General features: G+C 45.3%; 3 protein-coding genes, 1 long non-coding RNA gene and 1 pseudogene across 5 annotated transcripts; 4 read left to right on the forward strand and 1 right to left on the reverse strand.

Annotated features, from left to right (window-relative positions):
* Positions 1-6536: 6536 nt before the first annotated feature.
* LOC121017096 (C-C motif chemokine 23-like) lies at positions 6537-10679 on the forward strand. The gene is made up of 4 exons (XM_040455176.1): positions 6537-6696; positions 9306-9353; positions 9838-9949; positions 10350-10679. The coding sequence occupies exons 1-4, from the start codon at positions 6621-6623 to the stop codon at positions 10435-10437; spliced, it is 324 nt and encodes a 107-aa protein (XP_040311110.1). The 5' UTR covers positions 6537-6620; the 3' UTR covers positions 10438-10679.
* A 5102-nt stretch (positions 10680-15781) lies between these two features.
* Positions 15782-18203, forward strand: LOC121017044 (calmodulin-A-like; annotated as a pseudogene).
* Positions 18204-19253: 1050 nt separating this feature from the next.
* LOC121017099 (uncharacterized) lies at positions 19254-22667 on the reverse strand. Its single transcript, XR_005784626.1, has 2 exons — positions 22583-22667; positions 19254-21139 (listed from the first exon to the last, which is right to left on the reverse strand). It is a non-coding gene; the product is annotated as an uncharacterized LOC121017099 (long non-coding RNA).
* Positions 20905-23601, forward strand: CCL14 (C-C motif chemokine ligand 14). Its single transcript, XM_040455179.1, has 3 exons — positions 20905-21102; positions 22862-22976; positions 23411-23601. The coding sequence occupies exons 1-3, from the start codon at positions 21021-21023 to the stop codon at positions 23496-23498; spliced, it is 285 nt and encodes a 94-aa protein (XP_040311113.1). The 5' UTR covers positions 20905-21020; the 3' UTR covers positions 23499-23601.
* Positions 23602-25744: 2143 nt separating this feature from the next.
* CCL16 (C-C motif chemokine ligand 16) lies at positions 25745-29267 on the forward strand. 2 transcript variants are annotated; one of them, XM_040455178.1, is made up of 4 exons: positions 25762-25902; positions 27684-27783; positions 28187-28307; positions 28961-29267. In XM_040455178.1, exons 2-4 carry the CDS (start codon positions 27738-27740, stop codon positions 29091-29093), a joined length of 300 nt encoding a protein of 99 aa, XP_040311112.1. In that variant the 5' UTR covers positions 25762-25902; positions 27684-27737; the 3' UTR covers positions 29094-29267. The 2 variants fall into 2 exon arrangements, with proteins under 2 accessions (XP_040311111.1, XP_040311112.1); XM_040455177.1 differs by lacking the exon at positions 27684-27783 and having other exon boundaries at positions 25745-25902.
* The last annotated feature ends 28363 nt before the right edge of the window (positions 29268-57630 follow it).

The raw sequence follows: 57630 nt of genomic DNA on the forward strand, positions 1-57630 counted from the left end.
TGCTTGGGATTCTCTCTCTCTCTCTCTCTCTCTCTCTCTCTCTCTCTGCCCCTCTCCTGCTTGCTCTCTCTCAAGAATAAGTAAACTTAAAAAAAAATTTTAATAAAAATTTTTTAGAACCTTCCATCCCTAGAAGCGCTAACCTTCCCCTCCCCCTTTAGCTGGTATATAAACATTTACCTCTAGCTGTGTGGGGGAGCTTCTCTCTAGATACAGCACTCCCACGGGTGCAATAAACTTTTCCCCCTGATAATCTGTCTTTTGTCAATTATGTCACAGACTCCTGATCACCAGACCTAAGTTGGTAGAGAACAAGTTTTTATTCCCAAGAGTGGCAATTAAAATGTCCAGGAATTAGGGGCGCCTGGGTGGCGCAGTTGGTTAAGCCTCCGACTTCAGCCAGGTCACGATCTCGCGGTCCGTGAGTTCGAGCCCCGCGTCGGGCTCTGGGCTGATGGCTCAGAGCCTGGAGCCTGTTTCCGATTCTGTGTCTCCCTCTCTCTCTGCCCCTCCCCCGTTCATGCTCTGTCTCTCTCTGTCCCAAAAATAAATAAACATTGAAAAAAAATTAAAAAAAAAAAATTAAATGTCCAGGAATTAGATAGTGGTGATGGTTTCACGACCCTGTGAATAAAAACCACTGGATTTAAAAGGGTAAATTTTAACTCAATAGAAATGAAGTGAGGGGAACTAGAAAGTTCCTACTTGATTGGTCTGTCCTGGACATCTAGCTGTGATGCTCTGGACTTGGCAGGAATTTGAAGCTGACCCTTTCTCTTACAATGCCCACCACCCACCCACTTACGGCTGGTACCTGTCAGCCCTGAGAAAGACAGTGTTAACTCCTTCTCTCTGCAGACGGCTGTCCTTCCTTCCAGGTGGTCCCCTTGGACAGGACCTCAGATGACCTGCACTGGCCCCTCCTCTGGCTCAAGGCTTATGCCTGCCTGGCCCATGGGAAACCCACACTCCTTGCCCTGAGCAAACCATCCAATGCAACAGCTCTCCCTCTGTACCACCCTCAAAGCAGCTGGCCAGACCATCTCTCTTCCTTCAGATTTTCTAGACCCGAGTCAGATAGCTGTTCACTGCATCCCCCAAACTGCTGAGTCACCTGGTTGAAGCCCCTCTTTCTAACATTAGGTGTAGAGAAAAAAACACTTCCAGCCTGCCCTGTGAGAAGTAGAATTTACTGCATTACCACACAGCCTCTTGAAACCTTCTTCTACCCCTTTCCACCCCCTCCCAACTTTGATACTTTCAATGTGATTTCGAAGGTTAAAAAGTTACAATGAACCTTCTTTGTGATCTGTATCAAGGTGGTATTGTGCCCATATGAGTGATATTTACCATTTTTTTCTACATGTCTTTTGGAAAGAGGAGGGAAGTTGCCAATCTGGTAAAGGGGAAAATCAGGAAACCAGTAGAATCTGTCTCTGTGTCCCTCAGCTTCCCTCATTAGGCCTCTTTAGGGGATCCCCACTGCCCCCCAGTCCTTAGTTGCTCAGTGTCCTCGATTGTATTCTCCTCAGGTGCCATCCTAAAATCAGCTCTCAGGGTCTCTTTTCATACTGAAGTGTGAATGACTAACCAAGGCTTTAACAGGTTTTGAAAGGCCAAAACCAAAACTCAGGAATCAGACATGAGGTGTGGAACAGCTAAGTGGCTTCTGGGATTTGGGGCCACCCAAGCTTTCCAGCAAGGATGGAAGGGAGGGCAGGGGAGAATGGGGCAGTAAGCTCTTGGGCACAGGTAAAGGTCTGATGTTTCAGGGCCAAATAGGGAATAGGGCTTGGGAAGGCAGGAAGGCAGTCAGGGATGCTAATAGAAACCTGAGACTTGTAATCCTACAGACAGCCCATTGCCACCTGGCCCACCCAGGACAGAGGACAGCAGAGTCACAGGAGGGAGAAAAGGCACTTAGATTTGTGGAGTACAAAGCTGCAGCTGAGAGTGGCTGTTCCCATTGGGTATCTGCGTGATGAGCTCCGAGGGAACAGAGACATGGATCTTGCCTCTCCAGGAATGTGGAACCACTCCTCCTCCAGACCTCCTCATCGCATAAGAAGCATCTATCTGGTCCCCAACCCCCACCCGATTTTGGCAATGAGGTAGGGGTCCCACCCAGTATCCCCCATCATTAAGAGACCCTGTCTTGTCTATTCCCATGGATGCAACTGAGCCCAGCCCTGATCATTTCCCACTGGAGGACTGTGACAGCAATGGCCTTGTCACTGGTTTGTTCACCCTGAACCCATTCTTCACAGACTATCAGAGTGAGCTCACCGAAGTGTAAAACCCATCGTGCTTTCTCTGCCTAAAACACACCAAAATCTTCCCACTGGCCTCAGGATAAACCTCATATCCACAACATGGCCTATTTGCCCTGTGCAATCTAACACCAGTCTGCCTCTCCAGCCCCATCAGGTACTCCTTTCCCCAGCCATACTCAGTCCGTGACATATGCTAGGACTTTGCACCTCAGGACCTTTGCATAAGCTATTTCCCTTACTTGTATTTCTCTTTTCCTTGCTTTTCAACCTAGTTAACGTTGCTCATTTTTTAGCTCTAAGTTCATAAGTTCTCTTCTTAGAGAAGCAATATATTCCTTTCAAAGTGTTGCTTATTACAATGTGTAAGTATATGTCTATTTGTGTGATTATTTATTTAACATAGGTCTCCAGGAGAACAGGGACATGATCTTTTGGCCCTCCGTGGTATTCTTGGTGCCAAGCAGAAGGCTGAACACACAGTGGGCACTTAGGAGCCTGGGTGTCTCAGTCTGTTAATGGATGGATGGGTGGGTGAATATTCTAACAGGAAGCTCCCACTAATTTTTCTTTTGCCTCAGGTTCCAGTGTGCTATAGCACAGCACTGTTAATAATCCTGTCTTTATTCAAAACTGATTTTGTATTCGCTGTGGATTCTTTGGCAAATTCATTTTTAAAATATCTTATTAAAATATTATTTATCTCGGGGCACTGGGGTGGCACAGTCAGTTACACATTTGACTCTTGGGTTTGGCTTACATCAGGATCTCACAGTTCGTGGGTTCAAGCCCCGCGTTGGGCTCTGTGCTGACAGCTAGGAGCCTGGAGCCTGCTTCAGATTCTGTGTCTCCCTCTTTCTCTCTCTCTCTCTCTGCCCCTTCCCCGCTCACACTCTGTCTCTCTCTCAAAAATAAACAAACATTAAAATTTTTTAATATTACTTATCTTGATGTATCGAGTTTTCTTGGTGCCCTCTTTTGTGCCCAAAACCAGCGCTCCACTCACCACACCCTAGTTATATCCCTGCCCATAGTAAGGAATTAATAAATGGCAACTATTGTTAAAATAACTACTACTGTATAGATAAGACATAAAAGGACAATTATAGGCTTTAGAGTCAGACAGATTTAGGTTCCTGGCTTATTCATTGATCAAGCAATCATTCATTTGTTTATACACCTGGTCAATGATTTCGTTCAGAGCCTCTTCTGTGCCACCCGTTTTCCAAACATGCTTTCAGGGAGCTTCCATTCTGGATGCTCTGTCACTGACCAGCTTGTGACCTTCCATGAGCCGTTTACACTTCCAAAGGCTCATCAGGCCCTTTGTCTGTAACAGGGTAATACTGGTAACATCTGCCTGTATTGTGCAAAGGTTGGGAATTTTAGCATTTAGTTATGTCAATAGACATGGACCAACACCTGATACCCAATGCAATGCCCCGTCTGGTGTGATTCACAGTTTCAAGGACAGAGGCCCACCAAGGGTAAGTGTCCTCTCTAGGGCCACACAGCTTTCAGAAGCAGAAACAAAGACAAACCTGGTCTTCCTGCTTCATGGTGAATGCTTTGCTGTGCTGGGTGGATACAGACAAACCTCCCCTTCCCAACCCAGCATCTTCCTGAGGCCTGGAGGGATTGGGAAATGGTAGTGACTGCTTCCTTGTGCATGGAGGACAGGTCTGCCCTGTTGTGGCCTGCCCTGGGTGCCCACAGACGCATAGTCCAGCCTTTGGGAGGGTTTGAGGGAATGAGTGGACAGGAGGGGTTAGTACAGAAGGAAGAGAGGTATTAGAAAAAGACTAATTTAGGGGCTCCTGGGTGGCTCAGTCGGTTGAGCATCCGACTTCGGCTCGGATCATGATCTCACAGTTCTCATGAGCTCAAGCCCCACATGGGGCTCTCTGCTGTCAGCACAGAGCCCAGTTCAGATCTTTCCACCACCCGCTCTGCACCTCCCCCTCTGGTTCTCTCTCTCTCTCTCTGTCTCTCAAAAATAAACAAACTTAAAAAAAAAGAAAAAGATAAACTTAAAAATATAAGGAGGAATAGGCATCCAGAAGGGGGCCAGGCCATCCCCTCTCCGTGGTATGTTGCTGTCTCATCCTTACTCCATCCCCATGCTGTCACAAACAGAGAAGCAGGTCCAGGTCTCCTAGTGGACATGGCCCAGCCTCACACCACCCTTCTCTGGGCAGAAGCAAAGGTTGCACCTATGGTCTCTCTTCTGTCTCTCAGAAAATCCCACATGGTCTGTGACACGTTCTTTTAAGACCTGTCCTTTCTGCCTTGAAGTAGTTAACCTTCCGTGGTGATAAGAAGCCAGCAAGGCTTGAGTGGGTACTTTCCAGGGGGAGGCGTAGACTTCTGAACACCTGCCAAGTATACAGACACAGGGAGAGGCTGTGGCCTTCTGGCCTGGGCTGGACCCACAGGGAGATGGGTGTGGGTGCCTATCCCAGTGGGTAGAGAGGGCCTGAGTCTGGGAGGGAGAAGATGAAGAGGGGAGTCAGCTGAGGGGCACACGAATCACTGAGGAAGACACTGTCTGGGGTCCTGGGGAATAGAGGACAATCCCTCAGAAAGGAGACTGGCCCTAATCTAGAAGTTTACAGGATTCCATGAGGAGGATAGCTGAAGGGAGGTTTCACTCCTAATCCTCTGCCTCTCACCTCTCAGTTTCATCATCCAAAAGAGCCAATGCTTGTGTGCCAACCCGGGGCTGCCTGGGTGTGAGAAATAAGCCCACTGACCCAATCAAAGGAGGGACACAGAGACTCGGAGCACAGTGAAGCAAGGCTTTAATCAACGTTCTTGCAAGAGCCGGTGTCTGATGGATAGGCACACCAGGGGCGGTTACAGCAGGCAATTTATCTCCTAGCATGCAAGTCCCTCTCCTGGTTCCTCATTGGCTGAGTATACAGAGGCAAGTCCCTCCCCTGGTTCCTCATTGGCTGAGTATACAGAGGCTACATCCTTACCCAAAGTTGCCTATGCCCATGTAAGGCAAAAAGTAGTCTGATTGGAACAAATGCACATTCCTTGAGGTGACACAGAGACTTCAGTTCTTTGGCACATGCTCATTGCAAAGCCCATGAAAATAAGCCTGTGAAATGGAGAGGGGAAGAAGAACCAGGAAGTGAAGTGTCTAAGGGTGTGGGACTCCATTGTTGGGGGCGGGGGGTAGGGTTCGTACATATTTCCAATAGGTTATAAACCTATTTTCACAAGACAGCACAGCTCTTATTTGGTATTGCTGAAAATGAATCATCTCACTTCTCACACTGGGTCACGACTACAAACTACATATCACACAGGAGGTTGCAGATTATTAAAAGGATTGGGGTTTACACTGAGTGGGATTAAAAAGCCATTGGAGGCTCTCTCTCTCAAAAATAACATTAAAAACTAAATAAATAAAGTATAAACACTTTTTTAAAAAACAGGAGGCACCGGGATGACTCAGTCAGTTAAGTGTCTAACTCTTGGTCTGGGCTCAGTTCATGATCTCACAGTTCTTGGGTTTGAGCCCCACATTGGGCTCTGTGCTGACAGTGAGAAGCCTGCATAGGATTCTGTCTCCCCCTCTCTCTGCCTCTTTCTCTCTCTCTCTCTCTCTCTCTCTCTCTCAAAAGTAAATAAACACTTTTTTTTTTTTTTAAAGCCATTGGAGGGTTTTGAACAGGATACCAGAGTTGATTGATATTTTAACAGGGTCACTACAGCTGCATCGCTGAGAATGACCTGAAGGGCACAAAGTCATTAAAGAGACAAGTTGGAAGCTTTTGCAAGAATCTCTGTGAGAGACAAGGGTAGCCTGGACCAGGTGGAGAGAGAGAGGAGGTGCTGAGGAATAATGAGATTCTGGATATGTTTTCGAAAGTAGAATCAACTGTGTTTATGAATGGCTTGGATATGGGGCATGAAACAAAGAGAAGGGTCAAGGATCAGGAGTCTGCATAAGGAATCTCATGACCAGTTTTACCAACTCTTTGTGCACTTGAAGGTACTTAACTCCTGAGGAAAACACTGCAACATCAAGGATGAAATGAATTTCCTGGAGGAAGAGTCCTTCATGAAATAGTCACTCTCTGTGCCTGTATCCACTGGGCAGTTGGGAAAGCATGAAGGCACCTTTGCCCTCTACTTCCTGTTGCATTCGCAGCCTTGTTCCGTTTTTCAGAAATAGCATGTTGCCTATTGTATAACCAAAGAATAGAATTCTGACCCTCTGCCCTGTGACTTCCTGATCCTCCTCTCTTATAAATACAAGAGCAGAACTGGGATCCCAGGGAATCAGAGAGCACAGTGCCAGGAGTCCCCAGAGCAGCTTCACCTTCCACTGGGAAAATGAAGGTCTTCGCAGCTGCCCTCCCCTTCCTCATTGTTGCTACTGCCTTTGGAGCCCAGGTCCGGGCCCTTCATGGTGAGTTCAGTGAGCCTTCTCACTGGTGATAGGCTCCATAGTAACTTGCAATCTGGAGAGGAGACACAAAAGGACACCTTTGTCCTCCTGTGACTGCTCCCTGTCCCAGACGCAGATGTGAATTTGCCACTTGTTTAAAAGCAGCAGCAGTAGGGTGTGAACCTCCCTCTGCGGCCTTTGGTCTCTGGGAAAAACTGTACAAATGACTGGTCCCCCTAAGGGAAATACTCCTCTCCCTTTTCATGACCAGAATTATTTGATACCTTCTCTTAGCTGAACTAGGGTGGTTAAGTGCTAAATCAAAAGAAGTGTAGTAAAATTGTAAATTTGTAGAAAGAAGCATAGAATTCTACAATGTTAGAAGGATTACATACCATCTAGTGTAAAACTATCATTTTGAAGAGGAAATGGGACAAGCCAGGAAAGTGACTCACCCAAGTCACCTAACCATTCTATGTATTTAACAAATAACTATCTAATGCTTCCTATATGCAAGCAGGCACTGTTCTAAGTGTCTTATGGACTTAATACATTAGATCCCCCTAACAACCCTGTGGGGTAGACTATCGACAACTTGTATAGTTTTGCATATATTATTATCATCATTCTGATTTTACAGTTGAGAAAACTGAGGCATAAGAAATTTAGACAACTTGCTCAAGATTACACAACTATTAAGTGGTAGAATGAGGGTCTGAGCTAGTTAGGAGGCTGCTATGGAAAGACAAGGCCACTGAAGATTTTATTTTGCAAGCACCACACACCTCATAGCAAACATATCAAGTATACCTCCTTAAATGGAATTCATGCATGCCTCAGTGCATGCCTCCTTGAATAGAATTCATATGTAACTATATAAGAAATAAGCGAAAAGTGTGGTTGGGTTTGACTAGTTAGCAAAATGCAGGTCCACAATCCCTAATCAAAAGCTTTGGCGCTGGATGTGTTTTGGAATGCAGAACTATTCCATTTTTAAAAAGGTAATATAGGGGCACCTGGGTGGCTCAGTTGGTTGACTATCCAATTGTTGGTTTTGGCTCAGGTCATGATCTCACGGTTCATGAGATTGAGCCCCCAGTCGGGCTCTGCACTGACAGCATGAAACTTGCTTGGGATTGTCTGTCTGTCTCTCTCTCTCTTTCTCGGTCTTTCTCTCCCTCTCTCTCTCTTTCTCTCTCTCTCTCTCTCTCTCTCTCTCTCTCTCTCTCTCTGCACCTACCTGCTCACATGCTCTCTACTCAAAATAAATAAACTTTTAAAATAAAAATAAGTTAAGTAGTAATAGAATATGATGTAGCAATCCCACTCTGAAATTATACCCAAAAGAACTGGAAGCAGGTACATGAAGAGATATGTGTAAACCCATGCTAATAACAGCATTATTCATTACAGTCAAAAGGTAAGAGCAGCCCAAGTGTCCGTCAACAAATGAAGAGATTTTTTTAATGGGGTATATACATACAACGAAACATTATTCAGCCTTATAAAGGCTAAAAAATGGATGAACATTGAAGACATTATGTTAAGTGAGATATACCAGTCACAAAAGGACAAATACTGTATGACTCCACTCATACGAGGTACTCAAAGTAGTCAAATTCAGGAACAGAAAGAATGGTAGTGGCCTGGGGCTCAGGGGGAGGAAAAATGGGAGTTATTGCTTCATAATAAGGAGTTTCAGTTTTGCAAGATGAAAACCATTCTGTGGATGGATTGCGGTCATGGTTGCACAATATGTGAATATGCTTAATGCCACTGAACTGTGCACTTTTAAAAATGCTTAAAATTATAAATGTTTATTATGTATATTTCACATTTGCAATGCAATAAGTATCATTTTTTAAAAGGCAACATATACCTGGGCATTATTTAACATCCCTGGCAGAGCTGGGGAAGTGTACTTCAAACATAGTAGTACTTTTGCAGCAAACACATACAAATATTTATGCTAATGGAATAAATAAAGATTATAAATAGCTTCTCTTCACCCTGGGTGGCACTGTGCCACCAAATCAGTTAATAAAAAAATGTGTCTGTTTCCTGAGCCCTGTGGATTCTGGAAATGTACAGAAAGTATTGTGGGCTGTATCACATTATGTAGCTAATTCAACTGATTTATTCATTTGGGATTTACGGTTTGCTTTTTGAAAATTTTTTTAACGTTTACTTATTTTTGAGACAGAGAGAGACAGAGCATGAACGGGGGAGGGTCAGAGAGAGGGAGACACAGAATGTGAAACAGGCTCCAGGCTCTGAGCCATCAGCCCAGAGCCCGATGCGGGGCTCGAACTCACAGACGGCGAGATCATGACCTGAGCCGAAGTCGGCCGCTTAACTGACTGAGCCACCCAGGAGCCCCTCGGTTTGCTTTTTGTATTTCAAAGTCCACAGGATGATTTCACATCCCAAACAATTTCAAGAGTTTCCTGACACATCTCAGGGCCCTAAGAGAGACAATGGGCCCTGAGGAAGACCTAGAACCCAGACAGTGTCCAGTGGTCCAGCATCATCACCTCCCTACCAGGGGATGGGGCTGAGGAATGAGACTGGTGGAGATACTGAGGCAATGCTGCCTCTGTGACTTCTCTTCCCTTGTTTCTCCCAAATAGAACCCGTGGTGGCAATACGTCCGCATGAAACCTCGATACATCTGCAAGGTAAAAGTATATGTTATATTATAGCTTATGTTTAAAAGCAGCAGCTGCACAGGTCTGCCCGGTGGCTTCAAAACACCTCATTTATGAGGTGGGGGTTGGGGGAAAGGGGGGAAAGATCCTGAAGGTGGCGAACATCCCAAGGAAGATCGGGATAGAATTTTAGGGGTGACCTCTATTCCGCCCAGCTGTCTCCTGAGTTGGATCCCCTGGGACAGCAGGTGCTCTCTAATGCCTCCTGCAGGCATCAGAAGTTTCCTCTTCTTTCAGAAATGATCATGGCCCTGCTGTGGCCCTGCCTGGGTGCCCCCAGACACATAGCTCAGCCCCGAGGAGAGGGAAGCAAGTGCTGGCCGAGGAAGAGAAGGTTCCCTTTGAAGTCCTGTGCCTTCTCACCTTCCCCAGGACTTTGGAGGAAAGGGGAAAAGGATCTAGTCTTCCTCAAAAAGAGACCCAGTCCCTAAATGACCCTTTCCCCTTGCTGCAGGCTTTCACCGTCCCTCTGACTGCTGCACCCAGTACACTCCACGGAAAATCCGATGTGGATTCATGGAAGATTACTATGAAACAAGCAGCGGGTGCTCCCAGCCAGGTGTCATGTAAGCACCAAGCTCACCAGCCATGTCTTGGGAGGGGAGGGCCTGATGGACAGGTATCTAGAGAAGTCCTACCCACCCTATGGATCCTGCCAGGTCATGATAGGCACGTGTCCTAATTAGGATCCTGCAGGGCATCAGGTATGAGATGTTCCTGAAGAGGGAGGCTGGAGACAGAAGGAGAGAACAGAAGAAAGGCTGCCCAAGGAGACTCCCATGAGTCACTAAGGCACCTCAGCAGACGCAGGGTCTCAGAGAGGAAGTGCCCTGAGCCCCTGCAGCAGAGAAAGAAAAGGACAGGCTGGGCTGAGTGAGGGATCCCAGGGCCAGGGAGGATGGAGCTCCCCATCCCTATTTGCTGAACCCCCCTTAGTTTGTAATTTTTCTCCACCTTGCTCCCCAGCTTCCTCACCAAGAAGGGGCAGCGTGTCTGTGCCAACCCCTTTGATTTGGGAGTTCAGAATTGCGTGAGGTCCCTGAAGTCGAACTAATGATACAGACCTGAGAAAAAGGAAGCTTGCTTGAGGAGAAGGGAGACGAGGTGCCAGCCACCCCTATTTCCACTTCTCCTGTCCCAACTACCTCCTGGGATTTTCTTGGCCTATTTTTTTAAAAAGCAACCATTACTGTTCTTTCTGCTCTGGTTATAAAAAGCAATGCGTTAATAAAGAGTATCCAATGTAGCTTTCCTTGAACTTTAAGAGGAAAAACAAACTATAGGAATTGCTGAAAACTGGATTCTGCGTTCTTTTTTGAAATGAAACATAAGAGAATTTTTTAAAAGCTAAAAACATTCAAACTCATTCAAACTTAGATTGAATATGTGCCCAAAATGTACTTAACCTATTTAATGAGGGAACCATAAAATGGAGCCAAAGGTCATCTGTGGAACAGAGACTTATATCATTAACTGGGGATGGCATTCTAAAATGTTAAGTCAGGGAAAAACAGGGTAATATCCTGTAAGACAATACAACTGTGATTTGGGGGATTATCTTATCTACTAGACAAAAATCATTTACATCTGTGCTAGATAAATATTTGCATGTTAATGTAATTTCACAAAGTCTGGGGCCCTGTCAATAGTAAGTAGAACATCACTCAAGAGGACATTCACCCTGCAGATTTAGGAACCCTGGGGTGGGCCTTTTGGACAATGTTCCAAATGACATTTGAGGAGCTGTCTGCAGTCATCCTTTTCCTGCCTTATTTCTACATTTTGGATGTTTTCTCTCAGTGGATATAACTTCCTAAAAGATTTCCTCTTTAAAGGTAAAGGACATTAAGACAAACATTCAAAGTTGGAGTGAATATCAATTTTACATTCATATCCATTAAAGCATATATGTTTATATTTGTAATTAGTAAATCTAGGTCAACTGTCTCAAAATTCAGAAGAAAACACTGAATTCTAAACAACAACAAAACAGTTTTTGATTCCAAAAAAGTTTAAAACCTATGCTTACTTTTTGGGTGATTTGCCATAAAAAGCTATAGGGAAAAAAAACTAATCGATAACCAAATATCCTTTGTAATAATAAACACTATTAGAAGAAGAAACCTGAGACAATGATTTTTTTAAGTTTATTTATTTTTCTGAGAGAGAGAGAGAGCAAGCATGTGAAGGGCAGAGAGAGAGGAAGACAGAGAATTCCAAGCAGCCTCCACACTGTTGCTGCAGAGCCCGATGCGGGACTCGTACTGATAAACTATGAGATCATGACCTGAGCTGAAACCAAGAGTCAGATGCTTAACTGACTGAGCCACCCAGGTGCCCCTGAGATAATGATTAAAGCTGGGAGTTATTATCACTCTAAAGCAATCAAATACACATTCACACTATGTCTTTCCTTATCCTCCCTGCTAAAATAGCTCATTTTAAAGGTTTGACTTCAGTGTAGAAAAGTTTCTTTTACTCCATCATTTGGGAGTAGGGGTGGACAGAAGACGACTGGAGAATAAGAGGTAGGGCACAGATGTACCCAATTTGACCAAGCATTCCAGGTGATTCTTATGCAGGTGGTCCTAGGAAGGACCTCACTTCAAGGTACCATTTTAGGAGCTGCAGGAAGAAAGGCAGGCAGGTTAGTTGGTGGACCTGTGCCTTGGTAAATTTCACACCTTCAGGGATGCCTTTCTCTTTTCTCAACCTAAGTGGAAATCCCTAGTTCCCTGGTTGTTAATGCAGATTCCGATGATGGGGGGCCTTGGTTCGGGTGGGTGAGGAGGAAGTGGGACTGGTCAGGCTTTCACTGAGGTTGTCAGAGAGCTTTGTTTCTAGGGGGTGGGGCAGTGGGACTTCTTTCTTGTCTTTGACCAGAGGTTGTCCTGGGTACTGCCCAGTTCTCTCTTGGGCCCATCGTCCTCTCTGGAAGACTCCCAAAGCAGATATCCTTGTTTACTTAGAGAACTGTACTTGTAGCTTTATACTGGGGCAAATCCCACACCCATCTGTCCTGAAACGGGGACTGGCAAAGTCGTAGTTTCTTTTCCCAACATCCACTGACTCTGCTGTTTGTGTTACCTAGGGTGCCACTGAGAAGATGTTCTGTCAATGATCTCCTTCACCTGTATGATGAAACAAGTTTTTCAGCCTCCTTATTTTGCCATCAAGCTGACACATGTCCTTTATATAGAACAGAAATGTCTCCTCTTACGGTCAGCTGATGTTACCTTTTCTGATTTCCTTTGCTACTACAAACTTATTTTCATTTTCATATTTCTTCTGCCATTTCCATGGGACTTGGGGAGGTGGAAGAGTCAAACACAGATGCTCAGGGTTCCGGCTTATATTTTGACTCATTTATGATCTCTCCTGTTGCTCTCTTCACTTCACTGTATTCTGTTTGGATTCAGCACCTTTGAGTTAACACCAGCCCACTGAGCCCTAGAATCAATGACTGAATGATCACAACAGCAACTTTTTGGCTTCAGTGAATCCTCATTGAAAAATCTCAAAAAGTTGTTGGGTTGAAACTGTGCTACACCCAGAAGGAGTGTGTGTGATGTCATCGGGTTCTCTAGCTGGCCAAGTCGTTAGCTCAGTAGAACGAAATGGAGAGCATAGACCCACAGAGCAGTACAGATGGCAGAGGACCAAGTGTCTCCTAGTCAAGGCTTTGGGTCATGACAATGGCAGCTGAACAGAAATGAGGGATAGACACTGAGATGTTCCTTTCTAACCGAGCATCTGGTCATTCTGGTCTTTGGGGTCTTGGAGGGGACGATGGCATGCTATGTCTAGGCCAATTACATAAAACTCGCATACTCTATTTTCACAAGTCCTCAAAAACAGCATGTTCCTTTTTTGCTTCCTTGCTTTCTTGTGGCACCTCTGCCCCTCCTCTCAACTCTTCCCAGCTAAACTCAGTGCAGCCTGCAAGGTTCAGTGTAGATGTCACCATAAAACCCTCCCTCACTATCCCAACCAGAGCACCCATCTCCTTTTCTCTGGATTCCTGAAACAGATGTTTATTGTCACTCAAACAATGACTGAGTGGCTACTTCATGTTCGACGTTGTGGTAGTCATCAGGAAAACCACGAGAACAAAACAAGCTAGATTCCTGCCCTTCAAAAATATTTCAGTATATAGAGAAGATTGAAAATAAGAATAAACAATGACATCTGTGTGCAAGAATCATATATATAATTCATCATCACTAAATCTCCGAGCTTTATGCAACACTGGATTAAAATGATGAGGCTGTTGATATTGGGAGCAACGAGCCTGGGGCTCAGACCTCCTCAGGCCCCATACAGGCAGCCCAAAGGCTGACGCTTTGAACAGTGCAGGTCTTGAGACACTGACCTCCATGCAGTCAAACACCCAAGTATAACTTCTGACTCTACAAAACTTTCCTACCAATAGCCTACTGCTGACCCGAAGCCTGACTGAGAACATAAACTGTTGATTCACACATATTTTGTTTGTTATATGTATCATATACTGTATTCTTATAATAAAGTAAGCTAGAGAAAATGTTGTTTAAAAAAATCATAAGAAATAATAAATATGTACAGTACCGAACCGTATTTAATGTATAATATGTACAGTACCAAAAAAAAAACCCACATGTAAGTAGATCTGCACAGTTCAAATTCACGTTGTTCAAGGGTCAACTGTATAAGCACACCAGTTACAAAGCTATACTACACATCAGGCCTTCTGAAACTTTAGCATGCAAAATAATAATCTGGAGGGCTTGTTAAAACAGTTTCCTTATCCTATTCCCAGAAATTCTAATTCAGGAGGATGGAATGCCCCACCCCCAAATCAGTGTTTCTAACAAGTTCCCAGGTAATCCTGATGCTACAGGGAGGAATGGGAATTTGAAGAAGAATTCTCACTTCTGACTTTGTCACTTGAGCACTGTTTGCAACTTTTATAAAAAGTACATGTTTTGTTAGTAATCAAAAAATAATTTCAAAGAGTTGAAAAAATAAATCTTTATGGTCTTCTCAAGACCTAACAACAGGGACACCTGGGTGGCCCAGTCGGTTAAGCGTCCAACTGCTGATTTCCACTCAGGTCATGATCTCACGGTTTCATGAGATCAAGCCCCGCATCAGGCTTTGTGCTGACATCTTGGAGCCTGCTTGGAATTCTCTCTCCCTATCTGCCTCTCCCTCTCAAAATAAATAAATAAGCTTAAAAAAAAAAAGAACAAACAACAAAATGGGCCAGTTCTTGTGTCGATATTTGATTTTTTTTTTATGATGAAACTCATCAGAGCTGTCTAATTATAAAACAAGTAGGGGCACCTGGGTGGCTCAGTCAGTTAAGCATCCAACTTCGGCTCTGGTCATGATCTTGCGGTCTGTGAGTTCGAGCCCCACATCAGGCTCTGTGCTAAGAACTTGGAGCCTGCTTCATGTTCTGTGTCTCCCTCTTGCTCTGCCCCCCCCCCCCACCTGCCACTGGTGCTCTGTCTCTCTAAAATATAAATAAACGGGGGCGCCTGGGTGGCGCAGTCGGTTAAGCGTCCGACTTCAGCCAGGTCACGATCTCCCGGTCCGTGAGTTCGAGCCCCGCATCAGGCTCTGGGCTGATGGCTCAGAGCCTGGAGCCTGTTTCCGATTCTGTGTCTCCCTCTCTCTCTGCTCCTCCCCCGTTCATGTTCTGTCTCTCTCTGTCCCAAAAATAAATAAACGTTGAAAAAAATTAAAAAATAAAATAAAATATAAATAAACGTTAAATTTTTTTAATTTTTTTTAACATTTATTTATTACTGAGAGACAGAGAGAGACAGAGCATGATCATGGGAGGGGTAGAGAGAGAAGGAGACACAGAATCTGAAGCAGGCTCCAGGCTCTGAGCTGTCAGCACAGAGCCTGATGCAGGGCTGGAACTCACAAGCCGCGAGATCATAACCTGAGCTGAAGTCAGACACTTAACCGCCTGACCCACCCAGGCGCCTCTAAAAAAATTTTTTTAAGAAATATACAACTGGGGAAAGTTTAAACATGGCTAAAAAAAAAGTCTGACAGCCAATGTTGAATTTTTTAAAGTAAAAACCTTAGGAGTTGTGCATAGCAGCTAGAAAAAATGTGCTTAAAAGTTGAAAAAAACTTAATAAAGCTGCATAGAAATCATCAAGGCATAAAATAGCAAATGGAAAATCTATATTTTTACTATTTTACTTTTAGAACCACAGTGTAAATTTTAGAAGTAATATATAGCTCATTCCCTTTTCTCTCTCTCTCTTTTTTTCTTCATGTATTCATTCTCTTAGTGTGAACTAGGGGGCTCACCTGAGGACTCAGTTAGGGCAGGGGCAGAGGGCATGACCCACATGCTTGAGGCCAATATGACCAGGACAAAAGACACGGCCAGTATGGCCAGAAGATTTGTTACATACAGGGGACAGTTCAAGGTAAACATAGGTTAATGGGAGCCAGATTTCTCACTACTAAAGTAGGGAGAGAAACTTAAAAAGGGAAGATTAAAATAAACCCTGTGTGTTGACTTGGAATTGAATGTATTGGTATAAATTTTTGGCTTTTCATTTACCTAGACCAATGACGTAGAAATTGCTACAAATGTGTGAAATTGATATAATAGAAATAGATACAAGTTTATACACACATTTACACATATATACTTCAATATATTTCCTAGTTTGTCCACTAAGAGCTCAGACCTAAAAGTAATGCCCTTCCCATAGCAATGAGCACTGTAAGCACCCAGATCCTGGGTTTTCAAAACCATCCTTCACTAATGGGATCCAGGGCTCATTGGAGAAATGGCAGGTTCCCAGAGCTAGGGCAAAGTATAAGATGAGCCTGGATCATCTTCTTGTGCCAAAAAGTAATAAAATTAAAAAAAAAAAAGGATAAATAAGAAATCCTAAAATCTCCTAGAGAGAGGGGCAGTGGTGCTGGCAGCCTCACAGGCACAGCCGGTTTACTCAGTATTGAGTGCACACCACACCTTAGCAGCAGCAGTGGGGCGTCCCCTGCTGTCAGAGCCCCTGCACTGGGGCAGCCACCCTGGCTCCCTCTGCTCTTCCACCCTTCGCTCTCACCATGGTTGGTCAGCTGATCAAAGAACAGATTGCTGAGTTCAAGGAAGCTTTCTCCCTATTTGACAAAGACGGTGATGGCATCATCACAACAAAGGAAATTAGAACCACCATGAGGTCATTGGGTCAGAGCGCAACAGAACCCAAATTGCAGGATATGATCAATGAGATGGATGCTGATGGTAACAGCACCCTTGACTTCCCAGGATTTTTTACTCTGATGGTTAGAAATGAAAGATACATACAGTAAAGAAGAAATTCATGAGGTATTCTGAGTCTTTGACAAGGATGCCAATAGTTACAGCAGTGTGGCAGAACTATGTCATGTCATGACAAACTTAAGAGAAACACTAACAGATGAAGAATTCAGTGAAATGATCAGAGAGCCATATACTGATGGAGATGGACAAACAACTATGAAGATTTTGTACGGGGCACCTGGGCAGCTCAGTTGGTTGAGCATCTGACTTTGTTTTTGGCTCAGGTCATGATCCCAGAGTCTTGGGATTGAGCCCCGAGTTGGGCTCCATGCTAAGTATGGAGCCTGCTTAAGATTCTCTCCCTCTGCCTCTCTCCCCCACTTGCACCCTCTCTATAAAATAAAAAAATAAAAAGGGTGCCTGGGTGGCTCAGTCGGTTAAGCATCCAACTTCGCCTCAGGTCACAATCTCACAGTTCGTGGGTTCAAGCTCTGCATTGGACTCTGCTTTCAGCACAGAACCCAGTATCTGATCCTCTGTTCCCCTCTCTGCCCCTCCCCTACTTGCACTCTCTCTCAAGAATAAACATTAAAAATATATAAATAAATAAATAAATAAATAATTTATACAGATGAGGACTGCAAATGAAGACCTACTTTCAACTTCTTTTCCCCCTCTAGAAGAAAATGAATCTTTTACTTACCTCTTGCCAAAAAAAAAAAAAAAAATTTAATTAATTTGTTCTGTTTCCATACAGCAAAACTGAATATCAAAGGTACCTTCTGTCCACACACACAAAATCTGCATGTATTGGTTGGTGGTCCTGTCCTTTGAAGATCAATCTACCCATCAGTTTTACAATATAAATACTTGTACTACCTTAACAATATGAAAGTACTTGGAGGAGCCCTTGCAGTTCCATTTGTTAATGATTAATACATTGGGTTGACCAGTTTTTCATACATGCTGCTTGACAACTGAGCAGAGTCAGGCATTTGTGTTAAAAATGAAAAATGAGGGTGTCTGGGTGGTTCAGTCAATTAGGCATCCAACTCTGGATCTCAGCTCAGGTCCTGATCTTAGGGCCATGAGTTCAAGCCCTGAATTGGGCTCCATGCTGAACAGGAAGCCTAAGTTAAGGGAAAGGAGAGTGGGAGGGAAGAAGGAAGGAAGGAAGGAAGGAAGGAAGGAAGGAAGGAAGGAAGGAAAGAAAGAAAGAAAGAAAGAAAGAAAGAAAGAAAGAAAGAAAGAAGGAAGGAAGGAAGGAAGGAAAATTTATAAATCTATTCAAATAAGTTCTAGTTCAATATGTTAGTATAAATTGTCATAGCTGGTTCACTGAAAACAAACATTTAAAATTGGTTCACTTCAGGATGCTGTGCAGAAATATGGGTGAAGGATAAACTGTCTAGACATAGCCCCACTTAGTAGGATGGCCCTCTTGTCCTTCCATGGGCCCTGACCCATGGTGATGATGAAACACATCCTGGTGACATGCTGCATGTGTTGCTTTAGTATTGACCACATTGTGCTAGAGCAAAATGGGTGTCAGGCTGTCACCATTCACACAAATTTTTAAAAGAAACCTTTACCAGGGAAGCACCTTTGGACTCTGTTTTTGAAATCTTTTGAACCATGATTTGGAGCCAGCAAAGTGGGCTGTGGCTATAGACTTCAGCACAATCATCATCACTGCTGTTCAAGAAATTACAATTTACGTCCATTCCAAATTATAAATGCTAGTCTTTTTTTTTCCAGTAAAAAGACTATTAACCTAAAAAAAATCTAGAGAGAGGAAAAATCAGGTCACCACAAATAAAGTTCCACTCCAGAAAAAATTCTCATACTCTCAGTGTAGAATTCTATACCCAGCAAAAAAATATCAATCAAGTATGAGGGATGAATAATGACTTCTTCAGACAAGCAAGAACTCAGAGAATTTATGTTCCACACACCTTTCTGGATTATTTGATTTTTTAAATCAATGTATATGTCTTGCTTTGGGAACTATTTTCAATATTTTTTAAACAGGTACTGCATACTTACCAGTGGGCAACAGAACATTTAGGACCTCTATGTTGCTACCAAGTTACATTCATCCCACTGCATTTCAGTTTTCATTTACTTTTTTGAGTCCCTCTTTAAGCTATGACTCCTCTGAGGTCAGGGTCATCTTCATTCCCACACTGCAAGTATAGCCCAGTACCTAGAATTTGATATTGTGGCAAAGAAGTGATGCAGTCATGAAACCCATCCCACTGTCCTCCTGGACACACAGATGATATATTTTTTCCATACTTTTGTCATTAAATTGGAGCCAGGTGACTTCATTCTGGCCATGGAGTATAAGTGAAAGCAATTTATATCATTCCCACAACTGTTACATAAAAACCTCCCAATTCTTCTGCTTTCCACTATGGTAGCAAAATTAGAGACCTATTGTTGAAACTTGGGGAAATTACAGACAGAAGAAGCTTTAGTCCCTGAATACATGCATAAATAGAAACAGCTTTCTCCAACACACATACCCTCATTCCACTGCTCATACACATTGGACTGTGACATGAGCAAGAAATAAACCTTCATTTAATTAATCCCCTGAGATTTAGGGGTTATTTATTAGCAATTAGTATATACAGACTAATGTAGGTAGGAACTTAATAACTGCTTGAAAAATCAAGAGATTTCCTGTAAGGTTCCTAGCAACAACTTGGCAAGTGGGCTAAGTCGCCATGAAAACAAAGTAAACACTGTTTCCTTCCAACTCATATTCTCCCCAGAAACAACTTATTTCCTTAGATTGTTTGATTTGAAGAGTTTAAATAGTTTTGTTATTGATGATAACAAATACAGAACATGTCTAATAAATGGCTGTCTTGGCACCTCAGCATGAGAATTCAGCCATTTCCTGTGAGATGCACATACTTAGACCAGCTCAAGTACTTTATTCATGGTTCTTCTAAAACATGTATTTACAAATTGTGTTAGGCTCTTTATGAATGGGCAAAGATAAATAACAGATGTTCCCTGCCCTGATGAGTCCAGGAAAGGAGAGGAGATGTAAACAGCCTTCTAAATGCAACAGTAAGCAAAATGGCCCCTAAGCTGAATATGGTAAAGGCCATTGGACTGAGTCTGCAGAGGTGGATCTATTCTGCACCCCGCTCATCCTATAAATATGAGCAAGTCCCTGGCCCTTTCTTGAGCCTGAATTCCTCCTCAGTAAATGGCCAGTTTAGACCAATCTAAGGATGGCAAGTACATAGCACATGAGCTGCATGTGTTAGTCACAGCACTTCTTCTGAGGTGTGTGGACACGGCCTTGGAATACTATGCAACGCAGAACTCCAGCCCACTGCTAATCAGTGAAGCCTACTGGCCATCCCTGAACACAGCATTTTCTAGGTACTCATCAAGCTTCTCTGTGACAAAAGTCAGAAGCCAGGAGAAGGTCCTAAAGGGATACACCCGAGATCAGAAAGAGCTAAGACTAGAGGCTTTGTAGAAAAGCCAGGTCACTTTCAGAGACAGCTCAGTTGGGGTCCCCAGGTTTCTCCACAGCATAGTGGTTAAGAACACAGACTTGGGAACCAGACTACCTGGGTCTGAACCCAGATTCCACTTATCAACTGTCAAAGCTTGGGCAAGTTACTTATGCTGTGCCTCAGTTTCCTCCATTGCTTATTTAAGATAAAATGGGCTATTATTCATAAAACATTTGGGACAGTGGCTGCTGTGTGTAGCTGTTATGTAATGTTTGTTAAATAAATTATCTACGGAGCATCACAGTGTTTCCTCACCCCAGGGTACGGTGAGAGGGTAGCAATGAGTCTGGGAGCTGGAGGTTCTGGTTAAATGTTTAAGTGAGGAGTTCCTAGTCCAGATGAGTGAGACTGGACATGGGGAGCTCCTGACCTCATCCTGGTACCCTAAATCACCTCTGATCTCCAGACAAACAGATTCTGAACCTCCCCAAATGGTCACAGGCCACATCCCAGCCTTTAGATCTTGAACTAAGTGCGCAACAGTACCCCCAGGCCCTGTGCTGTAGCCTATACCAAAGGAAGGGCTTATATCAAAGGAGTTAAATGTATTGCCACTGGGAATAGAAGGCAATTTCCTCCCTGAAATCTTGGCTCTCCATGCTTCCCTCACTCCACCCTCAACAAATGTTCAGGATATGAAATTGCTGAGGCATCACTGCTTCCTACTTCCCTTTGTAATCTTGGTTCCCTTATTGTAAGAAATACTTTGCCTTGAAGGTCATTTCTTACCACCACCTCAGCCCAGGAGCTTCAGAAGCCCCTACCAGGCAAGTTCTCCTCCTGCAGCAGCTCCCTCAACCCAGGAGGATGAAAGTCTCCATGGCTGCCATCTCCCTCTTCCTCCTCCTCATCACCGGTGCCCTGGTGTCCACGGCTAAATCCTCTTCACGTGAGTGCAATACCTTGTCTTCCTTCCATCCTTGCCCCTGTGAGGAAAGAAGCAGGAGTAAAGTTGCTGGAGAGACAAGGAGGAGGTCTGGGATCTTCTGCAATTGGTTTTGTCCTCACTCTCCCGGGACTAGTCCCCCCTCCTGCCAAGGCCATGGAGTGAACCTGCCTCTCCACTCCCTCAGTTCATCTCTCTTTGCCATTAAGTAAGAGTAGCCCACCTTATTTGGGGGACATTATCCCCAGGGATACAGAGGAGCCATTTGTCTGCTTGCCTTCTGAGATTGGGGCTGCCGGCTTCCAGGGTCAGCCCTACCCAAAGGTGTGGCCTTGCTTAGGTATGGGCTGAGGGCGACCACAACAGTGGGGGGGTCTCACCTCGGTCACCTTTTTCCAGCTTATTTCTTAGGATGAGCTGCCTTTACACACAACCAAAACCATGCCTCACCCTTCATCTTTACCTCAGCTTCTTCTCAGAAACTGGGAGGAAACAGAGGGGGTTGTTGAAATAAAGCCAGTCTAAAGTTAGTGGTAATCTGGACAGTTCGACTTGCCTCTCTGAGAAGATTCCTCTCAGAGGAATAGGTTGAGACTGGTCCCAGGAACCAGTGGACCCCTTATTCCATTCTTTGGAGACATAGGATGCTACCTGGAATGGAACTGGATAAAAGACCCAGCTGTTCCCTTCCCACCCAAGCATCCAGCTGCCCCTCTGCAACCTCAGAGGCCACTGCCAACACACACAGGGTTCTGTCCAGGCTGAGCACATAACATGCACACCCCCAACACTCCACTCCATGACTGCAGTGCCTACTTGTTTCTCCAGGGCCCTCGTTCTGAAGTAACCTTCCTGCTACCTCCATAATTGAAGCTTGAAGGAACGGATTATTTCCAGTCACTCTCTTGCACCTGCTGTAAGAGCCATGAAATTTTAGAAATCAGAAAGTAACTGAAAAGTTCACCTAATCCAGTGATGTCTAACATTTTTTAGACCAGGGAACCTTTCTTCCAGCAAAAGATTACTCAGACACAGCAAAAAAGGGCTGAATGGGATACTATCTCTAAAACTCTAGTCCCAAATGCATCAGTACCTCTGAAATAGTCCCCAAAGCCCCAAGACCCCCAGAAACTCAGTGTAAAAACCACCAACCCAGCCCAACAGGCTCATTGACAGAGGAGGAAACAGAGAGGGGAACAAAGTTACCATGGGCATATGGCCAGCAAAGGCAAGAGAGGTTGGGACCTGGGTATCCTGACTCCCTTGGTGTCCTTGGGCCTTGGTGTTGGCTTCCTTCTTTGCAGGACAGGGGTTTAATTGGGACACAGGCAAAACCCCATTTTCCCAATCTCCCAGATTGGGAAGGGCTGGGTCTGCACTCCCAGCTGGCGTGTGTCCCTGTCTCTATTGGCATTTCTTCCGAATATCCCTCCTCTTTGGAACACCTGTGCGAGCCTGCCCCACAGGGATGGTGTGTACTCACTGAGAAGATTTGGGCTTTGCTAACCTTCAATCTGGAGTTGAAGGTCATCAGCCAGTCTTTCTAGGAGAGGTTGAAGAACAGGAAGGAGGGTGATTGTGGATGCAGGAGGAGGGAAAGAGGAGCCGGAGGACCAAGTCTCTGCACAACCCTCCCTCCAAATTCTGTGAGGCCACCTCCTCCTCCTTTCCCTCTTCCACCCTCTATAGTGCAGAAGCAGCCAGCAGCTCTGGCCTTTAGCAGAGAACTCAGTGTCCACTTCCTTCCCTGCTCTCTCCTCAGGAGGACCTTACCACCCGGCCGAGTGCTGCTTCAACTACATTGCCCAGGCAATCGCACGTCATCGGATCACGGGTTATTATGAGACCAGCAGCCAGTGCTCCAGGCCCGGAGTGGTGTAGGTGGCACTCACACACCATATACCAGGGGACAGGAAGCTTGCAAGCCCTGGGGGATAGGGAGGAACTGGAGTGGGGACTCCCCAGAGCACTTCTCAGGTGCAGTGACAGGCAGCGGAGGGGAAACCTGGGGGCTTTCTGGCCTGGCTGAGCCTCTGGGGAACCAGGAGGAAGCTGAGCCCATGCATGGGGAGGCATCAGGGGAGGGGAAGGGAAGGCAGGAGGGCACTTCCAGGGGCAGGAGAAGCATGGAGATGGGTCCAGGGTCCCCGAGGGGCTGGAGAGCATGTCTCAGAGAGGAGACTGGTCTTGAGCTGCCTCTGACAAAGAAAGGAGAAACAGCCTAGATGGGTGAGGAATCTGGGAGGCTGACCAGCTCACACTTCACTGCTTGGTGCCTGAGTCTGTAACCCTTCTCCCTTTCGCTCCATAGCTTCATCACCAAAAAGGGCCATTCCATATGCGCCAACCCCAATGACGTCTGGGTCCAGGACTACATCAAGGACCTGGAGGAGAAATGAGCTGGCCATCTGAAGAAGAGGCCAAGGCCCCCCTCTCAGTCCCAATGCTCAGCCCGACACCTTCTGGGAGCTGTCCTGCCTTGAATTAAAGACCTAGAATTTATGCCCTCCCTGTCCTCATTCATTTCTACCAGATCTACTCTTTGGAGCCCAGCTGGGTGGCACTCTTGGCATCAGGCTTTGCTCTACAGAAATGTGGTCAGCCCTAGATGCAAAAAAAACAGGTCAGGCCTGTGATGGGGGTGGCGGGAAGCTAAGGCCACCTTTACATAATAATCATCATGATGATAACAGATACCATTGCCTTACCACTTTCTACCTTTCAAGCAGTCTGCTAAACAGTCTGAGTGTATTATCTTATTTATATAAGCTACACAAGTGTAATGCTAAGAATTATCACCTGATTTTGCAGGTAAATCTTCATAAAGTCTTCGTAGCAGCCAAATTTCAAAGTCCTTTGTTCTGTGCTGCTCCCAAGGCCCTTGTTCCCAGCTATCTGGGATAAGAATGATTTTATCCAACCCTTCCCCCTCCACTTGCATACATCAGGTTGTACTATATTGTTATGCCCATTTTTGTGTCCTCCACCAAGGCCTAACAGAAAGCCTGGCCCATACCAGGTACTCAGGAAATGGATGGACTGATGGCTGGATAGAAAGATACAGGAATCAAGAGGATGCTATGCTCCATGAATAATACCCAGCTGCCCCCAAAAGCTCTCAGACCCATCTTCGGGGTTCAAGGAGGAGATCCTCTTCCTCAGAGTAAGAGCATGGCCAGTGTAGGTACAGTGCCCACTCTTCCCAGGCCACCATCTTCCACACACCAGGGCCAAGAAGATACTTATATGCTAAAGGTACAACCAGGCTTCCTCAGACCTCCTCACCTCCAAAAACAATGGTCAAGGGGGTACCCAAATACATACATACTACCGTCCTAAAAAGCCATAGTGTCACCACCACTGCCTTGAACCCACCAGGACGAAATGCATTATATAGTTTTTCCCTATTCATGAGCAGTCATGCAAAACAGCAAGCCCCATAAGGATTTCATACGCCCCTGCTTCAGTCTACTTTCATTTACTGAAACGCACCCCACTATGCCTCTAAAGCGCCTGCCAAAATCCCCTATATCTTCCATGTCTTCTCGGAATTCTACCTTCAATCCCTGGAATGGGGTCCTGAGGCAGTCTGAAGAGAGAAGACGCGGAGGGGCAGGTCAGCCCTAGTCAAGGCCCCTGGCCGAGAAGCTCAGAAACACCTAAGAGATTATCACGTGCGTGGGGTTGGAGCGCCCTCTGCATGCCGTGATTGGCCGCGGTAGCCGGTTGGATAAACCCATATCGCAGGCAAGCAGGAGGGCTGGCCAACTAGATCTAAAGGTGGTTCAGAGTCCAAGGTCCAAAGAGATAAAAGAACATTAACGAATAAGCCAAAGACCTCAGCAATAAATGAGGACTCAAGGATCGCACATTGTTTTTTCTCAGTATTACTAACACAATCTGTGACGGGAAAAGGTGTGAGTTGAGCCATGTGTCGTTAGACTGGGGATGGGAGGCATCCTTTTCAGAGGCCTAAACCCTATCCTCGCTCCAGTCTGTGATCTCTCTAATCCTGCTTTATTTTCACCCTCCCAAAGACCGATCACCTGAGGGTACTGGGGTGGTTCCACCCCCTTTCCTCCCCCTTTCCCCAAAATAGAGATGGTGGCAGGTAATGTGGTGAAATCACACGGATCTGGTTTGCAGAACTGCCTCTCATCTCTGTGACCTGGGAGAATTTAACTTCTCTAAGCCTCAAGTGGCCTCATTTATAAAATGGAATAATAATCTCCGCTTCACTATGGTGAGAATTAAGTCAAACAGCGCCTATATAAGGTGGCTGACACACAGCACACGTGAACCACATGTTCCCTTCCTCTACTCCTCTCCTGGTGAATTTAAATCTTATTAATTCAGGGCACCTGGGTGGCTCAGATTGGTTGAAGGTCTGACTTTTGTTCAGATCATGATCTCGATTCATGAATTTGAGGGGGGGCGGGGGGGCCATTAGGCTCATGGCTATCAGTGCAGAGCCTGTTTGGGATTCTCTGCCCCCTCCTCTCTCCACTCCTCCCCTGCTCTCTCTCTCTCTCTCTCTCTCAAAAATAGATAAACATTAAAAAAAAAACTTATTAATTCAACTCTGCGCCAAGCCCCACCCTTCCTTTTGGCAAACAGAGGGAGGCACCTCTTCTCTCCTCCACCCACTCTGAAGTGGTCAGAGTACAGAGAGCAGCTGTGAAGTCAGAGTGGACAACCAGCCTCCCCTGAAGCTAAAGGGTCCCCCGGAGAGGATGAAGTTCTCTGTGGCTGCCCTCTTTCTCCTCATCCTCATCACCACTCCGGCTTTGTACGGCCAGCCAAGTGAGTCCACCTGTCCCTGCAGGGCTGGAATGAGAAAGGGCAGCTGGCAGTGAGGTGACATCAAGAGTCTTGTCAGGTCTCTGTCATCAGCCGTGGGCCCTCTCCCCTCCTGCAGGCACACTCCTCAAACTCTCTCCTTTGCAAGGAGAGCTGGGCTGGTATCTAGATCCCTTCTGGGATCATCAGGCAGTTCCAGGAAGCTGGGTCAAGGTCATGTCAGGAATCCCAAAGATGGAGAATAGTGAGCGATCATTTAGGAGGAGCCAAGGAAGTAATAGGAGATACGAGAATAAACGTGAACAACAAAAGGAGAGGAAGATAGCTGGATAAGAAAAGCTACAGGTGCTCTGAGAGAGCAGGACAAAAGGTACTGGGAAGGGGGCTGAAGTGATGTTTGGGGCCAATCCCAGGGGTGGGGAGTCTGAACCTAGATACTCTTCCTTGTAGTGTCTGGCACAGATTTCTGGGAATATCATGGCAGCCAAAGGAAGGCCCAATGGGATGCCCAGGTGTGCAGTGCAGGATTTCATGGCCTCTGTCCTCATTCCCCAGCCTGGGTTTAAATAAAGGCTATAGAAAAGAGAAAGGGGTTGAAAGGTTTTGGGAGCCACAGGATGCTTGGGACCTATGGAGAACAAGGTTTGTTTTTCCCACTCTCTATCCCTGCCTCAACCATCATGTGTGAGGACCTGGCAACAAGAAAGAGACCAAGCCACTCAGACTTTCCACATACCAACTTCCATGTGCCCCAGCCCCTTTTTTTCTCCCTAAGGCTACCTTTAGCAGGTGGTCTGGTCGGACTCTGGTATATAAACTCTCAGGGGAACAACAGTCATGCACACCACATATTCTGCCCACATGCTCTCAAGATGCCCCCTGGACTTTGTCATCTTTGCTTTGAGAACCAAGGTCATGGACGTCACTATGTGCAGAGCTGCATCTGGTGGGTGGCAGGAAGTAACATTGCCCTTAGGGAAGGTCAAACAGACCGCTACGATGGGTTCAGTCTTCAAGAAGTTTTCAGAAAATGGCCCACCCAAAGCATGGATCAGCCAAATGGTACTCTTGAGATATTCCAATCTTGGCCACCAGCTGGAAGCAAAGGGTCAGGCGGCAAAGGGATCTGCACTCTGCAGTTTTGGGGGCTGGGAGAGGTCTCTACCTGCCCTCTTGTTTGATGTCCCAACTGATGAGTAGTCAGGGGAGCTCAAGAGAAACACAGCACTAACAACCAACCAAGGCCAGCATTCTGACAGCATCAAAGAGAGGGGGGAAGTGGCATTTCCAGGCAAGAAAAATGGTCAATTACTACCATCTACTCTTAATTGTAACAAGCACTGACTGAGCCTTACTATGTTCTGAATTAAGGGTTTTACCAGTATTTTCTCAACTAACCCTCACGATGATCCTAGGACATATAAGTATATTTTTACCCTAATTTAATGGATGAGACCTAGAGAGATTTTTTTAATTTGCCCATACTTCAAATCATTTGGTCAAGATACCGATTCCAGATGTCTGACCCGAAGCCTAAACAGAACACTTTTCTTCCCACCCTAACTTCTCTGGCTCACTGCTCATCTCACCCTCCTCACTGACCTCAGCCCCTCTAATGCTGCTAGGATAGAGTCCACAGCTCAGAAGGTGTGCTAGTCTCCCCTTCCCTCTCCAATTCTGTCTCCTCTTCTTTCTTCTCACATTGCATTGCTGCCATCTGTAGCGGCTCAGCATTCCCCAGACACTCGGCTTCCCCCACGCCTTCATGCCTTTCTCTTTTCCAGATCCCACAACCCTTTCATCTGCTTCAATCCCACTCATCTTTCAAGAAGCAAGCCATGCACCACATGCTGTGGGACTTCTTCCTCAGCCACCCAGGCTGGGGTAGGTACCCCTCATTCTGTTTTCCACAATTCATTTCACTTTCCCTTTTCACTCTGACTAGACAGTGAGACGCTCCAGAGTAATGACGGTGTCTTCCTCAGGGTTTTGCCCCCTTAGAGCTCAATATGTGTTGGCCAAATCAAGCCCTGTCTCACCAACAAACATGAATAACCAAGTCACTTGCATTTGCTGAAACTCAGTTCAGAAGCTGAAGGTTCTAGATGTATGTCCACCCCCCCCTTCCTTTTTTCATGTTCTCTGTTACCCATAAAGCTATCATCAGTCCCTGCTAACAGATGGTTTGCCATCAGAAGCATAGAATGCAATGGGTGGGAGATGAAGGTAGGCAACCACAGGCTCCCTCTATGCCTACCTGGTTCAGCTTTCAATGTGATTCTTTCAGAAATTCCTGAGTCGGTGAACCATTCTCCCACCTGCTGCCTGAAGTATCATGAGAAAGTATTGCCAAAGAAATTGGTGGTGGGATACAGAAAGGCCCTCAACTGTTACCTGCCAGCAATCATGTAAGCATCCCCTGCAGACATTTCTGTGGAGGGGGAAGGGGAACTGGGGCCAGAATGAGATGCACAGAACCAAGAAGTCTCCATGCTAGAAGCAGGAGAGTCGTGCTTAAGGGCTTGGGCTTTGAATCTCGCAGGGAAGTCCTCGGTTGTTTATTTTTTTAATATTTACTTATTTTGGGGAGAGAGAGAAAGAGGGATAGAGTGGGAGAGGACAGAAAGAGAGGGAGACAGAGGATCTGAAGTGGGCTCTGCGCTGACAGTAGTGAGCCTGATGTGGGGCTTGAACTCATGAACCACACAAGGTCATGACCTGAGCCAAAGTTGGACGCTTAACCTACTGAACCACGCATGAGCCCCAGGCCTGAGTTTAATTCTTGATGTTGCCACTTATAGTTTTGTGGACTGATAAATGACAGCCATAATGGTACCCATGCCTAAGTATCTTGGTTGAGCAGGGAACAGGCTGAAACAGGGACAATGAAGCCAGGTCTAGAAGCCAGAGAGGGAGGCCTACTGAGGGAATTCAGATGGGGGAGGCCTAGGGATGCAGTAAAGAGTATGAGGTGAGCCCCCAGTGAGCTAAAAATGGGGGAGTGTGGACTGGACCCCCACCCTACTCCATGCTCGCTGACATTCTAACTCTGCCTCCACAGTTTTGTCACCAAAAAGAATCGAGAGGTCTGCGCCAACCCCAACAACAAATGGGTCCAAGAGTACATCAAGGATCCCAATCTATCTTTGCTGCCTCCCAGGAACTTGGCCCAGGTTAAAAGTATTAGAACATAGGAAGGCCAACCCCAGCTCTGAAGCTCTGAAGCCTCGGTGGGAGTCCAGGTTCCGGAAAGAAAAATGCAACCCTGTGAAAATGCAGGTGGCCATGTGGTCTGGATGACAGTGGTATTGAGAGAAGCTGGCCCCTGATGCAAAAAGTAATTAAATTAAAAGTATTTCAAACACTTTCTCAATCTCCAGAGGAAATGCCAAAGTTAAGGGAGGTGGGGATAAATACATTCTCAATACACAGAAATATGTATTTCACATCTTTCTCTTGGCTCTGCCTTTGGGGCCTCCCCTCCCACCTGCACACCAGCCATCCTAAATAATTATGGCCAGCTTCCGACCTGCCACATCTCTGGCCCCTTACTCATGAAATGCCTGATAGAACTCCTGACTTTTCCTGTCCATGCTTATCCCTTTACTAGATTTCTTTTTCTTCTTCTTTTCTCTTAAAACATTTCTTTTTTAGCAACCAGAGTGGGAATATTCACATGCTAATAATTTTTGTCCCTGTTGCAGAGGTTTTGTTAGATTCCCAACACAAAAGAGAAGAATAGATCTCAGTATCTCCAGTTTACTCATGCTGCAGCCCCATCAGGGCTTCATTCCTTTTTAAGGCTGAATAATGTTTCATTGTGTGTATGTACCACATTTTGTGTATCCATTCATCCATTGTGGACATCTGAGGATCCATACCCCCTTTTCTTGACATTAGCTAGACTTAGCGGATCTTGGTTTCCATTACTGGTGCCAAAAGCACTTTAACTTATACAATGGCCCATCAGTCACCAGCCAGAGCCTCAGAGACAGGGAAGGGTCCAAGACTCTGACCCACAGGCTTCCTGCCCTTGTCCCTCCACAGCGAGGAAGTGGTACATGTTTTAGAATCTCCTGGCCTGGAGGTTCCTGCTCCTTGACCCAGAAATTTCTCTTCACCCTCCTTGCTATCAGAGCTGAGGCATTACAACTGAACATGATCAAATGTCTCCCTCTAGTAGCTCACAAACCAGGGACAACAGAATCACTAACAAATACAACATAGTCAGGCACAGATCTTTGCTTGCAGAGGCCAAAGTAGACATGGAGGGATGTCAGGGCTTGGATTGACACAGGAACCAGAACAAATTCAGCATGTACACCCAAGGCAGCAGGAAGTTTCAAAGTCCTTAGCCAGCACCAGGGTCAAAAACCAGGGAACCAGAGTTCACAAGCCTAAAGGACAGGATGGAGCTGAAAACAGGAAGCACAGGCCAGGGCCAGGATCCTGGCAAGCCAGAAAGGAAATGTTGTTTGTTGTTTCTCTGTGTGTGTCTCTCTGTCTCTATCTCTGTCTCTCTCTCTTCTTTTTTCTTTTTCTTCTTTTCTTGTTTTTTTTTTTTTTTTTTTGATCCATCACAGTTCAGAGTTGAGATGTCAGTCTAAAAACCTAATTGAAAATCTATATACAAAGTCAAATTCCCACCCCAGCACATAATACAAAGTTTGCCAGAAACTCCTAACAGTTCAGAACTGGACATACTTTTCTTAGGTACATTCAGTTGTTTTCAAAGAGGGCTATTCCTCATCTTTTCAAGGTAAATAGATGCCTGGCTTTAGACACATGCACACACACACACAAAGGCCCTCCTCATCAGGACACACAAGGGTCTTCTAGCCCTGGTCATCCTAAAGCAAAGACCTCATCCACATAAACCTACACCTAACCAGCTTACTTGACTGTCAGCCTTATGGGACGTGGGTGATCAATTGGGAGGGAATGGAAAATAAGGCCTAGAACAGTGGGTGGTTTTCACTGCTATATCAGAGAAAGGCCTTCAGCTCAAAACAGGAGAAGACCGCGCACAGCAACATGGAGGAACCACTGGGTAGGACAGGAAGGCAAAACATGAGGAAACAATTCTGGGTAGTACAACGAGAGTTTTATGTGGAGGTGAGAGTTCTGGCCACATGTCCCTTCTCTGTACAGCCATTTGCTGCACCATGAGCATTTGAACCAGATGACCAGATGTCCTGGGGCTGGATTTGGCTGGCCTGTAAGAAATGGTATTTGACCTGGCTCCAGGTGTGTTGTAATTTGCCATAATCCCTGAACTTCTGCCATTGTCTATAGCATGAATGTTTTCTGGGGCAAGATGGCAACCCCCCCCCCCCATTGCTCAGCGACATCCTCCCCCAGAGAATCAGGGTGGGTCCAAGCCCTGGGGGGTCTCTGAAATGTGGGATTTTGAAACACAACCCCATCTGGGGGCGCCTGGGTGGCTCAGTCGGTTGAGCGTCGGTCTTCGGCTCAGGTCATGATCTCATGGTTTGTGAGTTTGAGCCCCACGTCCAGCCCTGTGCTGACAGCTCAGAGCCTGGAGCCTGCTTCAGATTCTGTGTCTCCTTCTCTCTCTGCCCATCCCCCACTTATGCTCTCTCTCTCTCTCTCTCTCTGTCTCTCAAAAATAAATAAATAAATGTGAAAAAAAAATTTTTTTAATAAAGTAAGGAACACAACCCATCTGAGAAAAGCTGGAGGGAGGGGCCGCCTGGCAGGTGGACAGCTTGGACATGGACAGGGTAGAGGCGAGGAGTGGACGGAGGCCTGAAACAAAGGAGGGTGCTTGATTACAGGTGGGTGAGAGAGCAAAGTTCCTGCGCCAGAGACTGGAGAGCTGGATGAAGCCATTTCCATCTCTGCCGCACCAGCGCATATAAACTCGCACACAGATCCACCCACTAGTTGGCTAAGCAGCGCCACCTACTGGAGAACAGGGCCATTATACTTAGCCCAGTCCAACTGTGCCCTCCAAGCACATCCCCTAGAAGACCAGCACAAGTCACTCCACCTGCTTAGTGTACAGACTATAAAAGTCTTCATAGTTTCAGTTCTAGGGGAAACTGGATGTAACTTCATTCAGGCTTCATTCTGTTTGCTGGTTAACTTATTTGTTTTCTTTCTTCTGTTTTTGCTTGCATTGTTTTCTTTTTTCTTTCTTTTCTTGCTCTTTCTTGGATACAGAAAGGACACTTTATGTTTACTTTTTTACTTTATTTTATCATTTTATTTTTATTCTATTTAACTTTATTTTATTTTATTCTATAAATTGTTTTAACTTTTAAATTTTTTCTTACCTTTTTTTTCTTTCCTTTCCCTTTTTTCTCTATTTTATCAAGCTTCTTTCAACAAGCAGACCAAAGCACATCTAGGATCTAGCTTCTTTTATTTGATTTTTGTTTTGTTTTTAATTTTTTAATTTTTACTTTTAATTTTATTAATTTTTTTCTTCCTCCAAAATACAAAAGGATGGAATTCTCCATCACCCCCCCTCAAAAAAAAAACAGGAAGAAGTGACAGCCAGAGATTTAATCAACACAGATATAAGTAAGATGTCTGAACTAGAACTTAGAACCATGATAATAAGAATACTAGCTGGTTAATGAAAAAATGCTCAACATCACTCATCATTGGGGAAATACTATTCAAAATCACAATGAGATATCACCTCAAACCTGTCAGAATAGCTAACATTAACAACTCAGGCAACAATAGATGTTGGTGAGGATGTGGAGAAAGAGGATCTCTTTTGCACTGCTGGTGGGAATGCAAACTGGTGCAGCCACTCTGGAAAACAGTATGGAGGTTCCTCAAAAAATTAAAAATAGAACTTCCTTATGAACCAGCAATTGCACTACTAGGTATTGACCCAAGGGATACAGGTGTGCTGTTTCAAAGGGGCACATGAACCCCAATGTTTATAGCAGCGCTATCAACAATAGCCAAAGTATGGAAAGAGCTCAAATGTCCATCAACAGATGCATGGATAAAGAAGATGTGGTATCCTTTCTTGATAATACAATAGAGTATTACTCAGCAATCAAAAAGAATGAAATCTTTCCATTTGCAACTATGCGGACGGAACTAGAGGGTATTATGCTAAATGAAATTAGCCAGAGAAAGACAAATATCATGACTTCACTCATATGAGGAATTTAAGATACAAAACAGATGAACGTAAGAGAAGTGAAGCAAAAATAATATAAAAACAGGGAGGGGGACAAAACACAAGAGACTCTTAAATATACAGAACAAACAGAGGGTTACTGGAGGGTTTGTGGAAGGGGGGATGAACTAAATGGGTAAGGGGCATTAAGGAATCTACTCCTGAAATCATTGTTGCACTATATGCTAACTAACTTGTATGTAAATTTAAAAATAAATTTAAAATAAATTAAAGATCTTTCAAGATGGTGGAACAACATGGAAGTTTTTTGTGTGTCTCACATCCATGAAATACAGCCAGACCAACACTAAACCATCCTGCACACCAAGAAAACTGATCCGAGGATTAACACAACAATCTGCACAACCTGAACCACAGAATTCAGCAGGTACGCAGCCTGGAGAGATGAACTTGGGGAGAGAGAAGCTGCAGAGGGCAGGGAGCTGCTTTTGCATGTGGAGAGAGGAAGAAGATGGGGTGGGGGAGATTATGGGAAAAGCACCACTCCCCAAAAGCAGCTGGAGAGAAAGTGGAAAATTGGAAACAGCCACAGGGACTGAACTAAAAAGGGAGAAAGGAGAAAGGAGAAAGGAGGGGGTTTAAATTCCATTAAGACTGTAAACAGGGGGAGCACAGAGTCTGAAACTCCGCATCTTGGTACCTGGTGGTGCTCTGGTGGGAAGGGAGAATCCCCAGGAGCAGAGTGGGGTCCAGGAGGTTCTTGGGCCACACAGGGAGAAGCAGTTCCACCGCTGAAAGGACATTTGGTAGAGGCTGTGAGGCCACTTGGGCCCAGTAGACCCCAGAGAATGGCCACATTTGCTGATGTTGGAACAAGGTCATTGGGGATAAAGCCTGGTGCCAGATGTGTGTTGTGATTTTCCATAATCCCTGAGGTGCTGCTGCTACACTGTCTTGCAAACGTTTTCTGGGGTGGGCTGGCACCTGGCTATAGTCTGCTGATGGGCAGCAGCAGCAGCACGGTCCCGCAAGCATTCCTGGGTGCAGTCAGCACCCAGCCATTGCTCAGTGAGACCCTCTGCAGAGGAGCAGAACAGGTCAAAGCCACAGTCCCTCAGAAGGGGGGGCTGGGGAAGGCAGCCACATCTGAGACAAAACTTGGAAGGGAGGTGCTGCCTGGGGCTTGGTCATGGACAGTGTGGAAGCGGGGAGTGGACGGATGCCAAAGACAAAGGACAGTGCACGATTGCTGATAGGGGAGAACAGAGTTCCAATACTAGAGACTAGCGCCATTTTCACCGCTCCCACACATGCACATATGCACCTACAAGCGCCACAACAATCCACCCCAGTAGGCTAGCAGCGCCATCTAGTGGAGAACCGAGTCATTACACTAAGCCCTGCCCAACTCGCTCTTCAAGAGCGGCCAACCTCACTCTTCAAGAACACAAGTCTCACCGCCTGCTTAGTTTATGGACTATAAAGCGCTTCATAGTTTGACTTCAGGGGAAAACGAAACAATTTCAGTCGTATTTCAGTCTGTTAGCTGGTCCAACTATTCAATTTTCTTTCTTTCTTTCTTTCTTTCTTTCTTTCTTTCTTTCTTTCTTCTCTTTTTCATTTCTTTTCTTTTTCTTGAATACATAAAGAGAAAAAATTCATTTTTATTGTCAAACTTTATTAAAAATATTTTTCTTATTTTTTTCTACTATATTTTTTACTTTTGTGTACATTTTTTCAAATTCTATTTTACTTCCATCATTTCATTTTAGTCTACTTCAGTGTATTCATTTTTCAAATTTTCAAATGATTTCCTTTTTTTTTTCTTTTTATCCCTTTTTTCTCTAATCTATCAAGCCACTTTCAACACCCAGACCAAAACACACCTAGTATCTAGCATCATTTATTTGATTTTTTTTGTGGGTGTTTGTTTTTAATTTTTTAACTTCAATATTTTTTTAATTTTAATTTTTTTCTACCACATTAATTCCTTTTCTCTCTTCAAAATGATGAAATGAAGGAGTTAACCCCAAAAGAAAGAGCAGGAAGAAACGACAGCCAAGGACGTAACTAACACAGATAAGAGCAAGATGTCTGAACCAGAATTTAGAATCACGATAATAAGAATACTAGCTGGAGTCAAAAATAGATTACAATCCCTTTCTATGGAGATAAAAGAAGTAAAATCTGGTCAGGATGAAATAAAAAATGTTGTAACTGAGCTGCAATCTCGGATGGATGCGGCAGCGGCAAGGATGGATGAGGCAGAACAGAGAATCAGTGATATAGAGGACAAACTTATGGAGAATAATGAAGCACAAAAAAGAGGGAGATTAAGGCAAAAGAGCATGATTTAAGAATTAGAGAAATCAGTGACTCCTTAAAAAGGAACATCAGAATCATAGGGGTCCCAGAAAAGGAAGAGAGAGAAATAGAGGTAGAAGGGTTATGTGAGCAAATCATAGCAGAAAACTTTCCTAACCTAGGGAAAGACTCCCATTAGATTCAACAAAAACCAATCATCAACAAAGCATGTCATATTCAAATTCACAAAATACTCAGGTGAGGAGAGAATCATGAAAGCATCAAGGGAAAAAAAGTCCTTAACCTACAAGGGAAGACAGATCAGGTTTGCAGCAGATCTATCCACAGAAACTTGGCAGGCCAGAAAGGAGTGTCAGGATATATTCAATGTGCTGAATCAGAAAAATATGCAGCCAAGAATTCTTTATCCAGCAAGGCTGTCATTCAAAATAGAAGGAGAGACAAATTTTTCCCAGACAAACAAAAATTAAAGGAGGTTGTGACCACTAAACCATCCCTGCAAGAAATTTTAAGGGGGACTCTCTGAGGGGAGAAAAGATGAGGAAAGAAGGAAGGAAAGAAGAAAGAAAGAAAGAAAGAAAGAAAGAAAGAAAGAAAGAAAGAAAGAAAGAAAAAAAGACCAAAAGCAACAAAGATTAGAAAGGACCAGAGAAAACCACCAGAAACTCCAACTCTACAAGCAACATAATGGCAATAAATTCATATCTTTCAGTACTCACTCTAAATGTCAATGGACTCAATGCTCCAATCAAAAAAAATAGGGTAACAAAATGGATAAGAAAACAAGATCCATCTATATGCTGTTTACAAGAGACCCACTTTAGACGTAAAGACACCTTCGGATTGAAAGTAAGGGGATGGAGAACCATCTATCATGCTAATGGTCAACAAAAGAAAGCCAGAGTAACCATACTTATATCAGACAATCTAGACTTTAAAATAAAGACTGTATCAAGAGATGAAGAAGGGGTCATATCATAATTAAGGAGTCTATCCACCAAGAAAACCTAACAATTGTAAACATTTATGTGCCAAATGTGGAAGCACCCAAATATATAAATCAACTAATCACAAACATAAAGAAACTCATTGATAGTAATACCAAAATAGTAGGGCACTTCAACACCCCACTCACAGCAATGGGAAGATCATCTAATCAAAAAACCAACAATGAAACAATAGCTTTGAATGACACACTGGACCAGATGGACTTAACAGATATATTCAGAACATTTCCTCCTAAAGCAGTGGGATATACATTCTTCTTCAGTGTACATGGAATGTTCTCCAGAATAGACCACACACTGGGACACAAATCAACCCTTAGCAAGTACAAAAAGATTGAGATCATACTGTGCATATTTCCAGACCACAATGCTATGAAACTCGAAATCAACCACAAGAAAAAATTTGGAAAGACAACAAATACTTGGAGACTAAAGAACATCCTACTAAAGAATGAATGGGCCAACCACAAAGTTAAAGAAGAAATTAAAAATATATGGAAGCCAATGAAAATGATAACATTACAACCCAAAACCTCTGGGACGCAGCAAAGGCAATCATAAGAGGAAAGTATATAGCCTTCCAGGCCTTCCTAAAGAAGGAAGAAAGAGCTCAGATACACAACCTAACCTTATACCTTAAAGAGCTGGAAAAAGAACAGCAAATAAAAAGCCAAAAGCAGCAGAAGACAGGAAATAATAAAGATTAGAGCAGAAATTAATGCTATCGAAACCAAAAAAAAAAACAAAAAAACAAAAAAAAAACAAAAAACAAAAACAAAACAAAACAGTAGAACAGATCAAAGAAACCAGAAACTGGTTCTTTAAAAGAATTAACAAAATTGATAAACCACTAGCCAGTTTGATCAAAAAGAAAAAGGAAAGGACCCAAATAAATAAAGTCAAGAATGAAAGAGGAGAGATCACAACCAACACCGCAGAAATAAAAACTATAATAAGAGAATATTATGAGCAATTATATGCCAATAAAATGGGTAATCTGGAAGAAATGGACAAATTCCTAGAAACATATACACTACCAAAACTGAAACAGGAAGAAATAGAAAATCTGACCAGACCTAAAACCAGTAAAGAAATTGAATCAGTAATCAAAAATCTCCCAAAAAACAAGAGTCCAGGGCCAGATGGCTTTCCAGGGGAATTCTACCAAACACTTAAGGAAGAGTTAACTCCTATTCTCTTGAAGCTGTTCCAAAAAAATAGAAATGGAAGGAAAACTTCCAAACTCTTTCTATGAGGCCAGCATTACCTTGATTCCAAAACCAGACAAAGACCCCACTAAAAAGGAGAAATACAGACCAATTTCCCTGATGAACATGGATGCAAAAATTCTTAACAAGATACTAGCAAGCAAGATCCAACAACACATTTAAACAATTATTCACCACGACCGAGTGGGATTTATTCCTGGGATGCAGAGCTGGTTCAATATCTGTAAATCAATCAATGTGATACATCACATTTATAAAAGAAAGAATAAGAACTACATGATCCTCTCGACAGATAGAGAAAACGCATTTGACAAAATACAGTATCCTTTCTTGACAAAAACCCTCAAGAAAGTACGGATAAAAGGAACATACTTCAAGATCATAAAGGCCATATACGAAAGACCCACAGCTAATATCATCCTCAATGGGGAAAAACAGGGAATCCTGAAGTCAGGAATACGACAGGGATGTCCACTCTCACTACTGTTGTTCAACATAGCATTGGAAGTCCTAGCCTCGGCAATCAGACAACAAAAAGAAATAAAAGGCATCCAAATTGGCAAGGAGGAAGTCAAACTTTCATTCTTCACAGATGACATGATATTCTATGTGGAAAACCCAAGAGACTTCAGCAAAAACAGCTAGAACTGAAACATGAATTCAGCAAAGTCACAGGATATAAAATCAATGCACAGAAGTTGGTTGCATTGCTATACACCAATAATGAAGCAGCAGAAAGACAAATCAATGAATCAATCCCATTTACAATTGCACCAAAAATCATAAAATACCTAGGAATAAACCTAACCAAGGAGGTGAAAAATCCATACACTGAAAACTATAGAAAGCTGATGAAAGAAATTAAAGAAGACACCAAAAAATGGAAAAACATTCCATTCTCATGGATTGGAAGAACAGATATTGTTAAAATGTTGATACTACCCAAAACAATCTACATATTCAGTGCAATCCCTATCAAAATAACACCAGCATTCTTCACAGAACAAACAATTCTAAAATTTGTATGGAACCAGAAAAGACCCCGAATAGCCAAAGCAATGTTGAAAAAGAAAACCAAGTCTGGAGGCATCATAATTCCAGATTTCAAGCTGCATTACAAAGTTGTAATCATCAAGACAGTATAGTACTGGCACACACACACACACACACACACACACACACACACACACAAAAGACACATACATCAATAGAACAGAATAGAGAACCCAGAAATGGGCCCACAAACCTATGTCCAACTAATCTTTGACAAAGCAGGAAAAAATATCCAGTGGAAAAAAGATAGTCTCTTCAGCAAATGGTGTTGGGAAAACTGGACAGTGACATGCAGAAGAATGAACCTGGAACACTTTTACACCATACACAAAAATAAACTCAAAATGGATGAAAGACCTAAACATAAGGCAGGAAGCTATCAAAATCCTAGAGGAAAAAACAGGCAACAACCTCTTTTACCTCGGCCATAGCAACTTCTTACTTGACATGTCTCCAGAGGCAAGGGAAACAAAAGCAAAAATGAACTACTGGGACCTCATCAAAATAAAAAGCTTCTGCACAGCAAAGGAAACAATCAGCAAAACTAAAAGGCAACCAACAGAATGGGAGAAGATATTTGCAAATGACATGTTAGATAAAGGGTTAGTATCCAAAATCTATAAAGAACTTATCAAACTCCACACCCAAAAGACAAATGATCCCGTAAAGAAATGGGCAAAAGGCATAAAAGGATTCCAAAAGAAGACATCCAGATGACACATGAAAAGATGCTCAAATCACTCATCATCAGGGAAATACAAATAAAAACCACAGTGAGATACCACCTCACACCTGTCAGAATGGCTAACATTAACAACTAGAAATGACAGATGTTGGCAAGGAAGGAAACAATCAGGAAACAACAGATGTTGACAAGGATGCAGAGAAAAAAGAACCCTTTTGCACTGCTGGTGGGAATGCAAACTGGGGCAGCTACTCTGGAAAACAGTATGGAGGTTCCTCAAAAATTAAAAATAGAACTACCTATGACTCAGCAATTACACTACTATGTATTTATCCAAAGGATACAGGAGTGCTGATTTGAAGGGGCACATGCACCCCAATGATTACAGCAGCACTATTGACAATAGGCAAAGTATGGAAAGAGCCCAAATGTCCATTGACTGGTGAATGGATAAAGAAGATGTGGTATATATATATATATACACAATGGAATATTACCCAACGATCAAAAAGAATGAAATCTTGACATTTGCAACAACATGAATGTAACTGGAGGGTATTATGCTAAGTGAAATAACTCAGAGAAAGACAAATATCATATGATTTCATTCATGTGGAATTTAAGAAACAAAACAGATGAACATAGGGGAAGGGAAGCAAAAATAAAATAAAAACAGAGAGGGAGGCAAACTATAATAGACTCTTAAATACAGAGAACAAACTGAGGGTTGCTGGCGGGAGGCTGGGTGGGGGGATGGGCTAAATGGGTGATGAACATTAAGGATGGCACTTGTGGAGATGAGCACTGGGTGTTATATGTAAGTAATGAATCACTACATATTCCTGAAATCTTTATATTCTATTCCTGAAATCATTATTACACTATATGTTAACTAACTTGGATTTAAATAAAAAATAAAATAATTAAAAATGTTTTTAATTTAAATAATTTAAAAATTAAAAAAACAAAAAGAAATGGTATTTGGCCTTCAGAGAGGCCTCCAAAGATAGGCCAGATGTACACATGTTTCCCCACAAGGGAGTACATATGTGTATGCATGTGTGTGAGCGACCATTGAGAGTCATCAGCAGCCTGAACTAGTATTAGCAGGAGCTAATTGATGCAATGGTTTAAAAGCTTTGGCTCCAAGTTCAGAAAGGTAAGTCTAGGTTCAAAACCCAATTCTGCCACTTGGGGCAGACCTTGGGACAACTAAATCCTTCTAAGCCTCAGTTTCGATGTTTGTAAAAATAGGTCAATTACAGGACCTCCCTCCAGATGCTGAGAGGATTAAAAGAATACATAGCACACAGCAAGTGTTCAGTAGATGAGTCTTATTATTCCAGCATCTGACTTTTCTTTAAGACCATAGGACGTAGGACAGAAAGGAGCTTTCTCTCACTGTGAGATAAGTGAACTAAAGTTCAGAGGAGGAACGGTGACTTGCCCAAGGCTGCACTACAAATCATTGGCAGATCTGGCGTTAGAACTGAGAGCCATATTTTAAACAGAAGAAACTTCTGATCTAGGTGAGGTTGAGGATTGTGTAAGTGTAGAGAAAAATGGATCCATCCCACAAAAAAAGCCACAGCTCAAGGCCTGAGGGCCTCCTTTTCCATGATCTGGGCTCCTGAGAGCCTGGCCTCCATCCACCTACCCCTTGACTCCTGCCAAGATTTTGAGGAAGCAACAGGCAGATGCAGGGAGGGATACTGAATCTCTCCGGAGCCTGGTGTTAATCAGCCTCTAACTCGTTGAGCTGAGATTCCTCATCTGCAAAATGGAACTGATAACTTATAGGGCTGTTGTGACAATCCCCAACTACAGGGTCTGGAACAAGCACTATAATAAAATGGAAATGTTGTTATTCTCTTAGCAGCAAGAACAAGAATCACTTTCATGGAGGAAACAACCTCTGTTAAGAGAATGTGTCAGTAAGCCCAGGTAAAGCAGAAAACTCCCCCAGGACAGGACTACAGACTGGGGCCAACACTTCAGGGGAAGGAGTAAACCAAGGGGAGGGACTGTTTTACCTTTGAGAGCCAGAGAGTGGTGGGGAGAGGGCCCTGGAGGGGAGGGGCTGGATCCAGAGCAATGAACAGTGGGCCCCCTCTCCTCCTTGGCACTCTCAAGAGTCCCATCAATTATGTAGCTCTCAGAATACTTGATGTGAGTGGTTTGGGAGGAAATTACAAAGGGGGATAACTCCCCATCAAGATTAACATAGATGTGAGAAAGGGCCAGGGCCCCAGAACAAGGAATTAAAGACTGAGAAGCGTGAAGTAAGTCCTTGGAGAGTCACAGGAGTCTTGCAAAAACTTTGGATTCCCCTAGACAGTAGAACTTGGGGTGGGGGGTGGAAAGATCCAAGCAGTTCTCAAGATCCAGGGACATGCCAGGTTGGCGACCTCAGACTCGGTGGTGAGGAAAGGCCTCTCCAAGGAGGTGACGTGTGTAACCCAACAGCTAAATGACTAAAGCGAATCAGCCTCGTGAGGAAGAAAACTTCCTGGGCAGGGGACAGAACCAGTGCAAAACGCTGGGCAGGAACTAGCTTTGTCCGTGAGAGCAGGATGTCTGGAGCATACAGCCGGGAGAGTGGGATGAGGAACAAGTAAAGCAGAGCATGTCAGGAGTACTTTGGCAGCCAGATTAAGGAGTGTGCGACTTACACTGGGAGGTGGGAAGCTGTTGGGCATGCTTCTAAGCAGCCAAGTAGCATCATCTGATCCACCTATTTAAAGAAAACTGGCTGCCATGCAGACAAGGATTACTGGAGGCAAGGGAAACCAGTTAGCACAGCCCCACAGCAGCCCAGGCTACAGATGACGGTGGCTGGGGCCAGGCAGGAAGTGGTGGAGCTAGAGGAAAATGAGCAAATTAGAGAACTGCTTGGGGGACAGAATTAAAAAGAAATACTGAGAAAGATTAGGGCTTGAGCAACTAGGTGGATGTTGGCACAATTTCTAGGAATGAGGAAGTCTGGGGGAAAAGCAAGTTAGGAGTGGAATCAGGATAGGGACATGACAATTTTTAGACACTTGTTAGTTATCCATCCATGTGGCCACGCTGAGCAGGGGACTGGCTGTGTAAGTCTGGAACATCAGGGAAAGGCCAAGCTGGAGATATAAAGCCATGGGACCAGATGGGGTCATGTAGGAAGGTGATGAGCAGTGGGCTCCAGGGCCCTCAGACATTTAGACGTAGAACAGAGCAGGAGTCTCACATAAATGGGAGGGAGGAGAAGCCAGTAAGATAGCAGGAAATCCAGGAGAGTGTGCTCATCTGGCAGCCAAGAGAAGAAAATAATTCAAGAAAGAGTGAGTGGTCAAACATGATGAGTGGTACCAAGAGATAAAAGGAGAATAGAGAGATGGCCACTGTGTTCAACTCAGGAATATCCGGTGACCTGGATGAGCAGTGACAGAAGCCCTACCAAAGGGGGTGAGGGAATGGGTCTGTAGAAGCAGGGACTAGGATGCTCCATAAGGAACTCTACTAAGAACTTTTTTGTGAAAGGAAACAAAATTCAGGGTTGGAGCCAGAAACAGGTATGGGCTCAAGGGAGAATTTTTTTTAACGTGAGAATTTAGAGCGTGTCTGTGTGTTGATGTACAAAGTATTCAACCGCTCTGAGCATCGGTTTTGTGCTGTAAAACCGAGACCAAAACACCCACAATTTCAGGTTATTATGCAAATCACACCAGTTAACATACACAAAGGGTCCAGTCTCACATCTGGCTCATAGCAGGGTCAGTACTTTAGGGCTCCTCTGCCAGAGAAAGAATGCTTGCATCCAGAAGGTTCTCGCTGGTAAAGGAAAGATGACGGCTCTCAGTTCCCACACTGCCCCTTGTGGCAGAGGAAGAGTTGGTGGAAAAGGAACCATGTTGTGAATGGCAGGACCAAGAAGTGGTTTGTGAGGACAGTTGCTTTCACCCTAAAGCACATACGCAGAGCTTCCCTTTCTCTCTCCCTCATGTTCTTCCCAGAAAAGGAGCCTTCCCCCCACAGACTCTATAACATAGGGTTTCTCATCTGAACCACAGAACACAGATGATTTGTGAGACTATTTTCTCACAAAGTTGGTAGGGAGTTGGGAGTTGGTAGGGCTGCCTGGGTGGCTCAGTCAGTTAAGCAGCTGACTTCAGCTCAGGTCAGGATCTCGCAGTCTGTGAGTTCAAGCCCCTTGTCAGGCTCTGTGCTGACAGCTCAAAACCTGAAGCCTGCTTCCGATTCTGTGTCTCCCTCTCTCTCTACCCCTCCCCTGCTTGCTCTTTGTCTCTTTCTCTCAAAAATAGTAAACGTTCAAAAAGCTTTAAAATAATGTTTTAAAAAGTTGGAGTTGGCAACAGGCATGGATTGAGTTCCTAATTTTTGTGGTGTGGGTTTGAGGTCAAGTGCAACTGCTCATTCTGAAAACCTTTTCAGGGAAAACAAAGACTAAGCCATTGACCCCTTCAGGCCAAGCTCAAATATCAAAGATCATACAATTTGTCAGGCAGACTTATACTCAGAAGTCAGAAGTGGCCCACGGTTACCTTCACCTAATGAGAATACTAAAATCTCTGCCCAAGGAGGAGCATAGGCCTCATTTACATAACATAAAATGAATGTATAGACACATTTCCTTAAGGCATGTGCGCCACCGCATGCCCTACGTCCACATGTAATGACAAGGCTCCTCTATTTCAATGTTCATTCCTAAATCAAAGGAACCCATTCGCCCTTGCTTGGAGAGTCACAGCTTTGGAAGTTACTCTTCAACTTTCTGATTTGCTACAAATAAAGTTTACTTTGTGCAACAAGTCTACCTGGTGTAGTTTTCATCTGTGACTCACCAAGGAGTGATCTCACATTAGTTTGGTTACAGTAGTATTAGGGGAAATAGAGGGTCAGGGTAGTAGATAGAAGTGTGCCCTACCCCATATTCACACCTCACAGTAAATGTGGACAGTCTTGTCTACCCACTGCATGGTATTAATGGGATTGTCTGTCTCCACTACATCTCCCACACCCAACCATAAAGATTTGACCAAGAGGTGAGTACACAACCCACACAGGGCCAGACCAAGTCCCTACCTAAGATTGGTAACAAACACTTGAAGAAAGAAGCACACTCTTTACTGGGGTTGGCTGAGCTAGGATGATGAAAAGCTTGAACAGCCTAGGCTTTGTCCCACCTCTGCATAAAGGAAGCCTATCTTCAGGAGTAGAAAATTGGGCAACACACAGAAGGAGAGATGAAAAGTGGAATGCGAGAAACCCTTGATGACATTGTTTAAGCTTCTGGATCAAGCTAGACCTGAAGCTTTCATGCACTTTCCAGTTACATGAATCATGAAGTCTCCTTTTTGATTAAGCTCATACGAATTGGATCTCTGCCTCTTTCAACCAAAAATCAATAAGCCCTTCCACTGATGCCAAAGTGGAGGTAACAGGATCCTCAAGAGAGAGGAGGAGGACAAGAATCACAGCCTTGACTAGCAGCAAAATGATTGATGACCCTTCATATTGCTGAAAGGACAGAGATGCAGCCTCTTTTGGAGCTGACACAAGAGCAGATAGTGAACAAACCACCTTTCCCAAATATATACAGGAAGATTAATCAGAGAAAAGGCTGAGTTGGGATTGACAAGGCTAAGTCATTTACTCAGGCAAATAGTGACCTAGGTTAAAGTGTCATCATGTAATCTGGGCTACAGGGGGATTGCGTGGGAGAATGGGGGGGGGCGGTTATCAAGAAACTGTGGTCATGATAAGGAGCCCTCCCACTCATCCCTCACCAGGGTCATATCAACTTGTCATGTACCAGTCATCCATCTATTGGTGCTTCAATTTTGGGGCCAAGCGTTCAGTTTTGAAATGCAAGCAAGTTTAGGAAGCTAATACATTTGCTGTATTGTTCATTCATACCATCCTGAGAAAAGGAAAGTTTTGAAAAATAGGTAAGAGTACGTATGGATTGTGGGGGACTGCCTGGAGAGGTCAGGCTTGAATTGGACACTTGAATGAAGAAGCCTAGAAGCAGAAAGTTTTGGAGAGGAGAGGTATCCACACCCACCACAGTCCAGTTATCCCAGCCTCTGCAGACAAACTCCTCCCTCCCCAGTATCTTCTAGAAGGTATCAGTAGGGTATGTCCCACTGGTAAGTGGGGTCCAGAAATAGTTGTCTGCCGCTCTAGGACTGTCAGAAGCTCCCTAATGTCCCCAGAAGGCCACCCAGCCTGTCAGGTACCCTCTGGCTAGGGCCTCCTAGGGACAGGGACCTCCCAAGTGAAATCCTATTCTCCAGTCCAGCAGCCCAGGCCTGCTTCCCCTACTAGTCCAGCCGGCCCTTTCCATGTCCTTTCCAAGTGAATCCAGCTTGCCCTGCTTTGAACTGAGCTAAGAACCAGGGGGACTCCTGTCTTCGGGCATCCTTATATATAACCAAGACCCCAGCCCTTAGAAGATCTAATTAAACTTGGTATAACCCCAATACCACAGCATTGTGAAAGTCCAGAGCCCCTCCCAAGATTTCCTCCAGATCCTCTCTCTCCAACCTCCTTGACCAATCAGGAGTCCCAAAGAAACTCTGCAGCAGTGCTTACCTTGCTACAGCTCCTCCCCAGTAAACCTGCCCCTTGTTAGATAGCCCCAGGAAAGAAGGCAGAGCCAATGAACACCTCCTCAGAAGGAGAAATGTCTAATGTAGCCAGGTAGAGAAACTGGAAACCCTGCCCCTTTCACTCCCAGAAGAGTGAGCAGAGGAGCAGAGAGCAGGGCTCAAGTCAAACAAACTGTGTTGTGAAGTTCTGTCTTCAGCACAGACTGGAAGGGAAACTTTTTTTTTTTTATATGAAATTTATTGTCAAATTGGTTTCCATACAACACCCAGTGCTCATCCCAAAAGGTGCCCTCCTCAATACCCATCACCCACCCTCTCCTCCCTCCCACCCCCCATCAACCCTCAGTTTGCTCTCAGTTCTCAACAGTCTCTTATGCTTTGGCTCTCTCCCACTCTAACCTCTTTTTTTTTTTTTTCCTTCCCCTCCCCCATGGGTTCCTGTTAAGTTTCTCAGGATCCACGTCAGAGTGAAACCATATGGTATCTGTCTTTCTCTGTATGGCTTATTTCACTTAGCATCACACTCTCCAGTTCCATCCACGTTGCTACAAAAGGCCATATTTCATTTTTTCTCATTGCCACGTAGTATTCCATAGTGTATATAAACCACAATTTCTTTATCCATTCATCAGTTGATGGACATTTAGGCTCTTTCCATAATTTGGCTATTGTTGAGAGTGCTGCTATGAACATTGGGGTACAAGTGCCCCTATGCATCAGTACTCCTGTGTCCCTTGGATAAATTCCTAGCAGTGCTATTGCTGGGTCATAGGGTAGGTCTATTTTTAATTTTCTGAGGAACCTCCACACTGCTTTCCAGAGCGGCTGCACCAATTTGCATTCCCACCAACAGTGCAAGAGGGTTCTGGAAGGGAAACTTGAAATCAGAGAAGCTTGCGTTCAGCTTTAGTAACCGTGGTGTAGCCCATGCGGTGGAATATTACACAGCAATGAAAAAGAGCAAACCACCAGTAAACACAGTGTGAGTGAATTGCACAGACATGATTTGGAGCAAAAGAGTCATACCTGTAAGAGCACATACTATATATGTCCATTTATATGAAGTTCAGGGATAGTCAGGACAGTCCTAGAGGTCAGACAGTGGTTACCTTTGGAGGATATTCACAAGAGAACATGAAGAAAACTTCTGGGGAGCCAAACATGTTCTTTATCTGCATCTGGGTGATAGCTACGTGAGGATACACATGTTTGTTAAAAACCCATCAAGCTATAAGTTGTGTACACTTTATAGAAGTTATCCCTCAATAGTTGTTGTTGTTGTTGTTGTTGTTGTTGTTGTTGTTGTTGTTGTTTAAATAAGGACTTTAGGTTTGGAAGACTGAGAGCATTGGCAAAGCAGAGACAGCAATTTTATGCTGCTCCTTTGAGAACAATGTATCTATCAGGAAAAAGCCATGATTGTGCAGAGGGAGCTGATGCAACCAGACCTGACTATTGGGCTATACTCTACTGCTCCCTAGCATGGCATTTAAAAAAATTTTTTTAATGTTTTATTTTTGAGAGAGACAGAGACAGAGCGCAAGTGGGGGAGGGGTAGAGAGAGAGGGAGACACAGAATCTGAAGCAGGCTTCAGGTTCTGAGCTGTCAGCACAGAGCCCAATGTGGGGCTCAAACCCACAAACCATGAGATTGTGACCTGAGCCAAAGTCAGACGCTTAACCAAATGAGCCACCCACGGGCCCCCCCTAACATGGCATTTTTTAAAGGGCATCATGGGCGGGCACTGGGGAGGAGGTAGAGAAATACCACTAGGTCTACATAGAGGGCATTGCACTCCGAGAGACTAATTCTGATTACCAAATACGCATGCGCAGAAATGCAGCTCAAACTACTCACAGACATTTCCTCTGGATAAGGGAGGGCTGCTGGAAGACAGCCTTCCAAGTTTCATTCTCTGGTTGGACATTTTTCAGGTATTTTCCTATTTTTATCACCTCTTCCCTTTCGTCATTCAGACAGATGATCCACACCACGCAGTTCCTCCACCTGTCTCAGGGGAGACATGACATAGGGCAGTGACTAAAACTATGAGTCTCTTTGCCTTGTGTGTTCTAAAAGCCTAAGTCCTCTACAGAAAGGAAAAAGAGGATTCAAAGTAATCTTTTTTAATGTCTTCACCAGACTTAGTAAGGAGTGTGGATTTCTTCCAAGCCAGAGAGTCCTGGTTTGGTTTGGAGAGAGGCGGGTATCCCAGCAGGATGGCCAGGGAGCAGGGGGACCCCAAAGAAAGAGCTGTGGACAATGTCCAGGCAGGTGGGGCAAAGCAGCCCTGGGGAAGGTCTCCATGTCCTCAAGTGTGACCCCAAACTCTCAGAATGTCATCAGACCCATAGGCCATAGTAACCCCAGGTAGGAAGGCTCAGCAGTAACCTGTGGGGACAGATCATCATAGGGGCCCTCCAAACACCCAGACACACCCCCAGAAAGGCTGAGGTTAAAGTTTCCCATCAGACCAGCAGAAGGGCAGGATGCAAACACATCAAATTAAGTTATAGGAGCAAAGTTTTCTTTCCTATAAACCTGACTTTGTAGACTTAGAAGATTCCAGCTACAACTCTGGGTACTTCTGCATTAATCGAATCTGTTATAATGATTTGTATCCTTTCTATGTTAGTGTTTTACTTGCATAATCATCATTACGTTTTTCTTACCCCGTGTCCCTGGCATGGAAACCTATGAAAGAGGCAGGAGTCAGCTTGAGGGTGTTCCCACTGTGGCTTCCCTGTGACTCTGGTCTGACTACAGACATCCCACACACAATCCTGAGGCTGAACCAGAGTGGGACCTCTAGCCGCCTCCTTCCTGGGCTCAGCAGGCAGTCTGTGGCTGTAGGACTGGTAGAGTGCCCACCCACCTCCTTTCTCACCTACTTGCAGATCAGACTCCCTGCCAGCCTCTTGGGGGGACTTTTCCTCTCCAGAAATCCCCCACTGAGTGACAAACTCTGGGCTTGTCTGCCTACAGCTCACAACGGCAGGGAACTCTCCTCTCAACCCTGCCTCGGACCCCGAAAGTGGAAGTTCTGAGTCATGAAAGGGCTTCCGCTTCCCCTTTTCTAGCTGGAGTTCTCCCTGTCACTTCCTGAGGAACATCTGTTCCCAAACTCATTTCTGACCCTGCAGCCCTGTCACTGTTCAGCTCCAAGCAGCAAGAGGTGGGGGCAGATAGAAATGAAAAGGGGAAAAACACCTACTGGCTATATTTTATGTATCAGTGGCACTCTACACATGCCACCTTGATCCTACTTTCCACCTTGCAGGCCAGGTGCATCTCACAGCCATATGAGAAAAACACGCGGAGTTCAGGGAGTATAAGCAACTTGCTCTGGCTCACACAACTAGCAAGTGAACAAGCCAGAATCCAAAGCTGTGTCTGAGTCCAGGCCCCCAGATGGGACCTGTCTGTGCCTGACCTAGCCCTCCCTGTGGGCCCTGTGGGCTATCTTTCTAGAATCTACACTCCGGGCTCAGCTTCTAGGGGTACCATGCCCCCCACTGCCCAGTCTCTCTGATTCCCGACTGCCAAGGCCCCAACAGAGGAATCTTACTGGTGCGGCTCATCTTTTTTAATCTAGGCCATGCAACACCTGGCCAACCCCTCTATTGCAAGCACGTGCCGCTCTGCCTGAGAGTCCTCCCTGGCTATCACTTTTCCTACTGGAACTTCCTGGGATCACCTCCCAATAAAGTACGTGCACTAAAACCCTTATTTCATGGTCACTTCTGGGGAATCCTAACCTAAGAAAGGTGCAAGAGAAAGAAAAGTCAAGAGTGACTCCCAGGCTGCTGGCCTGACCAGTCAAGCTTCAATACTGATTTTAGCTGAAGCAGCTACACATATTGAGCGCTTGCCATGTCCAGGCATTCTGCAGAGCCCGTTACACAGAGCTTGCCAGTTAATTATCCCAGCCACAGTTTGTAGTACAGAACCATCCCCATAATACCCACAAGGAAACAGGCTCAGAAAAGTTAAGCCATCTTCCCGGGATCAGACAGGTCGAGCTGGTTTTCAAGGAGCAGAGGAGGTGAGGGAGGTAGAAAGTCCACGATGCTTTGACTTGGCTGCCCCTGATGTGTTACTCACGAGGCTCTCTACCTCCACATGCCAGCCCCTCACTTCCAACTGGAGAGTTCTCATTTCCTCACAAACAGCACTCATAGAAAACGGCACTCATAGAGAAAGTGGGGGGCAGAGGGGAAAAGAATGGACCAAAAGAAAAAGGTGGGAGGGAATAATCAAAATAATCACAATAGTTGTATGGAGTGCTTCCAGTGTGCGGGGCACTGTTAAATTCTTTGTCAACTCACTTAAACCTCCCAAAGAGCCTTGTGGGAAGAATCATCTAATATTATGCCCACTTACCAGAGGTATAGAAGGACCAGTACTACAGAACAATGAAGAGCAAACGCCGGGCTCCAGCCCTTCCTCACTGCGACTCAGCCTCAGCCTCAGCCTCCGTGTTTGCCATTTCTCTTCTTTCTCTTCTTGAGAAAACAGTTCCACACCCTACTTTCTGAGTGTTTCCTGCCTGGTCCCTGGGGGGAAATCAAGTCTCCTCAAGGGGTTTGAGGCAACCTAAGGACAGCTGCAGGACACAAAAAGGAGAGTCCCCCTTGTTTTCAGAAGTGTTAACTGGGGCTTTGAAGAGAGACCCTAGTGGTCTGAATGTCTGCAGTGCTGAGGCTATAAAGTAGCCAGAGCCTGTAAGATGAAAGGGTGGTTTCTCGCTGGGCGGTGTGGGTCTATGTGGCGGCCGGGGGGTGCTTCTTCAATCACGTGGCCGTGTCAAAATGTGCGGGTTACAACTTACATACACCGAAAAAGCTGTTCTCTTTATTTTCAGTAAATGATCACACTGGAATGGTGGACGAAACCAACAATGACAATTAAGGGAAACCATCTCCCCTGGAATAAAGCAGTGGCACTTCAGGGAAATATTCACAGCCAGTGTGGAGTAGCAGACTTCTCACCGGGGCTGTTGCTTACCTCCCAAGATGGCTTCAGGGTGCACTTAAGCTGCCTCATGGCCCTGGCTGAGGGGGAGGAACGTGGTTCCCGTCCCGCCGGCTTCAGTTGATGTTGTGCTGAGGTATGGCTCGTGTTGCCTTGCCCCTGAGCCCTCCTGACTGCCACAGTGCCACAGCTGGGGGAACCTGTGGTCTGTTGTCTGGGTGTGGCAGGGCCTGTGGCTCCTCCCTTGCTGCCTCTGCCCCATCTAGCCCACATGTGCCTGCATCCCAGCATGTCCTCCACCTTCTTTAAGCATCCATTTGGCAGCCTCTACTATGGGACCATCCGGAGCCTCACCGGAATATCAGAAACCTTTGTTCCATCCCCCACCTCAGATGCTGCAAGCAGTCACGAGTCAGACCCCATCCACACTCCAAGGAGAACCGAAGTCTCATGTTCTAACCTGGCACCCCTTTCTCCAACTTCCACCTCCACTGACCCTCCATTTCCTCACCTGCTGTTTCTCCCCGCATGGGCCGGCGCCCTCGTTCCTTCATTCTCCCAGAACAGCACTGATGTAAGGCTATTGGATATCAAAAGATGTTTACTGGACATTTGGAAATAGGATGGGTTCAGAATATGATGTAGCATGAATGTAGCACAGAATAATTTAGGTGAGAATTTGAACTAGGATATTAGCCATAAAGATCCCTGCCTTAAAATTCCTTGGCCATTCCCTGCCAGAAAGACTTCATCTCCCTCTGGCCTGATTTTTCTTCCCAAGGCTGGGGCCCTGCACATCTCCCCTCTTCTCCCTCAAAACCCCACAACGGCTCTCACACTGACCAGGAGCAACTCCCAATCCTATTTCCTTCTTGTGCAGAACAATTTAGCCCTCTCTAAGCAATGCAGGGGAGGGTGGGGTGAAGTAGGGGGTCTCCCGCATCTCTCCTTTTATAATGAAACATGCATCTGAACATTCTTCCCCCGAAGCCAAAGAGTCATTCCCTCACTAAGATTTTTGCCCTCATTTTAGACCAGCCAGCTCTACTAAAACAGCATTGTTGGTGACACCTCACATGTTTCTTTGAATCCTCACAGTGAAGTGGGTAATATTATTATCCCCATTTCACAAACAAGGAAACCAAGGCCTAGCAAAGTTCAATAACAGTCGCTGAGTGAATCAACAACCAGGCGAGAATTCAGCTCCTCACCACTGCTCATCCTGGGAGAAGGAACTGTGTTTCCACAGCTAGGAGGTGAATCCATTTCTCGGACAACTCCTATGTGGCAGGAGAGAACGATCCCCACACTGTGAGGTCATCTCTGGAGACAGAAGATAAGAACCCCTGCTTCCAGGGTCCCTCCTGGTCCCAGATCCCATCCTCTGGGACCTTTGCTCCTTCCCAAGTTAGCCTCTTCTCTGACAAGAGAGCCTCCACAGAGAACCCCAGTGCCAAATCCATCCTGCAAAACAGTCACCTTGGGGCTACCCTCACTGTCTCCAGACCCCAGACCTGCAGAGAGGTTCTCTCTCTCTTTCTCTCTCTCTCTCTCTCTAACTGCAAACTTGAGGCCCTCCCAGACCATCTGATTGACAGGCACCCCTGGCACGGTGCCTTTTCCACCATTACTGGGCAAGGGGCCAAGCCCAGAGGGGCCATCAGTGTTTGCCCAGCTGGGTGCGGTTCCAATCACTACTATTTCTTCCCTCCTTCATGGTAAGGGGCCCAGCTGGCTGAAATGACCTCAGTGACAGTGAGACACAACTGCTACCATTTCCTGAGCACTCATAACGTGCCAGACATCGTATACAATGACTTCATCTCGTGGTGCCCCCTGCCCCACCTTGAGTTCAGTAGCAGAGGAGGGAACCATCTAGCAAGATCGTGGCAATCTCTTGAACTTTCACAGTGTAAGCAGCAGAAGCTGGAATTTGGACCGAAGCTTGAGCAACTCCAAGGCTCGTGAGTTTCCACTATGAAACACCCTCTGTCAGAGGAGATAATGATCAAATGTCACTCTTCTTTGGGGAAGGCACCTAAGTGTCAAAATGTGACTCTAAAACCCACTTCCCTCATGGGGTGAAGGGTGTCATTAGGGGTGGGGTAAGGGAGGTGCCAAGATGAGCCCCTGGGTGAGTCAACCCATCTCAGAGAACCCCATGGACTGGTTCTCTCACTGGACTGAGGGATAAAAGAGACTAAGACTGGGAAGGACACTCTATGGTAATTCTCCCCCAGACATCTGGGCACAGCCTGCCAGATGACTCTCTATAAATACATCAGAAATGAACGTGATATAAAATTCTAAAGATACAAAAAAATATACAATGAAAATAAGGTCTCCCTCCTACTCCTGTCCCTCCTCCCACTACCCTTCCTAGCCAGGAAGGAAAGTAACTGTTACCAATTTCTTAGGAGCCTCCAAAAGAGAATCTATGCATTTATAAGCATAGTTGACTCTATTTTTTTTTTTTTATATGTGTAACACACTACACAAGCCATTCTGTATCTTACAGATCATTCCATAGCTGCATGTAGGGACCAGCTTCACTCTTTTTAGTAGCTGCCTGATACTCCAGTATATGGAAGTGCCAGGATTACTTAATCAGTCCCTTAAACATGTGAGTATATGTGTAAGATAAATTCCTAGATGTAGGATTGCTAGGGCTTATTAAATACAATATGTGTTTTTAGGTTTTTAATAGATTTTGCCAAACTGCCCTCCCTCCATTGAGGTTGCAACAACGTGTCATCCACCACCAATGAAAGGCAGCACAGGGAATGCTTTTTAAATGAGGAAAGGTCTTTAGCTGGAAGAGATTGGCTGAGGGGCAGACAGGCAGGCCCGCCCAACAGGCGGCTCCCTGCGGGCAAGCCACCCATTTCACAGATGAGAAAACAGGCTCAGAGAGCTGACATGCCTCACCCAGGGTCACGGCCTGGAACCCTGTCAGTCTGGAGCCAATTCCCTCAGACCATGCATGCTTCACCCTCTGGTTTCAGCTGTAGCCTCCTGCACTGACTCCCCCACACTTGGAGAACCCAGCTCCTTCCTATTGTGAGCCGAAAATAATTGGGCCACCCACATGGTTTGGGCTTCCACTTGTCATTTCATTCCCACCCACAGGAAACCAGGACCTGTTCCCACACATACACACTCACCAGCTGCTCTTTCCAGCCTACTTGGGGCCCATGGAGCCTTGATCTTCCACTTCTCTGGGGTGGACATTCATCCACCAGCCTAAGGAACTGAAAAACTCAACAGACCCTCTCCATGGTTACCGCTCGGTGGTGGACAGTGAGGGCGTGAACACAGTGAGGATAACACATGAGCCGTGGGTGTTATCATCAGCCACTCTGGAAATAGAAGCAAGCATGGTGAAAACCGTTCTCTGTCTTTGTACTTAGAAAGTCCTTTCACATCCATTAATTCATTTTACCTCCACAGCAGTGCTCTGAGTTAGGCAAGGTAGGGACTCTTACATTAATTCCTCCCACTTCATAGATAAGGAAAAGGAGGTATGACTTGTCCACTGCTCCAGAGGAGCAGAGACTAGAGGTTGATCCAGGTTCTCTGGTGTCTAATCTGGCCACCGTCTGTTCTGCCCCCATGAGAAGCAATCTCCTGGCAGGATGAGGCACCCACAAAAACCATCCCTTATCTGCCCACATCTAGACTGAGTCACCCTGTCCCTAGCAATGTTGTTCGGGACCCTGTGATACATGGATATACATAAATTCCTTTCCCTAGATCCTCAGCTTTGTTTCAGCTCCACAGAGAAGTCTTTTTAAGGAGACTCTTGGGGTGTTTCAGATGGATGGCTTTGTAGTATATCTAAGTGCCTGGCATGACCTCGGGAATGCTCAATAAAGGTGGCTGAAAGGATGGATGGGTGGATGGATGGGGAGATGGGAGAAGAGTGATGGATAGGTAGGTGGATGGATGAGTAGATGGATGGATGAATAGATGGGTGAATGGGTAGATGGAGTATTGGTTTAGTTTGTTTCTTTGATTATTTGTTTTATGTTTTAATTTTTCTACACAGCATCCATTACGCCTTCCAAATATCACCTTTAGCGGAACTGCTTCTCCCCCACGGTATACAGTCTCAATGGTACTGAAGACCAGGTGCCCTATCCTCCCCCAGCCAAAAAGCAAGCAAATGACACAAGACTGGCTGGTCATCTGCCTCCCCAGGACTGTGAATCCTTAGTAGGTTGAGAAGTGGGTAGGAAGAATGGCTGGAGTACGATGATTTCAACAGTGGTACCCTGATGAGACTGGCAGGTATTACCTGCTGCCCCAACACCCAGAGCTTCTCTGGTTTCTTACCACTCTTGTTCCGAGTCAGGTTCTCCAATGTCTTATCCACTCCACAAGCTACTCAACTTCCCCCCCCCAGTACATTACCTTCCTGTTTACGTTAGTCAAAGTTGTTTTCTGTATTTATAAACAACGAATCTTAAATGGCACAGACACCAAGATGAATGAGTGGATGAACAACAGATGGATGGTGGAGGAACGGTAGGGTGGAACAGAAGTGGATAAATGCAGCTCTGCCTCAGGAAGGACTTCATGAACTAAGTATTGAGTCCCGGGCCTTGGAAGGATGGGAGGGAGAGAAGGCACGATAACCCTTCAGCTTCACCGCGAGAGGAGTGATGTGAACTGAATTAGGGGCAACAGGACACCCACCCCCAAATCTCCTCCGGTACACTAGAATTCCTTTAGCCTTGTATCTTTTAACTGAGAAAGCCTTCCATTTCCTACATGAGGAAACTGAGGCCCACAAAGGGCAAATGATTCCCAAAAATCTCACTAGGTTTCAAGTGAACTAGAACTAACACTCGAGGTCCTAATTCCCAGTCCCTTCTGTTTTCACTGCTGAAAACTGCCTCTACAAGGAATGACTAAGGTGCAGAATTTCCAAATTCCATTTCAAGGAAATTCCCCAAGGGAACTTCCTCACCCAGGCTGGAGGTCCTCAAAAATGCCAATGCCTCAGGAAGTTCTCAGGTCCCTATAGTAACCTGAATGTTCTGCAGGCATCTGTTCTGAGGGGGGCCAGTGGAGGGACTGGGGGAAGTGGCACACAGGAGAAGCAAGAGACTGGGGACCCCCATCCCTGAGAATGGATGCAGCAGGCAAGAAGGGGCTTCCCAAGGCCAGCTCAAAAAAGGGGCAGAATTCAGACCACAACCACAAGAGTCCTGTAAGATTCTGAAACTTGTGTCACTTCCTTTGTAAGCCTGTCTGTGACACTCTTTGAACAAAGGGTCTGCATGATGGCTGCGGACACAGCCAGCAAGGGAAAAGGAGGGGAGTGGGGCGTATCTCACTCCACGGCCAAGCCCGGCGCAAGAAAGAGTTCCAGTGAGGGACAGACTGTGGAGGCGAAGTCTCTGAAGTCCAATGCACAGAAGGTGGGAAAGCTTAGGGCAGGCCTGAGTCATCACCGTTTTCTACACGTTTTCTTCCTAATAAGTGAAATAATGCCTACAGTGTCCAGCACGGTGCCTAACGACTAACGGAAAACACCGTCAACTCCCCCTCACCCACCCCCATGTCCCTTAACGCTGAACTGAGCTGAACACCCCTACTGGGAGGGGGAGACGTGGAGGGGAGAAGCACTGGAGCCTGGACATTTGGAAGAAGAAACAGAAGGAACGGTTACCCCCGTTATTCTTGTGCCAGGAACGGTGCTGGACAGTTTGCTGATTGGCACGTTTAATCCTCTGAGGTGTCCCTGGAGCTGGGCATTCTTTGCCCCACTTCCAGAGAGGAAACCAAGGTTGTAGAACAGTTAATAGCTTGTCCAAAGCCATACAGAGAGGAGGTGATCTGTCTGACTTCTACCCCAGGTTTGTCCTTCTCCACCAGGCTTTCCCCTGGAGGTGGGGACAGTGGAAAGGAGGGGTCAGTTATACTCTGGGAGTAGGCACAAAGAAAGGGGCCGCTTCTGACAAACGAGCAGAGGAAGATAAAAACAAAAAGCCGACTTGAAAGCATCAGGAGGAGTAGGACCGGAGATCACCTGTCACTCAGAAACTCTGTAAGAACCAGTGTTTCTCCCTGGGCCCCACTCCCCGGGCTGCCCCATCCCCGAGGCATCTTGCGGTGGGCTCCTCCAGTGACCTGAGGCGATGAGCACATCAACAATCACACCACACGCGGTCTCCGGCTCGCGGAAAACAAGCGGGTGCACACAGACACTGTTCTGTGTGGTGGAGGTGAGAAGCACGGGGGGAGGCCAAGCTGCAGCCCTCCAGCCTGAATGTGGTTGAAACTATAAAACAGTTGTCACGGTTAGTACCCCTGACCTGGTGAAATGCACAGGAGGTGACGGGGAGAGGAGGGGGAGGCGTAGAATAGAATCACACAGAACCAACCAGAGCCAGACCCAAAGCAAAGGCAAGGTGCAGCAGAAAGAGTCCTGGATAGGGGCTGGAATCCAGCCTGCAGCTGGGCAAGTCCTCCGTGTTGCCCTACAGACCCTCCAACAGCACTGCCGGAGCAGCTCCCCCAGGCAGCACCCTGTGGAGACAGGGCTGAGGGAGCAGCTACCTGGCGAAACTGGGATTTGTATTTGTAAACAAGGACACAGGAGGGATGCAGCCAGGGAGCAACTCTCCAATTTGCAGATGGAAATAATCAAAGGAAATGACTTGGCCTCAGGCTTCGCTGGGATTCCCTGCTTTGGACATTTTTTTTTTT

Source organism: Herpailurus yagouaroundi, unplaced genomic scaffold (genome assembly GCF_014898765.1).
Source record: "Herpailurus yagouaroundi ecotype Mexico unplaced genomic scaffold, PumYag 215, whole genome shotgun sequence".
Lineage (NCBI taxonomy): Eukaryota > Metazoa > Chordata > Mammalia > Carnivora > Felidae > Herpailurus > Herpailurus yagouaroundi.

Coding starts and splice junctions, on each gene's coding strand:
- LOC121017096 (XM_040455176.1), top strand. CDS start 6,621: ATGAAGGTCTTCGCAGCTGCCCTCCCCTTCCTCATTGTTGCTACTGCC. Junction 6,697..9,305: donor CCAGGTCCGGGCCCTTCATG/GTGAGTTCAGTG, acceptor TCTCCCAAATAG/AACCCGTGGTGGCAATACGT. Junction 9,354..9,837: donor AACCTCGATACATCTGCAAG/GTAAAAGTATAT, acceptor CCCTTGCTGCAG/GCTTTCACCGTCCCTCTGAC.
- CCL14 (XM_040455179.1), top strand. CDS start 21,021: ATGAAAGTCTCCATGGCTGCCATCTCCCTCTTCCTCCTCCTCATCACC. Junction 21,103..22,861: donor CACGGCTAAATCCTCTTCAC/GTGAGTGCAATA, acceptor CTCTCTCCTCAG/GAGGACCTTACCACCCGGCC. Junction 22,977..23,410: donor TGCTCCAGGCCCGGAGTGGT/GTAGGTGGCACT, acceptor TTCGCTCCATAG/CTTCATCACCAAAAAGGGCC.
- CCL16 (XM_040455177.1), top strand. CDS start 25,833: ATGAAGTTCTCTGTGGCTGCCCTCTTTCTCCTCATCCTCATCACCACT. Junction 25,903..28,186: donor GGCTTTGTACGGCCAGCCAA/GTGAGTCCACCT, acceptor TGATTCTTTCAG/AAATTCCTGAGTCGGTGAAC. Junction 28,308..28,960: donor TGTTACCTGCCAGCAATCAT/GTAAGCATCCCC, acceptor CTGCCTCCACAG/TTTTGTCACCAAAAAGAATC.